Raw genomic sequence first — 72089 nt, 5'->3', positions numbered from 1 at the left:
CTATTAGCTGTAATGAACAGAACCTGAATGCCTTCTGTTCCTTAGTAAACTTGAGGTTTTGGGGTCCTTTCCGCTGAGCAAGCGGATGACAGGTCTGTGTCCACTCCACTGCTGCAGAGCAGACACAGAGCAGCTCGCTCTTCTCAATGGGCATCAGATGAAAACGGACCGCCTTTCTTTTTCCATCCGAATCGATCCGACAGAAGGAAGGGAAATTGGATCCTTATCCATCTCTTTTTTTGGTGGATCGGATTGGATGTGGGCGGATGTAAACGGACCGTTTACACCCGACGCTCCATAGAGGAAAATGGTGGTTCCGATCCGGTCCACCTAAAAAAAGGGCAGGTGGACCCAATCAGAACGTCACTGTGAAAGGGGCCTAAATCAGTGTTTTTCAAGTTTTTTTCAGTCAAGGCACCCTTTAAAATTATGGGTACTCTCAAGGCACCCCATTCTAAAATGTAAAAAAACTATTCTACACACATCCAGTACACCCAACATTAGAGGTGACTTATTCTTCCAGAACAAATACACCTTTGCACACTGGTACTGACTAGTATTCCAGTATGTCTCTCTGTTTCTCTCCCTCACTCTGCTAATGTGACTCCGGTGCTGATGGAGAGGGGCAAACAAGGATGATGTGCATGCACCCCATGTCCTCCTTAGCAACTGATGATGTCATTGGTTGTTAGGATGCAGGCAGCTAGAAACAAAGTGCACAATGAAAATCTGTGGCTTTGTGTACTAAAAGGCAGGATTGATCCACCTGCTGGCTTGTATACAAATTTTGGGCATTTTGCCAAGGCATCCCTGAAGAAGTTTGAAGGCAAACCAGGGTGCCTGGGCACCCTGGTTGAGAAAGGCTGGTTTAATAACAAACATGATATACTTACCTGCTCTGTGTAATGGTTTTGCACAGAGCAACCCCGATCCGCCTTTTCTTGGATCCCCCTGCCGGTGCTCCTGGCCCCTCCCTCCTAGTGCACCCAAAGCAAGCAGCTTACTATGGGGCGTGCACGCTCCCAAGCTGCTTCTATGCACTTCCATTCACACACAGAGCTGTGACTTGGCCCCTACTCCTCTCTCTCTTCATTGGCTCACTGGCCTTGCTTGACAGCACCAATGGCTCCCGTTGCTGTCTCAGCCAATGAGGAGGGAGAGCCCCCGGAGAGCCGAGGCTCTTGTGCACATCACTGGATCGAGATCGGGCTCAAAAAAGTATTAGAGGGGACTGGGGTGGGGATGCTACACACAGAAGGTTTTTTACCGTCATGCATAGAATGCATGAAAATAAAATAAACTTCAGCCATTACAACCACTTTAAATGTAAGCTGCAATGCTCATGGCCCTCAAACTTCATGTAGCCTATCAGATGTAAGCTGTAATGAGCAGGACCCTCATACCTCCTCTTCCCTGTTAGATGTAAGCTGTAACGAGCAGGACCCTCATACCTCCTCTTCCCTATCAGATGTAAGCTGTAATGAGCAGGACCCTCATACCTCCTCTTCCCTATCAGATGTAAGCTGTAATGAGCAGGACCCTCATACCTCCTCTTCCCTATCAGATGTAAGCTGTAATGAGCAGGACCCTCATACCTCCTCTTCCCTGTTAGATGTAAGCTGTAATGAGCAGGACCCTCATACCTCCTCTTCCCTGTTAGATGTAAGCTGTAATGAGCAGGACCCTCATACCTCCTCTTCCCTATCAGATGTAAGCTGTAATGAGCAGGACCCTCATACCTCCTGTTCACTAGTAGGTATTCATTGTAATCAGCAGAACCCTCATATTCTTTATTAGATGTAAGCTGTAATGAGCAGGATCCTCATACCTTCTGTTGCATAATGACTCTAAACTGTAATGATCAAGACCCTCATACCTCCTGTTCCCTATTAGATGTGTGCTATAGTTGTTAGGACCCTCATACCTCCTGTTCCCTATTAGATGTGTGCTATAGTTGTTAGGACCCTCATACCTCCTGTTCCCTATTAGATGTGTGCTACAGTTATTAGGACCCTCATACCTCCTGTTCCCTATTGGATGTATTCTATAGTTATTAGGACCCTCATACCTCCTGTTCCCTATTAGATATGTGCTATAGTTATTAGGACCCTCATACCTCCTGTTCCCTATTGGATGTATTCTATAGTTATTAGGACCCTCATACCTCCTGTTCCCTATTAGATGTATTCTATAGCTATTAGGATCCTCATACCTCCTGTTCCCTATTAGATGTATGCTGTAGTTATTAGGACCCTCATACCTCCTTATCTCTGTATTGATCAGGATCCTCTTTTTCTCCTGTTGCCTATTAGACTGTAAACTGTAATTGACAGGACTCTCATTCCTCCTTTTCTCTTTTAGATGTAGGCTGCTATGGTCAGGACCCTCAGTCATCCTGATGACTATTAGACTGTAAGCTGTAATGAGCACAACCCTCATTGGCCAATGGCCCCTGCTGCTGTCAATCACAGAGAGTGAGCCAATGAGAAGAGGGGGTGGGTCCGAGCTGTGGCTCTGTGAGTGAATGCACACGCAGAGCAAGCGGAGTAAGCCTGTTTGTGTGCCCCCATAGCAAGTTGCTTGTTCTGGGGACACTTGGAAGGAGGGAGGGGCCAGAAGCACTGGCGGGGGACCTGAGATGAGGAGGATCTGGGCTGCTCTGTGCAAAACCACTACACACTGCAGGTAAGTATAGCATGTTTGTTATTTTACCCCCCCAAAAAAAAAGAACCTTTAGAATCGCTGTAAAGGATAAGTTCACCTTTGGGAATATGTTACATGTTCCACCCGTTTTTAGGGTGGAACATGTAACATGTTCCCATAGCCGCAGCAGCGCCTCCCTCCCTCTGGCAGATAATACGGGGAAACTTCTCCCCGTATTATCTGTCAGACTTGAAGACAGCGCGGCTCTGCGGGGCTCCGCCCACACGGTCGTGTCATTCATTCACGGACTTCCATGAATGAATGAACTGCAAGTCCCAACAGCCTTAGCAGATGTGGGTTTGTAGTTTTCAATGAAACTTCCTGTCAGAATATCTGCTTCACCGTACATCTCGTATATCTTGTACATCCCATATGGTAAGCAGATATTCTGACAGGTCTGCAGGAGACCTGTATAGCATCAGCGATCTACTGATCGCTGGTGCATTGCTTTCCAGGCTCCTTTGGACAAAAATTTTAAATGCACATTTTTTCTACCTGCAAAAAAATGTGTATTTATTATTTTTGTCCAAAAGGTGAACTTATCCTTTAAGGTCAAAAATGTTTAGCCTTTAAAACCACTTTAATATTGTCCGAGTGACCCAAAATAAATAATCTTCAAGTGTAATCAGAGGGAAGCCAGAACTCCCGATCTACACAGCTGTTCCTGGTCAGTGTCTAACACTATGGAAGCCAGAGGATCACCATGACAGCCTCCACAGGTAATTCTTTATAGGATAACTACTGTTAATGAAGTTGTCCTTTAATTAATTCCCCCCACCCTGCTAAGTGTAACCCACCCAGGGTAATACTTACCTCCCCCCCACCCGCTCCAACTATCTGCAGTGTGTGGCCACAGCTCTGCCAGCACCGCCAGCCTGGAGACCTGACTTTCCTCTGCTGCAGGTAAGTAATCAAGCTAAGTCACCTTTAGGCTTTGACTGGTCAGTGAAGGAGCAGCAACAGACCCATGAAGTCATCTGGCTGCTCTCTCCCTTTATTAGTCTGTTCCTTTTCAGCATATGTTAGTACTGCATACCTGATTAACACTTTTGAGTGATGGGGAATGGCACAGCAATGCATGTAATGTGCGCTGCAGATACGCACATGTTCCTGCTACTCATAGATGTAAATGGGCCCTTCATTTTTATTTTATAATAAAAGCATAACTGCATTTATGGATTTTTTTAATATCTGCCTGGAGTTTAGCTCTAAAAGCTGCAAAACAGTGTGCAGCTGTGTGACGTCACGAGAGGCAAAAGCTTCATTCGTGTGGTGAGACCGAACTATGGAGCGTATGTGTGACGTCACGAGAGGCAAAAGCTTCATACGTGTGGTGAGACCGAACTTTGGAGCGTATGTGTGACGTCACGAGAGGCAAAAGCTTCATACGTGTGGTGAGACCGAACTATGGAGCGTATGTGTGACGTCACGAGAGGCAAAAGCTTCATACGTGTGGTGAGACCGAACTATGGAGCGTATGTGTGACGTCACGAGAGGCAAAAGCTTCATACGTGTGGTGAGACCGAACTTTGGAGCGTATGTGTGACGTCACGAGAGGCAAAAGCTTCATTCATATGGTGAGACCGAACTATGGAGCGTATGTGTGACGTCACGAGAGGCAAAAGCTTCATTCGTGTGGTGAGACCGAACTATGGAGCGTATGTGTGACGTCACGAGAGGCAAAAGCTTCATACGTGTGGTGAGACCGAACTATGGAGCGTATGTGTGACGTCACGAGAGGCAAAAGCTTCATTCATGTGGTGAGAACGAACTATGGAGCGTATATGTGACGTCACGAGAGGCAAAAGGTTCATTCATATGATGAGACCGAACTATGGAGCGTATATGTGACGTCACGAGAGGCAAAAGCTTCATTCATATGATGAGACCGAACTATGGAGCGTATATGTGACGTCACGAGAGGCAAAAGGTTCATTCATATGATGAGACCGAACTATGGAGCGTATATGTGACGTCACGAGAGGCAAAAGCTTCATTCATGTGGTGAGACCGAACTATGGAGCGTATGTGTGACGTCACGAGAGGCAAAAGCTTCATTCGTATGTTGAGACCGAACTATGGAGGGTATGTGTGACGTCACCAGAGGCAAAAGCTTAATTCGTATGGTGAGACCGAACTAAGGAGCGTATGTGTGACGTCACGAGAGGCAAAAGCTTCATTCGTATGGTGAGACCGAACTAAGGAGCGTATGTGTGACGTCACCAGAGGCAAAAGCTTCATTCATATGGTGAGACCGAACTAAGGAGCGTATGTGTGACGTCACCAGAGGCAAAAGCTTCATTCATATGGTGAGACCGAACTATGGAGTGTTTTGAATTAAAGCCACATAGTCCTACCAAACACTGTGCTCACACTGACACCTTGTGGCCACAAGAAGAAACTACAACAGTTATGGCGTGCCTCTGATCATAGGATATTTCCTTCTGGCACACATAACAAATGCCGGGTTGAATACATCATCATTAGCAGATGAGATAATGAATTACTCTTTTGGAAAATGGGATTTTACTACTCACTTTAAAATCTTTTTATGGGATCTAAACCCAAGGACAAGAATTGGATTTGTTGACTGCATTAGTTTTCTTTTTCACAACTCTTTAGTTAAACCTGGTAAGCCTGACATTAACACATTCCTATCCTAGGGTGACAACCATATTGAGCAGTGTTGTCACCCTTGGACAGGGAGTGTGTTAGGACAACATGACACCTTCCTCTCTTCTCCATAACGGGAAGGTGTATTGCAGTCCATGGAGATCGCAGGGAACAATGCTACTCGGCAAACAAATATTATTATTATTATACAGTATTTATAAAGCGCCAATAGTTCGCTCAGCGCTGTACATTACAAAGGGGGACAGAACATGTGACAGAACAATACCAATACAATGCAAAACATGAGGGGATCGAGGGGCCTGCTCTTTCGAGCTTACAATCTAGCAGGGAGGGGATGGTGGCACAGGAGGAGATAGCTGTGGGGGATGGAGTGGTAGGAAGAGTGGAGGAGGTCGGCAGGTTAGCAGGGGGTGGGGTAGGCTTCCCTGAAGAGATGGGTTTTCAGGGTGCGCCTAAAGGAGAGGAGAGTAGGTGATAATCTGATGGGTTGGGACAGGGAGTTCCAGAGGATGGGTGACACCCTGGAGAAGTCCTGGAGGCGGGCATGGGAGGAGGAGACATAGGAACTAGAGAGAAGGAGGTCTTGTGAGGAGCGGAGTGTGCGTGCTGGGCGGTACTTGGATATTAGGTCAGCGATGTAGTTCGGGGCAGTGTGGTGGACAGCTTTGTACGTCAGTGTTAGGATTTTGAATTTGATCCGTTGCGCAATCGGAAGCCAGTGGAGGGATTGGCAGAGGGGGGTGGCGGAGACAGAGCGGTTGGAAAGGTGAATGAGTCTGGCTGTCGTATTCAGGATGGACTGAAGCGGGGATACCCAGCGGCGAGGCAGGCCAGTAAGGAGGGAGTTGCAGTAGTCGAGTCGTGATATGATGAGGGAGTGGATGAGCTGTTTAGTGGTTTCTGGGGTTAGGAACGTGCGTATTTTGGCGATGTTGCGGAGGTGGAGTCTGCACGAGCTTGTTAAAGATTGGACTTGGGGCTGGAAGGATAGGTTGGAGTCCAGAATGACACCAAGTACTCTGGCCTGCGGGGCGGGTTTGATGGTGGCGTTGTTGGATGTGATGGAGAAGTCAATGGGGGGTGGTGTCTGGGCTGGGGGGAAGACAAGAAACTCTGTCTTGGAGAGGTTCAGTTTAAGGAAGTGGAGCGACATCCAGTCAGATATATCGCTCAGTAGGTGCGTGATTTGGACAGAGACTGAGGGGGTGAGGTGGGGGGTTGATAGATAGATTTGTGTGTCGTCGGCATATAGGTGGTAGTTGAAGCCGTGAGAGTGTATGAGTTGGCCAAGGGAGGAGGTGTAGATGGAGAAGAGAAGGGACCCGAGGACGGAGCCTTGAGGGACCCCAACAGAGGGGGGGAGTGAGGGGGAGGTGGTAGCATTATAGGTAATGCTGAAATAGCGTTGTGACAGGTAGGATGAGAGCCAGGAGAGAGCAGAATCTCTGAGGCCGAGGGAGTGTAGTTTTTTTTGAGGAGGAGGTGGTCAACTGTGTCGAAGGCCGCAGAGAGGTCAAGGAGTAGGAGCACTGAATAGTGGACATTAGCTTTGGCGGTTAGCAGGTCATTGGAGAGTTTGAGTAAAGCAGTTTTGGTGGAGTGTAGAGGACGGAAGCCGGACTGTAGGGGGTCGAGGAGGTTGTTGTCGTTGAGGTGAGAGCATAGGTGGGTGTAGACTAGGCGCTCGAGGAGTTTGGATGTAAATGGGAGCAGGGAGATGGGTCTGAGGTTGTTCGGGTCATTGGGGTCCAGGGAGGGCTTTTTAAGTATGGGGGTGATGTGTGAATATTTCAGAGGGGAGGGGAAAGTGCCGGAAGAGAGGGAGAGATTAAAGATGTGGGTGAGGGAGCGTAGGATGGAGGGGGAGGGAGGTCGTAGGAGTTGTGAGGGGATAGGGTCGAGGGGGCAGGTGGTGAGGCGGGCATCAGAGAGGATCTTGGAGACTTCCTCGATGGTAGTAAGGTCAAAGGTGTGAAGTGTTGGGGGGGCTTCAGTATGAGGAATGAAGGGTGGGGTGGAAGTGGAGGTCAGAGCAGTGGTGGGGCTGTGGGAGAGGAGTGATGAGGGGGTAGCTGAGTGAGAGGGGACGGGGTTGGAGGGATTTTGAGCAGCGACGAAGTCCCTGCCGGTTATGTTGAGGGAGAGGGGTGATGAGGGGGTAGCAGAGTGAGGGGGAACGGGGTTGGAGGGAGGAGTTTGAGCAGCGACGAAGTCCCTGCGGGTTATGTCGAGGGGGAGGGGGAATGAGGGGGTAGCTGTGTGAGAGGGGACGGGTTGAGAGGGCGTGTGAGTTGTGGCAATGTCCTTGCGAATTGTGTCAATCTTGTTTTTGAAGTGATTGGCAATCTCAAGGGCAGTGAGTGAGGTGCTGGGTGGAGGTGGGGGTGGCGAGAGTAGAGAGTTGAAGGTGGAGAAGAGTCAGCGAGGATTGGAGGAGAGGGTCTTGATGAGGGTCAGGAAGTAGGCTTGTTTGGCTGCGTGGACGGAGGAGGTGTAGGTGTGGAAGGCAGATTTGTAGCGGGTGAAGGCTTGTTGGGATTTTGTTTTGCGCCATAGTCGCTCCAGGGCACGACTGTGTCGTTTGAGGGTTTTGGTGTGATCAGTCTGCCAGGGCTGGAGCGGTCGGGGTCTGATGTTGCGTGTGGTTAAAGGCGCTAGTGAGTCAAGGGCTGTTGACAGTGTGTTGTTGTAGGCAGTCATAGCCAAGTCGGGGCAGGACAGGGGGAGGATGCTGTCGTGGAGTTGATCAGCTGCAGAGTGGAGGGGGGCAGGGTTAAGGTTGCGGAGGTTACGGCTGGTAGTAGTGTGACATTTGGAGGGGTAGGCGTTGGAGGATGAGGAGATAGAGAAGGTAATCAGGTTGTGGTCAGAGAGAGGGAAGGGGGTGTTAGTGAGGTTGTGGGGAGCGCAGCGGTTGGAGAAGACGAGATCAAGGGTATTACCGTCGGAGTGGGTGGTGGATTGTATACACTGTGCAAGTGCAAAGGAGGAGGATAAGTGGAGGAGATGGGATGTGGCTGGGTTGTCGAGGTTGACAGGGATGTTGAAATCCCCTAGGATGATGGTGGGTATCTCAGAGGAGAGGAAGAAGGGTAGCCAGGAGAAAAAGTCATCCAGGAAGCGGGGTATGGATCCAGGAGGCCGGTATATCACAGCAATCTTCAGGGGGGTTGGGGAGAATAGTCGGACGCAGTGGGCCTCAAAGGAGGAGAAGGATAGGGAGGGGGGTTTGGGAGGACTCGGAAGGTGCTCTGCGGTGACAGGAGCAGATCAACCCCACCACCTTTACGACCGTTAGACCTGTTGAGTGGGTCCAGGTGAGACCTCCGTAGGAGAGTGCAGCAGGGGAGGTAGAGTCAGTGGGCTGGATCCAGGTTTCTGTGATCGCTAGGAGGTTGAGGGAGCGGGAAACAAAAAGGTCGTGGATGGCGGTAAGCTTGTTGCACACGGATCGGGCGTTCAGAAGTGCACATGAAAACGGGGGGGAGATTTTAGGGAGCAGGGGGACAGATACTAAGTTGCGGGGGTTGCGGCAGGACGTGGAGGGTGATGTGTGGGTGAGGGAGGTGGTGGAGGGCCAGGATTCGGGGAGATGTCCCCCGCGGTTAGGAGGAGGAGGAGAAGGGTGAGAAAGGTGGCATGGGAGCGGGATGTGCAGGAGCGTGAGAAACTACTAGTGGAGGTGTTCGGGTCAGTGGGAGAGTGGAGTAATAACAAAACTCTTTCAATAGTATATTTAACAGACCATAAGGGAGTATATAAGAGAAAATGATTGTTCTGCCTCCTTCACAGAGGGCGTACTAAAGTGTACACCATGGAGGGCTGTGGTTACCCACACAGGGATGTAACAAGTACCGTATTTTTCGCTCCATAAGACGCACTTTTTCCCCCCAAAAAAAGGGGGGAAAATGTCAGTGCGTCTTATGGAGCGAATATAAAGTGGCCGGTCCGGTATTTCTGCCGCCACCATGTCAGAATACCGGGCCGCCGCTCAGCTGTTCTTTCCTGCAGGACCTTACCTGTTCCTTGCTCCAGCGCTGCACAGTCTTCCCGCGCTGGCTTCTGTGACAGCCGGGTGCCCACTGCGCATGCGCGAGATCGCTGCGCTTTGTGAATGATCCGGTGTCTTCTGCGACACATGACAGGTCCCAGAAGGCGCCAGGCCATTCACAAAGTGCAGCGATCTCGCGCATGCGCAGTGGGCACCCGGCTGTCACAGAAGCCGGCCCGGGAAGAAGAGGGAAGGACAACTCCGCGGAAGTGGGAGCGGGTACCTGTCAAATTCAGGTACCCGCTCCCCCTCCCTCCCCAAAGGTCAGCAGTCTCTGGTCATCCCCTGCACTGTCTGCAGTCTCTGGTCATTCCCTGCACTGTGTCCGCAGTCTCTGGTCATCTCCTGCACTGTCTGCATATTCCCTGCACTGTGTCCGCAGTCTCTGGTCATCTCCTGCACTGTCTGCAGTCTCTGGTCATTCCCTGCACTGTGTCCGCAGTCTCTGGTCATCTCCTGTACTGTGTCCGCAGTCTCTGGTCATCTCCTGTACTGTGTCCGCAGTCTCTGGTCATCTCCTGTACTGTGTCCGCAGTCTCTGGTCATCTCCTGTACTGTGTCCGCAGTCTCTGGTCATCTCCTGTATTGTGTCCGCAGTCTCTGGTCATCCCCTGTACTGTGTCTGCAGTCCATTGGTTCAGAATATTTTTTTTTCTTGTTTTTTACCTCTAAAACCTAGGTGCGTCTTATGGTCAGGTGCGTCTTATGGAGCGAAAAATACGGTAGTTGTAAACCTCAGACAAGTGTGTACTTGTCTTTATCCAGATCACTGTCATTTCTGTTTGCTGCTTCATTCCTCTGCTAAAAGCATGAGTCACTTCTGACATGTTTTCCTGACTCCAAGAGAAAAATGGTGACAGGGGAGGGCAGCCTCAGCTCTGTTCCTGTGCGCTGTATGGAGGGGCGGGGGAGTGGGTGTCTCTTCCCTCCAATCAGCTCTCAGAGCTCTTCTCACTGCGCTCTGCAATGTGTAATTTCAAATCTCCACCCCCTTTTTTCTGAACTCTCAGCTAAGCTGTATAACTTCTACACTTTGAATGGAGGTAGAGAAGACTACAGATAGGCAGGTACAACTTATGTAGGAGGATTTGTTTTATCTCTGTGTATCACCTGAAGCCAGTCACTTCATTTGGTATACATAAGGGTTTACAGCCACTTTAAATGAAAGAAAAAAATTTAAAAGCACCCCAACTTCCCCCTCATAAATGCAAATGTGCAGGTAGGCAGGGGAGTATTTACCACAAGGCATTTGCCTAGGGTGGCATTTTTCAGGGGAGCAGAGCTGTGAAGGTGGTGGGGGAAGATTTCCACTGTATGGGGAGCGGTGGTAGCGTAAGGCTCTCTCGGGTGAGGGGGGCTGGGGTGTTGTTGGTCAATGTCAGGCTCTCTTCGTAGGGGAGGGGGGTTGGTCGGTGTCAGGCTCTCTTCGTAGGGGAGGGGGGTTGGTCGGTGTCAGGCTCTCTAAGTAGGGGAGGGGGGTTGGTCGGTGTCAGGCTCTCTATGTAGGGGAGGGGGGTTGGTCGGTGTCAGGCTCTCTTCGTACGGGAGGGGGGTTGGTCGGTGTCAGGCTCTCTATGTAGGGGAGGGGGGTTGGTCGGTGTCAGGCTCTCTTCGTAGGGGAGGGGGGTTGCTCGGTGTCAGGCTCTCTTCGTAGGGGAGAGGGGTTGGTCGGTGTCAGGCTCTCTACGTAGGGGGGGGGGTTGGTCGGTGTCAGGCTCTCTTTGTAGGGGAGGGGGGTTGGTCGGTGTCAGGGTCTCTTCGTAGGGGAGGGGGGTTGGTCGGTGTCAGGCTCTCTTCGTAGGGGAGGGGGTTTGGTCGGTGTCAGGCTCTCTTTGTAGTGGAGGGGGGTTGGTCGGTGTCAGGCTCTCTTCGTAGGGGAGTGGGGTTGGTCGGTGTCAGTGTCTCTATGTGGGGGAGAAGCCGATTTTTGTGTTGCCTAGGGCAGCATGAAACCTCAATACACCACTGCATGTAGGTCCGGCACACTTATGTAGAGTCCACCACACATGAGGCATTGCTGCAAACGCTGAAGAACAATAATTCCAGGACCGTTATTACCTCTAAACTGGCAAGCCGTAAAGGCCTTTGAAGCCTCAACTATGAAGAGTTTTAGGTACTGTAGTTTGTTGCCATTTCACAAGCGAGCACAATTTTAAATCTTGACACGTCATAATATGACTTTTATATTTTACCAAAAAAAATTAATAGATTGTGTTTGTGTGCATAAAAATTTATTGAAGCATATTTTTGCCTGAAAATTAGCATTTGATAAACAGCCTGCAAATATCGCGTGTCATTGCAACAGCCATCATTTTATTCCCCGGGGCCTCTGCTTTCAGAAAATATATAATGTTTAGGAGTTCTAAGTCATTTTCCGGCAACAAATGCTGATTTTAACATGTGCGTAAAAATGTCAAAATTGACCCAGACAGCTGGTGATTAAACCAGTGTTTCTCAATCTTTTTCAGTCAAAGCACCCTTTAAAATTATGGACAGTCCTGAGTCACCCTTTAAAATTACGGACAGTCCTGAGCAGGGGCGGACTGACAACTCATGGGGCCTCCTGGCAATAGGGGATCATGGGGCCCCTTTGTCCTTGCCCAAACTTACCCCTGGTACCTTTTTCATAGGCTCTTTTGAGTTTGGGCAAGGACACAGGGGCCCCATGATCCCCTATTGCCCGGGGGCCCCATGAGTTGTCAGTCCGCCCCTGCATCCTCCTTATCGACTGATGATGTCATTGGTTGTCAGGATGCCGGCAGCTAGAAGGTCGTAATGGCACACAATGAAGACCTGTGGCTTTGTGTAACTAAAAGGCTGGCTTGTTCCACCCGCTGGCTTGTATACAAGTTTTTGGCAATTTTTAGACATTTTGCCGAGGCACCCCTGAAAAAACCTCAAGGCACCTTAGGGTGCTTGGGCACTCTGGTTGAGAAAGGCTGACCTAATGTAATCATCCAATGTGGCACAGTGACAAGTGCTCAAAAAAAGTAACACGTGTTACGTAAACATCAACAATCAATATTTCATCTACTGCTCAAAAACACAAAGTGACAAGTGCTCTATAAACATCAACGATCAACATATCCTCAGAAAGTTCAGATCATGTGTTCTTATCAGTCCAAAATTTTGCAAAATACTAATAAAATATACAAAAAAGAAAAAAATATATCTAATTCATATGTGTTCTTGCAAAAAATTCTAACTGCGTATAAAACAATAAATAAGTGTTCTTCTGAAAAACAACCGTGGAAAAAATCATTGAAGAATTGTATCATTTGTTGCGTATGCACTTGGTCCAATCCACCACCTCAAATAATCACCACCATTTGCCCCAAACTGACTCACCAGATATATTGGAAAAACCAGCATACTCGCAGAAACCTACAATGTTTCTATAGCTGCTCAAGTATTGTATGTGGACCACAGACGAACGTTGTCGCTCAGAAGTATCCGATGCAGCAATATATGTCAAGAGAAGGAAGAACAGAAGAGATCCTCATCGCATAAAAATGGATATTTACTGTAAAAAGATTTGGCTTTGTGTAACTAAAAGGCCGGCTTGTTCCACCCATTAGCTTGTATACAGGTTTTGGGCAATTTTTAGACATTTTGCCGAGGCACCCCTGGAGAAACCTCAAGGCATCCCAGGGTGCCTGTGCACCCTTGTTGAGAAAGGCTGGATTAAACCAACAACCACAGTGCTTCAAGGCAGAAGTGCTAATCTCTAAGCTACTGTGCCACCCCACTACATGGCAGTGTGTTTGGGTCACCTGAGCAACATTCAGAGTTCCTCACTGGAGAGATGAGGAGAAGACATGGATGGATTTGGTGTATTCCAACACAGAAAGGGCAGTGATCCACAAAGACAGAGGGGCTGTCCTGTCATCTTCAAATCTGCTATATCAGTGTTGACTACAATATTTGTACTGTATTTTCAGGATTTGCATCAGGTGTACTTACCGTATTTTTCGCTCCATAAAACGCACCTGACCATAAGACGCACCTAAGTTTTAGAGGAGAAAAACAAGAAAAAAAATATTCTGAACTAATGGACTGCAGACACAGTACAGGGGATGACCAGAGACTGCGGACACAGTACAGGGGATGACCAGAGACTGCGGACACAGTACAGGGGATGACCAGAGACTGCGGACACAGTACAGGGGATGACCAGAGACTGCGGACACAGAACAGGAGATGATCAGAGACTGCGGACACAGTACAGGGGATGACCAGAGACTGCGGACAGTACAGGAGATGACCAGAGACTCCAGACACAGTGCAGGAGATGACCAGAGACTGCAGACACAGTGCAGGAGATGACCAGAGACTGCAGACAGTACAGGAGATGACCAGAGACTGCAGACATAGTACAGGAGATGACCAGACTGCAGACACAGTGCAGGAGATGACCAGAGACTGCAGACACAGTACAGGAAATGATCAGAGACTGCGGACACAGTGCAGGGGATGACCAGAGACTGCGGACACAGTGCAGGGGATGACCAGAGACTGCGGACAGTAAAGGAGATTACCAGAGACTGCGGACCTTTGGGGAGGGAGGGGGAGCGGGTACCTGAATTTGACAGGTACCCACTCCCACTTCCGCGGAGTTGTCCTTCCTTCCTTCTTCCCGCGGCGGCTTCTGTGACAGCTGGGTGCCCACTGCGCATGCACGAGAAGCGCTGCGCTTTGTGAATGGCCTACCGAAAACCTATAAACTGATGCAACAAAACTCATAGTGAGCATTTTGTAAAAATATGGAATGAAGCTACTGATTAGAAGTACACCATCAAATGGTAAGTAGCAGCTGCTCTATGAACTAAATGGACAGGAGAATCCTGCCCACCCCCACCCCCCCTTCCTATTCCTGAGACTGGTACATATATACACAACACTATATATTGTATATACCTGTATTTCATTATAATACATTCTTTCCAACCAAGACAGCCTACACCTCCGCATCAGCCCTGGGGCAACACAATTTGAATGTCTCATGACTAGATAGATCAACAACTATGGCATTCCAATTTCTTACTCATTAAAGTGGAACTTCACTCTCTCGGTGAATATTGACTATTTTTCATCCTTATGCTGCTAGCATTGGTAAATAGATAGGAATATTATATTTACTTGTTTTCCTAAAATAATTTTTTTTTTTTTACATTTCTTCAGTTGCTTCCTGGTTTCTTGCCTAGGCAAATGATGTCATACATCCCAGGAGTCTTCATGCGGAGGAGTTGAGGAGGGGTTTCCTCAACTAAGCACACCCTCCTGCCTTTATGCCTGAGCTATGGGCAGATTGATTCCAGGAAGTCAAAACTACATGAATCATCTGCCATATTCAAAAAGGCCAGAGCCAGAAATGCTAGGGGGTGTTTTTGGAAGTGATTTCTTAGAAAAAATAAAGCTTGGAGACATGGATGGATGGGTGGGTGCTTTGTTTTGAATATTAAAAATGAATTAAATAGCATTTTTGCTTCGTGGTGCTCAGATGCAGTGTAGTTCCACTTTAAGATATGGAGCAGATTCTGATGCACAAGGTGAGCCTAGCACGTATACAATGCATGACAATGATTGTGGTAAAAATCTGTTTGGATGGTTTGTAAATATTGATCTTTAGATTTCCCATACTTTATAGATGGTATTGTTTAATCACAATATGCACATGTCATACATACAACGAGTCTCCTGATGGAAATGAGGTTTTTCAGGGAGCGCTCTATGAGGGAGCTGGAGAAAAGATGCAGCACAGGCGGGGTCCAGGGGATGAAAATGGAGGACGACTAGAGAGGAGCATTTATTAGAGAGCAAACATGAACTAAGGATGAGGAATAAGAAGGTTGCTTATTACTTCACGGCTGCTGCTTCAGTTTCCGGTGTCGCTCAGGCTAGGAGAGGAGCTTCTTTTTGGGGTCTGAGGCTCAGAGAGACACGGAGAGCCCAGACTTCCCTGTGAACTGTAAAAGCAGTCGGCCTCCAAGGTTTCTGAAACTTCGTTCTGCGTGTGTGGAGAATTGGCTTCATCTCTGTTCTCTATTTCCTGGTACCAAGAACTCAGCGGAGAGCCAGAGAAGTGAGCAGAGCTGCGATTGCTCCCCGCGGTCTCTCTGGACGCTGGTGGAGGAGTTAGTGCTCTCACTGCACTGTGAAAAGACTTCAGAGCTCTCCGACTCCGTTGCTTCTCTAGACGTTCTTTTCTTGCTCTACGCCGCTGCTGCTTTCGCTGGTCCTTCACCATCTTCTTTCGAGAGTCCACCAGATTCCTAGCAATCAAAGGTCATAAAACAAGACGTTCTGAGAAAATAAAAGCTGGTGTGTGGCAAGGAGAACAGAAGAGGACTTCTGAAATAAGGAGAGTAGACCATACAAAGGACTCTCATAGTGTAACGTCCACCTACAATAGTATTTTTGTACCACTTTGTACTTCCAGAATTATGAGAAAACCTCCATACTAATCTGCTATATAAAGGGCCATCACTAACGAAGGATATATCTGGTAGAACTGCTCTAGCCTCCAAATCTACAACCCTCCTCCACCCAGCAGTTATTGCTTGGCCTCAATCTCTTCAGAAAGATTACTCCATCATATTCAAATGCAAAGCTTTCCTTTCCTAGGCCAAAGTGGAACACTGGTGTCTACACTGGACACAGAAGATATGCGCTGGATCTTGGTATCGTGTTGGCTATACTAGAGTGCAGGGACAAGGCGGAGAAAATACAGACAGGAAAGAGAAGGTTGTTGGAGGACCTGTCCAATCCTCTCACCTGTAGTCAATGGTTCCAGTCTGGTGTTTGTCCAACCTCTGCACCAGAGAGTCTATCTCAGCAGAATCCAGGGGGAGACCAGACAGCTGAGGAAAGGACATGGTCAGAGCTCACAGAGAATTATATATAAAGGGGAACATGGGCAAGGGGGTGTTATACACAAAGTACAGGTGAACACGTTATGATTAAAAGGGGTTCTAAAGTCTTGTCTTTTTTTTCTTTAAAATAATAAACACATCATACTTACCTTCTTGTGCAAAGGTTGGTGGTACTGGCTCCTCCCTTCTACCAAGTGCCCTCAGAGCAAGCTACTTGCGCTGAGGGCACTCTTGCGTGCTCAGTCCCGAGCCACCTCTGTGTGTTTATGGGAAACACAGAGCACAGCTCAATCACGCTCCCTCCTCACTGGCTGTGATTGACAGCAGTGGGAGCTAATGAGGAGAGTCCTGGGAGAGCCTTGGCTGTCGTGCACATTGCTGGATCAGGATCGGGCTCCAGGTAAGTATTAGCTACACCCTGAAGGTTTTTACCTTCATGCACATATTGCATGAAAGTAAAAGGCCTTTAGAACCACTTTAAGATAAGAAAACACTTTACAAAAACAGTTTTACAGAAAACTCCATCCAACACTCCAATGCAGGGATCTTGCACATTCTAGGGATCAATAATTATGCTCTGACTATATATGAATACCTTCTAAAAGGAAAGAACAGTGAGCGCTGGTCCTAAACAGCAGCTGAGCACTCTAAGCAACCGATAAGTACTTATACAGAATAACATAAAAAACAGTGCAGCGCTGAAGATATTAATAATAAAACAGAAATAAGTCCACTGCAAGTCCAGTTCATAGAGACATGTCAGATGACAAGTGGAAATTCAATGTTGGTGATCCGCGAGGAAGTGGCTGAAATACGCACTCACCAGAAAGAAGATATATATAAGCAGTATATATCAAAAGCCCATGGATCCTCAATCCAGAAGGAACAAAGCTGGTCTGGTCACAGAAAGTGGGTCCCTCCGTTAAAGATGCAACAAAAGATCTTCCTCCTCCCAGTTTGGTATTGGATTCCAAAGTCAGGGGTCTGCAAACAAAGTGCTCAATAAAGGGGTGCATACAGCAATACAGTGGACAGGATAAGGAGCTGGACACAGCTACTGCCAGTTGGGATGAAGGAGGGAACCATACTTCTGTCACTCTTAGCTGCCAGTCATGGAGGTCATATAGTGCTGTCTCCTCTGCCAGTCCTGCCAGCGGGCTTTTGATATATACTGCTTATATATATCTTCTTTCTGGTGCGTATTTCAGCCACTTCCTCACGGATCACCAACATTGAATTTCCACTTGTCATCTGACATGTCTCTATGAACTGGACTTGTTTCTATTTTATTATTAATATCTTCAGCGCTGCACTGTTTTTTATGATATATGAATACCTAATGGCCCTTAAACACCCAGACAATGGGCAAATGAAGACTACGTTGTGTGTTGTTGGCCCATGGACAGCTGTATGCAGTCTGTGGGAACTCACCACAATGTACCGACAAAAGTCGCTGACCGGGACACTCATGCTGCCGTCTTTGTCCATGTTCTTGAAGAAGTCCAGCAGTCGCAATTTGCGTTCATCTAGGAAGTCCTGCAGAGGTAAATAACCAATGTTAGACAACCAGATCAGAACACTAGGGCAATTTATCAAAATTGGCGCAGCCAGTATCTGGAGCAGTTGTGCATGGCAACCAATTAGCTTCTATCTTTCCTTTTCAAAGCTTTAACTGAACAAGCTGAAGACAGAAGCTTGGTTGTCATGCACTGCTGCCCCAGATGTTCTGATTTTGATAAATTCCCTTCAGAGTGTTGCCACAGTTATTGGAGGCAGGAAATACATTTAGTGCTTGATGAGATCACGAACAGACAACAACCACCAAGACACATACAGAGTGGAGACATGGATTACCTCCATATGCTGAGTGTTCTGCACATAAATGACATAAAAGGCAGCATCACCTGGATGACCTTCATAGGATCGGGGCGAGTTGGGCGCTTCTGTGCGATAAATCCTTGTTTTCCAGCAAACAGGACTCGTAGTCCAGGGCGAGAGATGGACGCCACTTCAAGGAGGGAGAGAAACTGCGGATTCACCAGAACATTCTGTAAAGAGGGGAGAGGTTCCTTAAAGTAATATTATTCCACATAGTTGACTTCATGTAACCATGTGGGCCCTACAACAGCGTAGGCGTGAAGTCCGAGGTCCATCACTGTTCTGTTTTGTTAATAATAAAGAGATCATTTGTTTATGCATTCATCATTTATAATATATACACACACACACACACACGTGAAACTCGAAAAATTAGAATTTCGTGCAAAAGTTCATTTATTTCAGTAATGCAACTTAAAAGGTGAAACTAATATATGAGATAGACTCATTACATGCAAAGCAAGATAGTTCAAGCCGTGATTTATCATCATTGTGATGATTATGGCTTACAGCTCATGAAAACCCCAAATCCACAATCTCAGAAAATTAGAATATTGTGAAAAGGTGCAATATTCTCGGCTCAAAGTGTCCCACTCTAATCAGCTGATTAAGCCATAACACCTGCAAAGGGTTCCTGATCCTCAGTCTGGTTCAGTAGGAATCACAATCATGGGAAAGACTGCTAACCTGACAGTTGTGCAGAAAACCATCATTGACACCCTCCATAAGGAGGGAAAGCCTCAAAGGGGAATTGCAAAAGAAGTTGGATGTTCCCAAAGTGCTGTATCAAATCACATTAATAGAAAGTTATGTGGAAGGGAAAAGTGTGGAAGAAAAAGGTGCAGAAGCAGCAGGGATGACCGCAGCCTGGAGAGGATTGTCAGGAAAAGGCCATTCAAAAGTGTTGGGGACGTTCACAAGGAGTGGACTGAGGCTTGAGTCAGTGCATCAAGACCACCACACACAGACGGATCCTAGACATGGGCTTCAAATGTCGCATTCCTCGTCAAGCCTCTCCTGAACAACAAACAACGTCAGAAGCATCTTACCTTGGCTAAAGAAAAACAGACCTGGTCTGTTGCTCAGTGGTCCAAAGTCCTCTTTTCTGATGAGAGCAACTTTTGCATCTCATTTGGAAACCAAGGACCCCGAGTATGGAGGAAGAAGGGAGAGGCACACACTGCAAGATGCTTGAAGTCCAGTGTGAAGTTTCCACAGTCTGTGTTGATTTGTGGAGCCATGTCATCTGCTGGTTTTGGCCCACTGTGCTTCATTAAGTCCAGGGTCAACACAGCCATCTACCAGGAGATTTTGGAGCACTTCATGCTTCCTTCCGCAGATGAGCTTTATGGAGATGCTGACTTCATTTTCCAGCAGGACTTGGCACCTGCCCACACTGCCAAAAGCACCAAAACCTGGTTCAATGACCGTGGGATTACTGTGCTTGATTGGCTAGCAAACTCGCCTGACCTGAACCCCATAGAGAATCTATGGGGCATTGCCAAGAGAAAGATGAGACATGAGACCGAACAATGCAGAAGAGCTGAAGGCCACTATTGAAGCATCCTGGTCTTCCATAACACCTCAGCAGTGCCACAGGCTGACAGCTTCCATGCCACGCCACATTGAGGCAGTAATTGCTGCAAAAGGGGCCCAAACCAAGTACTGAGTACATATGCATGCTTCTACTTTTCAGAGGTCCGATATTGTTCTATGTACAATCCTTGTTTTATTGATTGCATGTAATATTCTAAAGTTTCTGAGATTGTGGATTTGGGGTTTTCATGAGCTGTAAGCCATAATCATCACAATGATGACAAATCACGGCTTGAACTATCTTGCTTTGCATGTAATGAGTCTATCTCATATATTAGTTTCACCTTTTAAGTTGCATTACTGAAATAAATGAACTTTTGCACGATATTCTCATTTTTCGAGTTTCACCTGTATATATATATATTCCTCACACTGGTCACTCACAGAGATGTCCAGGTCCTCTATTCTGTTTTCTGGCTTCCTGGTAATAGAACTCAGCAAGACGATGGCACCCTCTACTGTCAGTGGGTTCCTGGCGAGCTGCAAAGAATGGACAGTGGGATTTAAATTAAATGGCAGGAGAAGAGCAGGATGGAGGTCACAATGCCTGGAAACTCCGGCACACAATTACAGAATGGTTGTAGGAACAGCAGCTATGGAAAACAAAGGCCTGATAGTTCAGGATCTGCTGTAGCTTTCATCACCTGTCGTCTGTTACCATCTTGGAATGTGGCCATTATACAGAGCACAGTCTGATTTATGGTAAAATGTATGGCCACATGTACTGCGCCTTGAAAAAGTATTCACACCCCTTGAAATTTCCCACGTTTTGTCATGTTACAACCAAAAACGTAAATATATTTTATTGGGATTTTATATGATAGACCAACACAAAGTGGCATATAAATTGTGAAGTGGAAGAAAATGATTTTCAAAGTTTTTTACATATAAATGTCTGAAAAGTGTGGCGGCATTTGTATTCAGCCCCCCGGAGTCAATACTTTGTAGAACCACCTTTCGCTGCAATTATAGCTGGAAGTCTTTTTGGGGATGTCTCTACCAGCTTTGCACATCTAGAGAGTGAAGTTTTTGCGTATTCTACTTTGCAAAATAGCTCAAGTTCTGTCAGATTGGATGGAGAGTGTCTGCCACCACCATGTTTCACGGTGGGGGATGGTGTGTTCAGGGTGATATGCAGTGTTAGTTTTCCGCCACACATAGCGTTTTGCTTTTAGGCCAAAAAGATCAATTTCGGTCTCATCTGACCAGAGCCCCTTCTTCCACGTTTGCTGTCCTCCCCACATTGCTTCTTGCAAACTGCATACGGGACGTCTTATGGCTTTCTTTCAACAAAGGCTTTCTTCTTGCCACTCTTCCATAAAGGCTAGATTTGTGGAGTGCACGACTAATAATTGTCCTGTGGACAGATTCTCCCACCTGAGCTGTGGATCTCTGCAGTTCCTCCGGAGTTACCATGGGCCTCTTGGCTGCTTCTCTGATTAATGCTCTCCTTGCCCGGCTTGTCAGTCTAGGTGGACGGCCATGTCTTGGTAGGTTTGCATTTGTACCATACTCTTTCCATTTTTGGATGATGGATTGAGCAGGGCTCTGTGAGACGGTCAAAAGCTTAGGATATTTTTTTATAACCTCTTAGATTGTAAGCTCCTAGGAGCAGGGCCCTCCTAACCCTCTTGTATTGAACTGTATTGTTGCTGTATTGTCTCCCGTTATATTGTAAAACGCTGAGCAAACTGTTGGCGCTATATAAATCCTCTATAATAATAATAATAATAACCTAACCCTGCTTTAAACTTCTCTACAACTTTATCCCTGACCTGTCTGGTGTGTTCCTTGGCCTTCATGATGCTGTTTGTTCACTAATGTTCTCTAACAAACCTCTGAGGGCTTCACAGAACAGCTGTATTTATACTGAGATTAAATTACACACAGGTGGACTCTATTTACTAATTAGGTGACTTCTGAAGGCAACTGGTTCCACTAGATTTTAGTTAGGGGTATAAAAATGCACACCACACTTTTCAGATATTTGTAAAAAAATATTTTAAAACCATTTATCATTTTCCTTCCACTTCACAATTATGTGCTACTTTGTGTTGGTCTATCACATAAAATCCCAATAAAATACATTCACGTTTTTTGTTGTAACAGAACAAAATGTGGAAAATTTCAAGGGGTATAAAAACTTTTTCAAGGCACTGTATAAGCTGTCACTGGCTCATGGTGAGGCTGAGAAGAGTCTAAAGTAACCAATCATATTACAGCTAGAATTTTTTCCATTCTATGAAGGATGAAAGGAAGACTGACTGTGTTAATTCATTTTTGCTTTATGCCAGCCAGTTCCAAATTCAGACCTCAGCTATTTCTCCATGCTGTCTGTCCTGAGCTCAGCTTTTCCTCTTTTCTTGCGGTCCCGAATGCTATAACTTTGGTGTTATTTGCCCATAATTCAGTTATTCCTCTGTTGCTGCCTTTCCTGAGCTCAGATATTCCTTTGCTGCGGTTTGTCCTGAGCCCAGCTATTTCTCTGTGCTGCCTGCCCTGAGCACTACACATTTGGGACTTACTCCCCATAACTCTGGTCTTCGTCTGATACAGAATGTTCTGAGTTCAGATATTCCGCTTGTATTGCCTGTTCTGAGCGCAGCTATTCTTCTGTGCTGCCTAGCCATTCTACTCCCACCACTTGGCCTGAGCTCAGTTTTCTTTTGTGCTGCCTGTCCGGAGTACTAAACCTATGGCATTGTCTGCCCATAACTCAGCAATTCCTCTGGTGCTGCCTGACATGAGCGCCGCTATTCCTCTAGTACTGCCTGTCCCAAGCGCAGCTATTCCACTATTGCTGCCGGTCCTGATAATATCTGTTCCTCTGCTGTTGCTCTGTGCTGCCTGTCCTGAGCACAGCTGTTCCTCTGGGCTGTCTGTTCTGAGTACTATACCTTTGACATTGTCTGCCTATACCTCAGCTGTTCATCTGTGCTGCCTGTACTGAACTCAGACATTCCTCTGCTGCTTCCTGTCTTGAGTTCAACAGTTTCTTTGGTGCTACATGACCTGTGTACTATACCTTTTACATTGTCTGCACAATACTCAGCTATTCATCTGGTGCTGTCTGTTCTGAGTTCAGCTATTTCTCTGTTGCTGCCTGTCCTGAGCTCAGCGATTTCTCTGTTGCTGTGTGTCCTGAGCTCCTGTGTTCTTATGTGTTGCCTGTCCTGAGCTCAGCTATTTCTCTGTTGCTGCCTGTTCTGAGCTCAGCTATTTTTCTGCTGCTGCCTGTCCTGAGCTCAGCTATTTCTCTGCTGCTGCCTGTCCTGAGCTCCTGTGTTCTTCTGTCCTGAGCGCAGCTATTCCACTATTGCTGCCAGTCCTGAACATATCTATTCCTCTGCTGTTGCCTGTCCTAAGCTCAGCTATTGCTCTGTATTGCCTGTGCTGGGCTCAGCTTTTCCTCTGTGCTGCCTACCCTGAACTCAGTTATTCCTCTGCTGCCTTCCTGAGCTCATCTATTTCTCTGTACTGCCTGTCCTGAGTACTATACCGTTGACATTGTCTGCCCATACCACAGGTACACATCTGGTGCTGCCTGTCCTGAGTTCAGCTATTCATCTGTTCTGCCTGCCCTAAATTCAGCTTTTCCTCTGGTGCTGCCTGTCCTGAGCTCAGCACTTGCTCTGTGCCTGTCCTGAACCTTATACATTTGCCACTGTATGCTCATAACTCAGCTATTCCTCTGGTGCTTCCTTTTTCTGAGCTTATTTAACTATGCTGTTTACCCTGAGCTCAGTTATTCCCCTGTACTGCCTGTTCTGAGCTCAGTTATTCCCCTGTACTGCCTGTTCTGAGCTCAGCTATTCCCCTGTACTGCCTGTCCTGAGCTCAGCTATTCCCCTGTACTGCCTGTCCTGAGCTCAGTTATTCCCCTGTACTGCCTGTCCTGAGCTCAGTTATTCCCCTGTACTGCCTGTCCTGAGCTCAGTTATTCCCCTGTACTGCCTGTCCTGAGCTCAGTTATTCCCCTGTGCCATCTGTACATCTGTACTATGCCTTTAAAGCTCACTTATTTCCCTATGCTGCCTGTCCAGTGCTCAGATCTACCTCTGATGATGCCCGTCCTGAGCTCCGTTGTATTTCTGATGCTGTCCATCTCTGGTTCCCTGGTTTGATCTAAGCCTGATGGTAGGCATCATGTGAAGTACAATTCTTTCTGTGTCCCCCCAGGCCCCTGCACTGTGGGGTTGTAGGTTTACCTTTTGTATTATTACTGACCTTACCTGAAGCACACGCAGGTTCTCATTGCACTCCAAGCCTTTGCAGAAGAGCCGGACTCCCTCATTACTGATACGGTTGCAGCTGATATCGAGGTGAAGAAGGGAACTGTTGACTCTCAGAGCTTCTCCCAGCGCCAGAGCACCTTCATTGCCCAATCCATTATATGATAAATTCATCACCTTCAGCATCCCATTCACCTGTCCGGAGGGAGAGGAATATCCTGTGCTGGGGTCATCTCATGCAGCAAAAGACAATATAAACTGTACAGAAACCTATGGCAACCAATAAGAAATTATCTCTGACAGTTCCACTCTCTCTAAACTGATTAAAGGTAAAGTCTGGTGGCTAAGGGTAACTTCAGTCGGTGTGTACAAATATAGGGGGTACCCGCAGGCCGGCACTCAAGGCGATGGCTCCCTTCATGCGGATGTGATTCCAGCTCAGATTCAGTTCCTGGAGACCCTCATTGGCAGCTGTGAAGGGACAGAAAATAGAGATAGGAACAGTGAGGGGCCTCAGCATAGGACGGCATCTCTCCTTGTACTGAACAATTAGTAAAAAGGAGAAGTTGGAGTACCCTCGGGTGCTAGGTCATTCCCAAAAAAGTTATACACTAGTGCCTCGTCCTGATTTAGCCAAAAAAGAAAAGAGGAAGTACAAATTATTATTATTATTATACAGTATTTATAAAGCGCCAATAGTTCGCTCAGCACTGTACATTACAAAGGGGGACAGAACATGTGACAGAACAATACCAATACAATGCAAAACATGAGGGGATCGAGGGCCCTGCTCTTTCGAGCTTACAATCTAGGAGATTTAAGGGCACAGAAACTACATACGCATATTGATAAAAAAGCAAAATAAAGTATAAGTGATCTTATCAATATGTGTATGTAGTTTTTGTGCCCTTAAAGTCCATTTGTACGTCCTCTTTTCTTTTTTGTACTGAACAATGTCCATCACTCACCTAGCATCTGACCCAAAAGCTCTCCTCCTTTCTCACAGAACTCATTGTGGCTGAGATCCAGGACTGTCATCCGGAAATTGGCCTGTTGGAAGGCAGACATAACTTATCACACTCAGGCAGAAAAACGCACAGACGCACATGGAAATGTGTCTGAGGATCCACCCAGAGGAGGTAAGAGGGGTAAAATTCCAATAGTGTGCACAATACAACAGGTTGCAAATGTCACTTCAATATCCTGTATATGAGCATTTTACTGCACCTCCCAGCATGACAAAAGAGCAGAGACGCAAGATACAAATGGAGAAACAGAAAAAGGGCGCACCGACCTAGTGCATTATCGTTTAAAATAATTTATTAAAGAAACAAAAATAGGTATCATACTCACAATGGACATAATAACACAAGCATGTCAAACTGAACAAGGTGTATGATCCAAACAACATCTGAGCCAACTTGGCTCAGAGGAAGAGGTTGTGTCCTCGAAACGCGTTAGGGAGTTGGTCATCCAGGGTTCCATTGTATGGACTCAGATGTTGTTTGGATCATACACCTTGTTCAGTTTGACATGCCTGTGTTATTATGTCCATTGTGAGTATGATACCTATTTTTGTTTCTTTAATAAATTATTTTAAACGATAATGCACTAGGTCGGTGCGCCCTTTTTCTGTTTCTCCATTTGTATCCAGTGTATTCGGACCACCCCGGTCTGTTGAGGGCAGCAAGCAGTGCATATTCCAGAAAATTCCAGAACATTCCTATTGGGTCTACTGAGTCCTTTCCTAGCGCAGGAGTAAAGTGTTTGTTGTGTTAGCAGAGACGCAAGCCCTGCCTCTTAGCAAAAGTCAAACAGTTCAGGGAAGGAGAACTGAGGCACCATGGATCCTTATTTACCAAGCTACCCTAAATAAGAACTGCCCATTGCCTTCTAGCAGCCTGTCATTTCTGCAAAGGAGGTGTCTGAAGAGTTTACTGCATCTTGGTGTGCTGCTGTGACCCATCACCAGAGCCACCTCTGTCCCCATAACCTCCTGCATCAGTTTCCTTTACTGCTCACAACAGAACGCGACCTCTCTACACTGCTCAGAATCAGGACACTCCTTATGATGGTCACTTACCGAGAGAGCTTCTGCAAAATGTTTAGCAGACTGATCATTGAATCCGTTGTCTGGAAAAGAAGATAAACAATGGCAACAAGTATTATCTATGTACCGATCAATGGAGAGAACAAGCACGTGCAGCTACAACACATAAACAGCACTCTCCTTTTTTTTTTTTTTTTTTGCTGAACTGCAACAAACTTTATTGGTACCAGCTAGGTCTGACAGACATTCTCTCCCTCGTCAGTTGTGACTTCGTCCCCTGATGGGTGTAATCATAAGGCACATGTGTCAAACACAAGGCTCAATAGTCAAATCCGGTGTGCCAGGCCATTCCATGTGGCCCTTGCACCTCTTTTGCAGCTGCAGCACCCTCTCGTCTCTGCCCCCACCTTGTCTCAGTAGTCAACAGCAGAGAAAAGGACAAAACTACCCTGCCAGATCCAGTGCTTTTCTGTGCAGCCACGGAGAGGTTTGTCTCTGCACCCCACCATCTCAGCAGCAGAGAGGAGGATGGAATTATTCCTACAGATCCTGCACCGATCTGTGCAGCCACAATATGCCCTCGTCTCAGCCTCCCCTGGTCTCAGCCTCCCCTGGTCTCAGCCTCCCCTGGTCTCAGCCTCCCCTGGTCTCAGCCTCCCCTGGTCTCTGCCTCCCCTGGTCTCTGCCTCCCCTGGTCTCTGCCTCCCCTGGTCTCTGCCTCCCCTGGTCTCTGCCTCCCCTGGTCTCAGCCTCCCCTGGTCTCAGCCTCCCCTGGTCTCTGCCTCCCCTGGTCTCTGCCTCCCCTGGTCTCTGCATTCAGCAGACTCCATCCCTCCTCTGGTCCATCTCTACCCTCATCTTATTCCCGGTAGCAGCACATGGTAAGGTGGGTGCACTGTGGTGTAAGGGAGGGTAGGGGGACTGTTGATTTCTGATGGTGGGAGGGTCTTGTTATCTGATGTAAGGGGGGGGGGGGGGGGAGAACATACTCTGGACATCTAGTCTTACATCTGGCCCTTCAAGGGCAACCATAATGCTGATGCGGCCCCGTGATGGAATGGAGTTTGACAGCCCTGTCGTAAGGTTAAAGTGCACCCTAACTCATTTAAATAACTTTGTCTCTCCTGGTTCCTCCCCTTTCCCTTCTTCAGAATTGGAAATTTTTTTTCCCTGGAAATATTCTGCATCATTTTTGTGCTGAACCACAGCACTTCCTACTTTCTCGCCTAGTCAAGAATTACATGGTGACCCCCACTTCCTTCTGGGATGTCCACAGCACGTCTCGGAATGCTTTGCTGAGAATCTGCACATGTACCGACATGACTGGTTTTCTGACGGGTATTTGGGACCTGGCAATTACCCACAGCCATGCTTGTGTATGTGCGGAGTATTCCCCAACATGTGCACATGATACAGGGCTCCACAAAATCCAGGATACCAGCAGCGGGTGTGCGCAGGCGCAGGAATACCCTGCACATGCGCAGAGAGGCGAAGGTCTTTGCCATGCCAGGTCTGGGGAACATCTGAACATGATAGCAGCACAGAAGAGGAGCAGCAGGAGGAGACTTTCCCTCATGTCACTTTGGGTGAAATGACACTTCTGATGAGGGAGAGCATGATGTCTGACCAATCAGTTTGTTGCCGTACAGCAAAGTGCAGCTTATGTGTTTGTGTGCCTGGAGAGGAGAAGGGCCACCCTGAGAACCTGTGCACCTGTGGCCACCCAATGCATATATGTTTACCTGGACCATGTGTCTACACACATTTGCATTTAGGCATGTGTAGCATGTAAGAGCTTCATTCTACACAGACTGATATAGGCACTCAGCAGGGAAATGAGGGGGGAGGAGCTCTGTTGGGGGGCCCCCAGCTGCTGCCACCTGCAGTTCCACGTCAGGATTAGGCCTCACTGGAAGACATGGCAGGTAGGATTTATTCAGCATTCTAACTGTATAAAATGATGGGTTTTGTTCTCAGCATACAATGTCTCTAGCCTCTTGTCTGCCCTGAATGGGTTACATGTGACTTTTCCTTACTCCAGACTTGGAGTGTCCCTTTCCAATTCATTCCAGTACATATCTTTCATCCCAGTTCCTTTTCGTGCTGGCTGAAGAACGGTTTCCAGAAAACTCCCAAAGGCCAGCTCCACCCTGAACAGTTGTCAGGTCAGACACGTTGTCATGATTACCCCATCAGCCTGCTAAATTTCACATATATTGGAGAGATATTTCTGAAGCCAAACAGCCAACAAGTGCTGAATTCCCTTCCCCCCCCCAGAGGAATGTACAATGTCAAGTATTGTCCTAGAAGGTTGTCCGTGCTGGTATAAAGTGGCATCCTGCTGTCATAAATCTGACCTGACCGTATGCCGCGGTTACACTTCTACCCATCTGTCTTGACACACAAATTGGGGACCAAGCTGCCCATGGAAATAATCTTTTTATCACATGCGATATTCTCACCTACTTTATCCAGTTGGGATTATGAAACCAAAAAAGTGAAAAGTGATTCTCGTTATTGTTATACCTCATTGTCTATAACCAACCCCGACTGCCATCTAAAGCCTCTCCCGACCACGGCCTATAACCTCCTTTGACTGGCGTCTCATTGGTCTCCTCCAATAACGGTCTATAACAACCTTTCTCAACCATTTTACCTCATAGGAGCCCTTGAAACAATTTTCAAGTTTCATGGAACCCTTGCGAAAACTAGTCCATTGGGAAAATGCCCCCCTTACATTGGTGATCAGTGGGAAGAATGTTCCCCTATACAATGGTGGTCAGATCACCCCGTTTGCAGTCATGCTGATAGCTTTACCAAGTGGTGTTGGACTTAGAACTATGTAGACACCATCAGATGGGAGGTCAATTAGAAACAGCTTGAGGAACCCCTAGATACCTCTTGAGGAACACTCGTTGTTAATGGCTGGTCTAGAACCTCCCCTGACCACCGTCTATAACCTACCCTGACTATGGTCTATAATCCCCCCCCCCCATTTCTGGGACACTTTAGTGTTTAGTGGGATCTGTCATGTATAGAACCCGCACAACAACATCACTGTTATTCCCTACATAAGGGATTCAAGATGTATACCAGGAAATTGCTCCTAGAGGTTTATATAGTCAACCACCCACAATAACAGAGAGACTCCTATAAACATTTTATGTAACCTATGCAATATGGGTAAAATCAAGGAGCTCTACCAGTAATGACAAAATATTGTACATTACCAACATAAATCCAACATAATACTGTACTGTTGATAATGTGCAATATTGTGTCATTACTGATAGAGCACTTAGCTTTCTGTCCAGGGGCGGACTGACAACTTATGGGGCCCCCGGGCAATAAGGGATCATGGGGCCCCTGTGTTCTCGCACACACTCAAAACCGCACCCAAAAAAGCCTATGAAAGGTACCAGGGGCATCTCATGGGGCCCCCTACTGACCCTGGGCCCTCGGGCAGAGCCCGAGAGCCCAAAGGGTCAGTCCGCCCGTTTTTGTCCCATACATGTGACCAGGGCCGTGGATAAGGGGGTACCACCAGTCCTCTTGTACAGGGTCCAGGCCATCAGGGGTCCCAGGCAGCTGGGTGAATTGGATGTGGGCAGGGAGGGTGATTGGCATAGTGGAAGGGCAATTACTGTAACCAATCCCCTGTATGGCTCTCTCTGCAGCAGCTGAAAGCTGGCTTCACCTCTCCTTTCTGCTGGCTTCCAGCTGCTGCAGAGAGAGTCATACAGGGGATCGGTTCCAGTCATTCCCCCCTCAGCCATACCTATCACCCTGCCTGTGCATCATAAGGCCCCCCTTTGTGCCCCCACCCCCACAGTGCTACCAGCTTCTCTCATCTCCTTCCCACTGGCAGCTGCAGGGACACAATACCATCCTTCAGGATGGAGTGGAGGAAGGATCCCGTAAATATGTCACATTTACCAGCCCTTTCCTGAATGAAAACAATGAGTTATCGGTATCAATCACTCACTGTTTTCATTCATAACTGAAGCATAGCAAACTGTGTTTTTTGGGGGGGGGGGGGGTGGCTGTCAGGTTGGCTGCATGGGGCCCTGTGGTTTCTAACAGCAGCTCTTCATGTGATGATACACGTGATATAATGTACGTTAATACAGCGAGTCAGAGGTGCAACTTACGTGCCAGTCGGATACGGAGCAGAGACAAGTTTTCCAGTATCATCTTGCAGATGATCTCGGAGCCAACTTCACTCAGGCTGTTGTTGGAGAGATTCTGCAACATGGGGCACAGTGTGAGACTCAACATTTACCAACACTGAATAGAAGTACAAACTTACCAGCTCCTGGATGTAGCAGTTCCCTCTCAGCCCCTTCACCAACTTCGCCAACCCCTCAGCCCCGATGGCATTGTCCTCCAGACTCAGGTGGGTGATGGTGCTATTCCACTGCAAGACAGGAGAGGAGCTGTAAGAGGGGCCCTGCATGTTATGTCCTACAGGAGACCCAATCATCACACTCTGCACAGGCAGGAACAAAGTTGTAAAAGGGGCCCTTTAAGTGATGCCCTACAGGGGCCACAGTCATCGCTGCACAGACAGGAAGAAGCAGCCATGGAATACTCCGCTTTGGGATTGGCTGCTAAAAGCGTTAGCATCTCCTAAGCTCCTGAAGATGTCCCTCATCATGTTTTTCTGCATTCGGTGAGGTCACACTTACCGTCAGTGACTTGGCCAATGCACCGGCTCCCCGGGGCCCCAGCCCACGGTGGTTGAGCTCCAGACATTTGTCATTCATATGGTGAAGGTAATATGAGACAGGTACGACACCTGCCTTCTGGCATGCCTGTAGGTAAACATTTATCTGGGGGTCTTCCGGAGAGCTCTGCTCCGATTCTGAGGAAGAAAGTGAAAGGCAGAAATGTAGTAACATGGCCGAATACAAACGTTCAGCCAATCAGATGCCATGTGTGTACACCACTACTATAGTGAGTAGATATATACAGTATGTGTCCATATACCTTACTGAACACACTCATGGCAGAAGGAGGTATCTCTGGTACTCACCACCCTCTCCACCATTCACCACCACCCTCTCCACCACTCTGGTGTGGCTCAGGGCCCACTACCCACTCCAGTACTCCCCTCCTCTCTGCTACTCAGCCCCCTCCCTGGTACTCTCTGCTACTCATTCCCCTTTGCAGTACTCATCAACCTTTCCAGTACCCCCCTCCAGTATTCACATCCCTTTTAAGGACTTACTCCTAATACTCCCCCTTCCCCAAGTACTCACCTATACCTCTAGTACTCACCCCCCTCTCCAGTACTCACAAACCTTTCTGGTACTCAACCACTTCTCCAGTCCCCTCCCCCCTCCAGTATTCACCTCCCTCTTTGGGACTCACTCCACTCTAGTACTCCCCCCCCCAAATACTCACTCCTCTAGTACTCATCCACCACCATACTACTCACCCCTCTCTTCAGCACTCACAAACCTCTCTCTGGTACTCACCCACTTCTCCAGTACCCCACCTATAGTATTTACAGTCAGGTCCATAAATATTGGGACATCGACACAATTCTAACATTTTTGGCTCTATACACCACCACAATGGATTTGAAATGAAACAAACAAGATGTGCTTTAACTGCAGACTGTCAGCTTTAATTTGACGGTATTTACATCCAAATCAGGTGAACGGTGTAGGAATTACAACAGTTTGCATATGTGCCTCCCACTTGTTAAGGGACCAAAAGTAATGGGACAGAATAATATTCATATATCAAACTTTTATTTTTAATACTTGGTTACAAATCCTTTGCAGTCAATTACAGTCTGAAGTCTGGAATGCATAGACAACCCCAGACGCTGGGTTTCATCCCTGGTGATGCTCTTCGAGGCCTCTACTGCAACTCTTCAGTTCCTGCTTGTTCTTGGGGCTTTTTCCCTTCAGTTTTGTCTTCAGCAAGTGAAATGCATGCTCAATCGGATTCACATCAGTTGATTGACTTGGCCATTGCATAACATTCCACTTCTTTCCCTTAAAAAACTCTTTGGTTGCTTTTGCAGTTTCCTTTGGGTCATTGTCCATCTGCACTGCGAAGCGTCCAATGAGTTGTGAAGCATTTGGCTGAATATGAGCAGATAATATTCCTGAAACACTTCAGAATTCATCCTGCTGCTTTTGTCAGCAGTCACATCATCAATAAATACAAGAGAAGCAGTTCCATTGGCAGCCATACATGCCCACGCCATGACACTACCACCACCATGCTTCACTGATGAGGTGGTATGCTTAGGATCATGAGCAGTTCCTTTCCTTCTCCATACTCTTCTCTTCCCATCACTCTGGTACAAGTTGATCTTGGTCTCATCTGTCCATAGGATGTTGTTCCAGAACTGTGAAGGCTTTTTTAGATGCCATTTGGCAAACTCTAATCTGGCCTTCCTGTTTTTGAGGCTCACCAATGGTTTCCATCTTGTGGTGAACCCTCTGTATTCACTCTGGTGAAGTCTTCTCTTGATTGGTGACTTTGACACACATACACCTACCTCCTGGAGAGTGTTCTTGATCTGGCCAACTGTTGTGAAGGGTGTTTTCTTCAACAGGGAAAGAATTCTTTGGTCATCCACCACAGTTGTTTTCCGTGGTCTTCCGGGTCTTTTGGTGTTGCTGAGCTCACCAGTGCGTTCCTTCTTTTTAAGAATGTTCCAAACAGTTGTTTTGGCCACGCCTAATGTTTTTGCTATCTCTCTGATGGGTTTGTTTTGTTTTTTCAGCCTAATGATGGCGTCACTGATAGTGACAGCTCTTTGGATCTCATTTTGAGAGTTGACAGCAACAGATTCCAAATGCAAATAGCACACTTGAAATGAACTCTGGACCTTTTATCTGCTGATTGTAATTGGAATAATGAGGGAATAACACACACCTGGCCATGGAACAGCTGAGAAGCCAATTGTCCCATTACTTTTGGTCCCTTAACAAGTGGGAGGCACATATGCAAACTGTTGTAATTCCTACACCGTTCACCTGATTTGGATGTAAATACCCTCAAATTAAAGCTGACAGTCTGTAGTTAAAGCACATCTTGTTCGTTTCATTTCAAATCCATTGTGTTGGTGTATAGAGCCAAAAATGTTAGAATTGTGTCAATGTCCCAATATTTATGGACCTGACTGTACCTCCCTCTTCAGGACTTACTCCTCTCTAGTACTCCAGTACTCAGTCGTTCAGTAGTCATCTCCCACTCTGCTGCTCACACCCCTCTCTAGTACTCACTTCACTCTCCGCTACTGGCCAACCTTTGCATTACTTTCCAACCTCACTGTTACTCACCCCTCTCTCCAGTACTCAACTCCCTCTCAGCTACTCACCACCCTTTCCATTACTCACCCCCTCTCCACTACTCTCCAACCTCTCTGGTACTCACCACCCTCCCCAGTAGTTTCATCCCTCTCTGGTACTTGCCACCCTCCCCAGTAGTTCCACCCCTCTCTGGTACTCGCCACCCTCCCCAGTAGTTCCACCCCTCTCTGGTACTCGCCACCCTCCCCAGTAGTTCCATCCCTCTCTGGTACTCGCCACCCTCCCCAGTAGTTCCACCCCTCTCTGGTACTCGCCACCCTCCCCAGTAGTTCCACCCCTCTCTGGTACTCGCCACCCTCCCCAGTAGTTCCACCCCTCTCTGGTACTCGCCACCCTCCCAGTAGTTCCACCCCTCTCTGGTACTCGCCACCCTCCCCAGTAGTTCCACCCCTCTCTGGTACTCGCCACCCTCCCCAGTAGTTCCATCCCTCTCTGGTACTCGCCACCCTCCCCAGTAGTTCCACCCCTCTCTGGTACTCGCCACCCTCCCCAGTAGTTCCACCCCTCTCTGGTACTCGCCACCCTCCCCAGTAGTTCCACCCCTCTCTGGTACTCGCCACCCTCCCCAGTAGTTCCACCCCTCTCTGGTACTCGCCACCCTCCCCAGTAGTTCCACCCCTCTCTGGTACTCGCCACCCTCCCCAGTAGTTCCACCCCTCTCTGGTACTCGCCACCCTCCCCAGTAGTTCCACCCCTCTCTGGTACTCGCCACCCTCCCCAGTAGTTCCACCCCTCTCTGGTACTCGCCACCCTCCCCAGTAGTTCCATCCCTCTCTGGTACTCGCCACCCTCCCCAGCAGTAGTTCCATCCCTCTCTGGTACTCGCCACCCTCCCCAGTAGTTCCACCCCTCTCTGGTACTCGCCACCCTCCCCAGTAGTTCCACCCCTCTCTGGTACTCGCCACCCTCCCCAGTAGTTCCATCCCTCTCTGGTACTCGCCACCCTCCCCAGTAGTTCCACCCCTCTCTGGTACTCACCACCCTCCCCAGTAGTTCCATCCCTCTATGATACTCGCCACCCTCCCCAGTACTTCCATCCCCTCTCTGGTACTCACCACCCTCCCCAGTAGTTCCATCCCTCTCTGGTACTCACCACCCTCCCCAGTAGTTCCATCCCTCTCTGGTACTCACCACCCTCCCCAGTACTTCCATCCCTCTCTGGTACTCACCACTCACTCTCCTGTATCTACCTCTCTCTCCAACTGCTCGTCTCTCTTCTCCATGCCCCCTCCATTGCTCACCACCGTGTCCAGTACTCATACCCTCCCTCTGTTGTACTGACCCTCTGGCTCCAGGTCGGTATCATACGGATCTGTCCAACTCTGCACACTGCCGGGGCACAATGACAGGCTCTGCAGCTCCTCACACAGTTTGGCCATCTTCTTCCCAGTGCGTGACAGATGCCATCGGCTCACTAAGCACCAGTACCTGATATGTCACCTGACCCCATCATTCAAACCCACCATCACTGCCTGCCTCGGTTCAAAGCCAACAGTTGATATGTCACCTGATCCCTTCACCTGAACCCACATTGTGTGCTTGGGATCAGAGCCAATACTTTATATATGGCCTGCACCACCTGCCTGGGCTCACTCAGCAATCAAGGAAGGAGAAAGCAGGAACTTTCTAGGACTCTACCCCTCCCCCCACATCATAGTGCACCAATTGCCCCTCCCATCCCCCCAACGGTCCACATGGTGCCACTTCTGCCCCGCTACCATCACCTGACCTCCTCCACTGGACCTCATGTTACACTAACTACCCTTCAGACCAACCATAACCTGACCCAGAACATCACTGCGTGTGGGAAGGGCGTCCCTTAAAATCATGTAGTGGGGAAAAGGGGGTCGCTGGGGATCAATGTGTGGGTGTCTCTGGAGATTAGTTGGGGGGGGGGGTCCCTGGTGTTCACTGGGGGGGAGGGGGATGTCCCTGGAAATCAGTTTAGAGGAAGGTTGTGAGATCAGGGTGGGGCAAGTCGGGTGTTTCTGGAAATCAGTTTTTTTGGGGGGGGTGGTGACCTTAGGGATCAGTGTGCATGTGGGGGGTGTCCCTGAGGATCAGTGTTGGAGGGGGGGTGGATCTCCTTATGTATTTAAGGATCACTGGGGGGGGGGGCTGTCCCTGAAAATCAATTTGGAGGAAGGGATGGGTGTCCCTGAAGTTCAGTGTGGGGGGGAGGGGGTATCCCTAGAGATCAGCTGGGGAGCGGGGTCACCCTGGAGATAACTGTGGGGAGGAAGGGGGTGACACTAGGGATCACAGATGGAGGGCCCCCCCTGGAGATCGGTGCTGGGTGGTGTCGCCCGATAATGAGTGTGTCAGGGAGGAGGATGTCCCTGAGGATCAATTTGAGGGGAGGGGGATGGGTGCCCCTGGAGTTCAGTGGGGGAGGGAGAACGCATTCACAGTGGGCGGGACAACCGACGTTCCGCTCACCCGGAAATGACGTGTTTGTATTTTTGTTGTGACCGGAAGCACGTGGTGTGACTGAGCGCTTAGCGGAAGTTTATCGGAGCTGAAGAAAATCGGGTGTGTAGGTGGCGGGTGAGATACCCCAAAGTGGGCGGGGCGAGCAGTACCCCAAACACAGACACTTCTTGCGGGGCTTATGGTGTCAGTTTTCTGAGGGCTTATGGTGTCAGGGGGCCTTTGACGTCCTTAGCGATGGTCGGAGTCACACATGTCCCGGGTGAGGGGAGTTCTTCATTTGTAGAATATAATGACAGCGATTCCACTCCCACACAGGACAGATGATGGCGCTCTGCTGACATGGAGAGTGCATAGAGAACCACAGAGACCCCGACAATGAGGGAGGAGAAGACACCCCAAAATCGGCGGGTTGAGCAATGCCCTAAACACAGATACTGACAATTCATGTCGGGGCCCCTGCTGTCACTGTGTCAGTATACCAGGGGCCCTTGATGTCACTGTGTCAGTATACCAGGGGCCCCTCATGTCACTGTGTCAGTATACCAGGGGCCTCTGATGTCACTGTGTCAGTATACCAGGGGCCTCTGATGTCACTGTGTCAGTATACTAGTGGCCCCTGATGTCACTGTGTCAGTATACCAGGGGCCCCTCATGTCACTGTGTCAGTATACCAGGGGCCTCTGTCACTGTGTCAGTATACCAGGGGCCCCTCATGTCACTGTGTCAGTATACCAGGGGCCTCTGATGTCACTGTGTCAGTATACCAGGGGCCTCTGATGTCACTGTGTCAGTATACTAGTGGCCCCTGATGTCACTGTGTCAGTATACCAGGGGCCCCTCATGTCACTGTGTCAGTATACCAGGGGCCTCTGATGTCACTGTGTCAGTATACCAGGGGCCTCTGATGTCACTGTGTCAGTATACTAGTGGCCCCTGATGTCACTGTGTCAGTATACCAGGGGCCCCTCATGTCACTGTGTCAGTATACCAGGGGCCTCTGATGTCACTGTGTCAATATACCAGGGGCCCTTGATGTCACTGTGTCAGTATACCAGGGGCCCCTCATGTCACTGTATCAGTATACTAGGGGCCTCTGATGTCAGTGTACCGGGGCCCCTGATGTCACTGTGTCAGTATACCAGGGGCCCGTGATGTCACTGTGTCAGTATACCAGGGGCCCGTGATGTCACTGTGTCAGTATACCAGGGGCCCTTGATGTCACTGTGTCAGTATACCAGGGGCCCTTGATGTCACTGTGTCAGTATACCAGGGGCCCCTGATGTCACTGTGTCAGTATACCAGGGGCCTGTGATGTCACTGTGTCAGTATACCAGGGGCCCTTGATGTCACTGTGTCAGTATATCAGAGGTCCCTGATGTATTTTACTCATATACCATGGGCCCCTGATGTCTGTGTGTCAGTATAGGGGGGGGCCCGATGCTTTTGTATCAGTGATGTTTGGGGTCACACATGTCCTGGGGGGGTAGGGTTTGTAGAATATAATGAAGGCAATACTGTTTCCACACAGGACAGATGATGGCGCACTGCTGATATGGAGAGTGCAGAGAGAACCACAGAGACCCCAACACTGAGGGAGGAGAAGAAGGCACCCCAGGTGGGGGGGTCCTGGGAAGAAGACCCGGCTGTGCTGGACTGGAAACTGCCCCAAGACAAGAAGGGTGGAGATGGGCAGCAGGAACGGAAATGGCAGATGGGGGACATAGAGGAGACCCTTCCACAGCCCATCATCTACCACGGTGAGTACAAACTGCCATATACACTGACATGTACACTGTACTACACACTGCCAAATATTCATACACACTGCCTAACACAGACACATTGGGGTGAATTTACTAAAGGCAAATAGACTGTGCACTTTGCAGTCGCACTCATTTTTATGAATGTGGTGAAGCTCTGCTGATTAACATCAACCAATCACGTGCAAACAAAAATTCTGTTGTGTTTTTTGTGTTTTTTTTATTTTTTTTTATTTTCCCTGCACCTGATTGGGTATTCTTTACAAAATGAAGCTTCACCACTTTCACTAAACTTTTGGGAAAATGAATGCAACTGCACTTGCAAAGTATTTAAGTAACCCCATTGCTCTACACACTGCCTCACTCACTGACACACTTCCCTGTATTACTCAGTCAGTGCTGTGCTCTCTTCTGTCCCGGCAGAGATCCTGTGGAGGGATTGGCAGGATTTGTACAATCCGGATTTGGTTGCACTTGGTGAGAAGCAGTTTGATTTCACCGTCCTGTCCTACAATATTCTGTCTCAGGACCTGATCGAGCAGAACTCCCACCTGTACCAGCACTGTCCCCCCTCTATCCTGCACTGGGACTACCGCTGGCCCAACTTGCTCCAGGAGCTGCAGCACTGGGAGGCCGATGTGAGTCACCTCCTGTGCTGTACCTGTACCCCCTGTGCCATACCAGTCCTGCCTGCCTGTGCTATACCTGTACCCCCTTGCTCCTTCTGTGCCCCCGGTGTCATACCTGTACCCCCCCATGCTCATTCTGTATCCCAAGTGTCAAACCTGTACCCCCTTGCTCCTTCTATACCCTTAGTGTCATACCTGTACACCCTGTGCTCTCTCTGTACCACCTGTGTCATACTTGTACCCCCTGTTTTATACCTGTACCGCCTGTGTCATACATTTACCCCCAGTGTTATACCTGTACCCTCTGCGCTCTGTCTGTACCACGTGTAGTACCTGTGTCCACTGTGTCATCCCCTGTTATCTCTCTGCTCCTTATGTCATACCTGTATTGCCTGTGCCCCCTGTGTCATCCCCTGTTATCCCTCTGCCCCCGTGTCATACCTCTACCCCCCGTGTCACATACAATTAATACTGATGGTGTCTTGCAAATAAAGTATATGAACAAACACAGGGGTGCTTAAACTGATTTCAGAGGGCCACCCCCTCCAAACCCAAATAACCACAATACTACATACATAACAATAATAAACATTACACAAAGTATCAGATGCATATACTGTAACAGTGAAAAATGAGATAAAGAGCAGAAAATAATGTTTCAGATGCAAAAAGATTGGAGCCCAATCATCCAACATTTTGGGGTCTTCCTTGATAAAGGAGACTTGGTTCCACCAAAATGTTGGATCCTCCATTTTGTCACCGTGCCTGACTAAATAACTAGGCATTTTTGGGCCATCATCTTTGGTATGATTGCTATACTTTGTATCTGATATGTGTTTTTCGGCAGTTTTGTATCTCATGTTTCCATGTTACTGTGTACAAATATGATACTTTGGGTATTTCCCTGACTACTTTTGTATAGTACTTAAAGTGGTTTTATATTAAATACATTTTTACCTTAATGCATTCCCTGCATTAAGGTAAAAAATGTCGCAGTCTTTGTATCACCCACCTACTCCCCTAAATATTTACCTGAGTCCTTGCTCAATCCAGCATTGTGCTCATCTGTAGCGGCCTCTCTCCTTATAGGCTTTGCCGAGACAGTGGGCCATTGGCTCCTGCTGCCGACAGTCAAATCCTTTTCAGCGAGGGGCAGGGCTGTGTCTATGGACACACACAACCTGGCTCGGTAGCAAGCTCACACATGCGCCCCCATAACAAGCGACTTGCTATAGTGGAGAACGAAGAAGAGGAGGAGCCTAGAGTGGCAGCGGGGGACCCCAGAAGAGAGAGGAGACTTAGGACATTCTATGCAATTTCATTGTACAGAGCAGGTAAGTATAACATGTTTGTTATTTAAATATTATTTAAGCCTTTACAATCTTTTTTTAACTAAAGTGAAACTTTAGTCAGAAAATTAAGTCCCGCTAGATCACTTCATGCTGGCCCCCATTTGCAGGTAAAACATTAAAAAATAAATGCCTATACTGTTTCAAATACAGTAATAACACTGGCTCTCCCTGCTCTGCACATGCTCAGTTGCTCTCTATTTTTCGGCACTGTGCCAAATTTGTAGAGGCCAATCTGCTGACAGCCTAAAGATTTAATGCTTCTCAGGGGCTCTGGGCTTCAGCAAAAATAGCAGCTTCTAGTAGGAAGAAACAGGAACAATGCTGGTACCAATTTACAGCACACACTAATTCTGGTAGCCTAATTATTAATGTGGAATGTGTGTTCCATGCTAAAGAACTTTTTTTTTTTATCAAGTTGTTATGGGTAAAGTTCCACTGTAACTTATTTGGTGCATCTAAACTGTAGTGGATGTGCTTACTTAATATTGTATCCCCTGTGTCATACCTGTACCTCCAGCATCACACTCATAACCACTGTCCCATACCTGTACTGCCTGTGTCATACCCACACCCCCATTATCATACTCATAACCGCTGTCCCATACGTGTATTGCCTGTGTCATACCTGTACCTCCACCATCACACTCATATTCGCTGTCCCATACCTGTACTGCCTGTGTCACACCCACACCCCCAGTATCATCCTCATAACCGCTGTCCCATACGTGTATTGCCTGTGTCACACCCACACCCCCATTATCACACTCATAACCGCTGTCCCATACGTGTATTGCCTGTGTCACACCCACACCCCCATTATCACACTCATAAACGCTGTCCCATACCTCTACTGCCTGTGTCACACCCACACCCCCAGTATCACACTCATATCCGCTGTCCCATACCTGTGCTGCCTGTGTCATACCCACACCTCCAGCATCACACTCATATCCGCTGTCCCATACCTGTACTGCCTGTGTCACCCCCACACCCCCAGTATCATCCTCATAACCGCTGTCCCATACCTGTACAAACTGTGTCACACCCACACCCCCAGCATCACACTCATAACCGCTGTCTCATACCTGTACTGCCTGTGTCACACCCACACCCCCAGTATCACACTCATAACCGCTGTCCCATACCTGTACTGCCTGTGTCATACCTGTACCTCCAGCATCACACTCATATCCACTGTCCCATACCTGTACTGCCTGTGTCACACCCACACCCCCAGTATCACACTCATATCCGCTGTCCCATACCTGTACTGCCTGTGTCATACCTGTACTGCCTGTGTCATACCTGTACCTCCAGCATCACACTCATATCCGCTGTCCCATACCTGTACTGCCTGTGTCACACCCACACCCCCAGCATCACACTCATATCCGCTGTCCCATACCTGTACTGCCTGTGTCACCCCCACACCCCCAGTATCATCCTCATAACCGCTGTCCCATACGTGTATTGCCTGTGTCACACCCACACCCCCATTATCACACTCATAACCGCTGTCCCATACGTGTATTGCCTGTGTCACACCCACACCCCCATTATCACACTCATAAACGCTGTCCCATACCTCTACTGCCTGTGTCACACCCACACCCCCAGTATCACACTCATATCCGCTGTCCCATACCTGTGCTGCCTGTGTCATACCCACACCTCCAGCATCACACTCATATCCGCTGTCCCATACCTGTACTGCCTGTGTCACCCCCACACCCCCAGTATCATCCTCATAACCGCTGTCCCATACCTGTACAAACTGTGTCACACCCACACCCCCAGCATCACACTCATAACCGCTGTCTCATACCTGTACTGCCTGTGTCACACCCACACCCCCAGTATCACACTCATAACCGCTGTCCCATACCTGTACTGCCTGTGTCATACCTGTACCTCCAGCATCACACTCATATCCACTGTCCCATACCTGTACTGCCTGTGTCACACCCACACCCCCAGTATCACACTCATATCCGCTGTCCCATACCTGTACTGCCTGTGTCATACCTGTACTGCCTGTGTCATACCTGTACCTCCAGCATCACACTCATATCCGCTGTCCCATACCTGTACTGCCTGTGTCACCCCCACACCCCCAGTATCACACTCATATCCGCTGTCCCATACCTGTACTGCCTGTGTCACCCCCACACCCCCAGTATCATCCTCATAACCGCTGTCCCATACCTGTACGAACTGTGTCACCCCCACACCCCCAGTATCACACTCATATCCGCTGCCCCATACCTGTACTGCCTGTGTCATACCCACACCCCCAGTATCACACTCATATCCACTGTCCCATACCTGTACTGCCTGTGTCATACCTGTACCTCCAGCATCACACATATCCGCTGTCCCATACCTGTACTGCCTGTGTCATACCCACACCCCCAGTATCACACTCATATCCACTGTCCCATACCTGTACTGCCTGTGTCATACCTGTACCTCCAGCATCACACATATCCGCTGTCCCATACCTGTACTGCCTGTGTCACACCCACACCCCCAGTATCACACTCATATCCGCTGTCCCATACCTGTACTGCCTGTGTCATACCTGTACCTCCAGCATCACACTCATATCCGCTGTCCCATACCTGTGCTGCCTGTGTCACACCCACACCCCCAGTATCACACTCATAACCGCTGTCCCATACCTGTACTGCCTGTGTCACACCCACACCCCCAGTATCACACTCATAACCGCTGTCCCATACCTGTACACAGGCAGGGACTGATGATTGTGTTGGAAAGATTGAGTTTGAGGAAATGGAGTGATTGATATGTCACTCATAACCGCTGTCCCATACCTGTACTGCCTGTGTCACACCCACACCCCCAGTATCACACTCATAACCGCTGTCCCATACCTGTACTGCCTGTGTCATACCCACACCCCCAGTGTTCTATCCATATTACCTGTACCTTATCTGTGCTATATCTCTACCCCCTATTTTATACCTGTACTGCCTATGTCATACCCACACCCCCCAGTGTTATTTCCATATCACCTATGCCATATCCATACTGCTTGTGCTATACCTGTACCCCCCACCCTTCCCCCACCCGTACTGCTTGTAAAGTATCTGTACCTCCTGTGCCATACCCATTACCTCCATGTCATATCTGTACTTCCCTTGCCATAAACTGCTTCTGTGTGTATATTAATGTATATTAATATTTGTGTGTGCGATTCGGGGGGGTCAGTAAAGTGTATGTTCCTCTGGTGCAGGGACTGATGTGACTGGCTCAGTATTCTCTGTACAGCACTACGGTATATGTCAGAATATATAATATATGATGTTTGATCTCTCCCAGATTCTGTGTCTCCAGGAGGTTCAGGAAAATCACTACAAAGATCAGATCCAGCCCAGCCTTAGTGCTCTGGGTAATGCTCCTCTTTGCCTCTCTTTGCAGCCACCAGAAGGGGGTGCTGTGTGCTGACGCCTCTTTTTCTCCGCAGGGTATAGCTGTCACTACAAGCGGCGGACAGGTCGGAAAACCGATGGTTGCGCCATTTGCTTCAAGACTCAGCGCTTCACTCTGCTCCTGGAAAGCCATGTGGAGTTTTTCCGGCCAGCTGTTGATGTCCTGAATCGTGACAATGTGGGACTGGTGCTGCTACTGCGGCCAGTGCTCTCTGAGGAGGCATCGGAGGGGCTCAGCCCCCCCAGCCTGTGCGTAGCCAACACTCACCTCCTTTACAACCCCCGCCGAGGGGACATAAAGCTGGCACAGTTGGCGCTCCTCCTGGCAGAGGTGGATAAGTTATCCAGTACCACTGAAGGTCAGCGATGCCCGATAATCCTGTGCGGAGATCTAAATGCAACGCCCAATTCTCCCCTCTACCAGCTGCTGCACAACGGTGTCCTAAACTGTCGTGGTCTACCAGCGTGGAAGGTGGGGGTTGGGTTTACCATAAAGGGATTGGCCATTTTCTTTATTCCATCTGACCATTGCTTTTTCTCCTAGGTGTCCGGTCAGGATCAGTACTGCGGAGTTCCACATTCCCGGATTTTGCCTTTCCCGCTGTGGCCGGATATTTTGGGTGTCAATGACCGCTGTCAATACACTGCCATGAGGCCACCAAAGGTCAAAGGTGAGATCACTTGTCCCCACCCTGTCCCACCGATGACCCAACAAGGGAGACTTATATCTCTGATTTGTTTTTGTGCTATTAGATAGGAAGATATACACCCGCCAGCGCATCTTGGAGTTTCGGTATTGTGAGTGTGCCCTTCAGCGTCCTCAAAACCTTGTGCTGATCAAGGGGGTGACAGACAATAAGCCAGGTGGGTGAATGTTGGGAGAATACGATCAGGAGATAGAAACGTTTTCTCCACTATGACCCCTGTAACCTCTTCCCCACCTATGTCTGACAGATCCACAGGCATCTGCGGCCCAGGCAGGGATCTTCCCAGACCCACCGGATTCACTGCTCAGGTACTCACAGGAAGGCCCTGGGATGGGGGGGGACACACACCTGTCGTCATGTATGTTCTATGTTGTTGGGGATGTGCCAGGCTGCAAGTCAGGTGCTGATCATCGCTCACCATAATGTTAGTGACAGCAACACTAAATGCTGAGTAATAATGACAGCTACAGCATTATGGTAGATAAACATGTAAATTCTGCTGAAAGATCCGGCCAGCTGTTCGCATCATAGAATTGGATGGAGCTTACTGAGGACTGCCCCCTGCACTAAATGTTGACTGCGTTTACATCTGTGCTGCACCCCGTGTGCTCCCTAACCTGAGATTCACCCATGCTACATTTAACTGTTTCGCACCTCCTGCATCGACAGGCATGTGCGTTCACCTCTGGGCTCAGCCGTCTATGCTGACTGGGAGTTGCGTTTACTTCTGTGCTTTTTCTGAGAAGAGCCCTTTGTGCCGACAGGTAACCACATTTACTGTGCCCTCCTGCGCAGAAAGGTAACTGTGTTCACCTCGGGGCTCCATCCCCGCCTTAGAACCGCTCCCTGTGCAGATAGGCAACTGCATTCACCTTAGGGCTTCATCCCCCTGCCAGAGAACCACCCTCTACACTGACAGGTAACTGCATTCACCTTAGGGCTTCATCCCCCTGCCAGAGAACCACCCTCTACACTGACAGGTAACTGCATTCACCTTAGGGCTTCATCCCCCTGCCAGAGAACCACCCTCTACACTGACAGGTAACTGCATTCACCTTAGGGCTTCATCCCCCTGCCAGAGAACCACCCTCTACACTGACAGGTAACTGCATTCACCTTCAGGGCTCCATCCCCGTTCCCAGAGAACCACCCCTATGATAAAGGGCAACTGCATCCATCTTGGGGCTCCATCGCCCTGCCTGAGAACCGCTCCCTGCGCAGACAGGTAACTGCGTTCACCTTTTGGCTCAGCCCCCTGCCTGAGAACAGCTCCCTGTGCAAATAGGTAACTGCATTCACCTTGGAGCTCCATCTTGTTGCTTGAGAACTGACTCCCTGCACTGAAAGGTAACTGTGTTCATCTCAGGGCTCCATCTCCTGCCTGAGAATCGCTCCTTGTGCAGATAGGTAACTGTGTTCACCTTGGGGCTCCATCCTGTTGCCCAAGAACCTCCCCCTGCAGTGATGAGTAATTGTGTTCATCTTTGGGCACCATCCCCCGCCTGAGAACTGCTTCCTGCACTGACAGGTAACTGCATTCACCTTCAGGGCTCCATCCCCCTTGACAGTGAACTGCCCCCCATGGGGACAGGTAACTGCATCCATCTCAGGGCTCCATCGACCTGCCTGAGAACCACTCCCTGTACAAATAGGTAACTGCATTCACCTCTTGGCTCAGCGTCCTGCCTGAGAACCGCTCCCTGTGCAGATGGGTAACTGTGTTCACCTGCATAGTGTTCACCTCAGGGGTCTATCCCCCGCCTGAGAACCGCTCCCTGTACAGATAGGTAACTCCACCCCCCTGCCTGAGAACTGCCCTCCTGCACTGACAGGTAACTGTCCTTTGCGCCCTCCTGCACTGACAGAACTGTCCTTTGCGCCCTCCTGCACTGACAGAACTGTCCTTTGCGCCCCCCTGCCTGCAGTGGTGTTTCAAAGTAGCACCGTTCTGATGCTTCAGAATTCATGTGTGTGTGCAATATAGGGGCTTGTACCGTTCAGTATGTATTGTGGGACAGTTTGGTACAGTGTGTAGTGTGGTATAGAATACAGTGTACGGATACTAATTTGCTCGCCCTCCTCTGCCCCTCCCCCCAGGACCCCCCATTTATTGCAGCATCACCTTCAGCTAACCTCCGCTTACACCCACTTCCTGCCCGCTAAAGACCGTCATGAGGTCACGACGTTCCCGCTGGGAATCGGCAGCACGGTGGACTACATCTTTTATTCTGCGGAGCCAGTTCCAATATGTAACACCAACCAGGGTGAGCAACACGCCAAGAACATGCCATGACCGCAGTGCGTTCTGTGTCCCCATCTTACATGTCTTTGTCCCCACCAGGTCTGCGCTTCTTCCAGGACAGCAAGCTGAAGCTGTTGGGGCGTCTGTGTCTGCTGACAGAGGACGATCTGTGGGCGGCGCAGGGACTTCCTAACCCCTTCTGCTGCTCCGACCATCTCTGCCTTCTTGCCCGCTTCAGCTTGGACCTCTCCACCCCATAACCAGAGTAAGGAGCTCCGCCCAGAGTCGGGACATTTCCCCGGTCTGTTTTTAATTTTCAACCCCCCCAATCCCCAGTAAGGTCCAGGGCCTTCACGTGGCACCATTTTCTGTTCCACACGTGCTGCTCCCTTACAGTGTATGTAAAATCTGTACATATAAAGAGGTTTTAGATGAGAGCAGAAGTTTGCAACGTGTGAATAGTTGTAATAAATTGTACAATACATTACCGGATCTTTTTTTCCATCATACAATGAACACACACACGGCAGATCTTCCGCTTTATTAGGATTCAGTGTAAAAGTGTTGGAATAAATAAATACCTGGAAAAGGGGTGAGCTCTCCGCCAGGCGTGGGTCACCTGGTGGCAGCGAGGCTGCTGTCCGCCAGGCGTGGGTCATCTGGTGGCAGCGAGGCTGCTGTCCGCCAGGCGTGGGTCACCTGGTGGCAGCGAGGCTGCTGTCCGCCAGGCGTGGGTCACCTGGTGGCAGCGAGGCTGCTGTCCGCCAGGCGTGGGTCACCTGGTGGCAGCGAGGCTGCTGTCCGCCAGGCGTGGGGCACCTGGTGGCAGCGAGGCTGCTGTCCGCCAGGCGTGGGGCACCTGGTGGCAGCGAGGCTGCTGTCCGCCAGGCGTGGGGCACCTGGTGGCAGCGAGGCTGCTGTCCGCCAGGCGTGGGACACCTGGTGGCAGCGAGGCTGCTGTCCGCCAGGCGTGGGACACCTGGTGGCAGCGAGGCTGCTGTCCGCCAGGCGTGGGACACCTGGTGGCAGCGAGGATGCTCTCCGCCAGGCGTGGGTCACCTGATGGAAGAGAGGATGCTCTCCGCCAGGCGTGGGACACCTGATGGAAGAGAGGATGCTCTCCGCCAGGCGTGGGTCACCTGATGGAAGAGAGGATGCTCTCCGCCAGGCGTGGGTCACCTGATGGAAGAGAGGATGCTCTCCGCCAGGCGTGGGTCACCTGGTGGCAGCGAGGATGCTCTCCGCCAGGAGTGGGGCACCTGGTGGCAGCGAGGATGCTCTCCGCCAGGCGTGGGTCACCTGATGGAAGCGAGGATGCTCTCCGCCAGGCGTGGGGCACCTGGTGGCAGCGAGGATGCTCTCCGCCAGGCGTGGGGCACCTGGCGGCAATGAGGGCGATAGGCTGGCACATGTGGCATGGTACTAAGGCAAAACTGCAAAGGATTATTTCTGACCTGAAGCCCCTCCCACAGTGGTCACTGATTGGTCACAGCCAGTCTTTCGGGGGGGGGGGGGGGAAGGGTGTGACAATGTCCTCAGCTATACACATCACTTGGTTTGTAGTTCCGCCTCCGGCGGTCGTCACTTAGATCGTGAGCGTCCAGTGCGCCTTCCGTCCTGGGCCTGACACAAACAGGGCGGGGTCATCTACATCTAAAAGGGCGGAGTTCACATCCAGTACAGGGCGCTCACACCCGGATCTGGTACCCACTGAGGTCAGGTAAAGATTTGGGGTCAGAAGGTTTTTCCCCAGACGATCTGGTGAGAGAAAACAGAAGACCTGTTATACGATCGTGAAAAGTTTAAAATCTTCCAGACAACATCAATCATACTTTCTGTAACATTTTAATCCATATTTGCTGCTGGGTGTTATCACGGAACCTCTGTACTTCGCTATGGAATGTAGGCAGATGATGGCAGCAAGGTGCTGTACATAGCTTCCTGAAAATATCACAGCACCTTGCCTCAGTACTCGAGATGTCCTTACTCATTTCAGGTACTTATATAGCGCCGTCAATTTACACAGCACTTTACATATATATTGTACATTCACATCAGTCCCTAACCCTCAAGGGGTGTACAATCTAAGGTCCCTAACCCTCAAGGGGCGTACAATCTAAGGTCCCTAACTCACATTCATACATACTAGGGACAATTTAGACAGGAGCCAATTAACCTACCAGCATGTCTTGTCTTTGGAGTGTGGGCGGAAACCGGTGTACCCGGAGGAAACCCGCACAGGGAGAACATGCAAACTCCAGGCAGGTGGTGCCATGGTTGGGATTCGAACCAATGATCCTAGTACTGCCAGGCGGAAGCCTGTGCTCCCCATATGCAGACAGTGGGCTGGCTCTTGAAAGGAGTTATGGAAATATAAAATGCCTTGATGGGCGGGTGTCAGTGGGGAGGAGCGGGAGTTCCTAGACAGGTGGTATCTGCATACAGCCCACTCTAGGTGACACCCACATGTGATGCTGAGGCTGAGGCTCTTCAATGGTGCTGCACAGCCAAGGATAGGATCAGTCATTCCCAGGACTGCAGTCCTGGGGTATCATGAACCCGGCCCGAATAGATTTCCTTTCACTTCTATCCTGGGGACACAACAAGAAGTGGGAAGAAACCTCTAGACATTAGGGGAATCCCTGCTTAGCTGGTACCTGAACAGGTGTCCCCATTGGAAGATGTCCACTCTATTCCTGTTTGGTGACAACTGTAACATTTTGGATCTTTCATCACTTCCTAACATCAGGGCAAATAGGGTGATTACCCCCCCCAGTGGGGACACAGACAGCAATACAAACCTGACAGAGGGTCTCACTCTTCCACACTCCATTCCAAGTACACATACACTAAGGGGTGTATTTATAAAGTACAGTTATGTTCAAAATAATAGCCGTCAGACATCACTAACCGGATCAATCACTGTTTTTGGTAGAAATGATATTTCTACATGGCAAATAATTTCCTAGCAGGTGTAGTAGAGTAATAGAAATCCAACAGACCCAACAGTCATGACATGCATGCTGCTGATTCTGTGTCATTGAATCACTAATTGAAAGGGAATGTTCAAAATAATAGCAGTGTGGAGTTCTATTAGTGAGGTCATTCATTCTTTGAAAAACAGGTGGCAATTATTGCCCTTATTTAAGGAAGGAAGGCAGCAAATGTTGGACATGCCAGTTACAGTGCATTTCTCTCTGAAATTCTGAGGAAAATGGGTCGTTCCAGACATTGTTCAGAAGAACAGCGTACCTTGATTAAAAAGTTGATTGGAGAGGGGAAAACATATAAAGAAGTGCAGAAAATGATCGGCTGCTCAGCTAAAATGATCGCAAATGCTTTAAAATGGCAACCAAAACCTGAAAGACGTGGAAGAAAGCGAAAAACTACCATTCGAATGGATAGAATAGCCAAAATGGCGCGGACTCAGCCAACAATCAGCTCCAGGAAGATGAAAGAAGGTGTGACGTTCCCTGTGAGGACTGTTACAATTAGAAGACGCCTATGTGAAGCCAAGCTATCTGCAAGAAGCCCCCGCAAAGTCCCACTGTTGGAAAAAAGACGTGCTGAAGAGGTTACAATTTGCCAAAGAGCACATTGACTGGCCTAAAGAGAAATGGCGCAACATTTTGTGGACTGATGAAAGTAAGATTGTTTTTTTTGGGTCTAGTGGCCTGAGACAGTTTGTCAGACGACCCCCAAACACTGAATTCAAGCCACAGTACACTGTGAAGACTGTGAAGCATGGTGGTGCAAGCATCATGATATGGGGATGTTTCTCATACTACGGTGTTGGGCCTATTTATCGCATACCAGGGATCATGGATCAGTTTGAATACATCAGAATACTTGAAGAGGTCATGCTGCCTTATGCTGAAGAGGAAATGCCCTTGAAATGGGTGTTCCAACAAGACAACAACCCCAAACACACCAGTAAACGTGCAACATCTTGGTTCCAGACCAACAAGATTGACGTTATGGAGTGGCCAGCCCAATCCCTGGATCTTAATCCAATAGAAAACTTGTGGGGTGACATCAAAAATGCAGTTTCTGAGCCAAAACCAAGAAATAGAGAAGAACTGTGGAATGTCGTCCAATCATCCTGGGCTGGAATACCTGATCACAGGGGCCAGAAGTTGGGTGACTCCATGCAACACAGATGTACAGCAGTTCTCAGAAACAGTGCGACTACAACCAAATATTCATGAAGTCATTCAAAGGAAAGCAAAATCTTCAAACATTTTTCAGTTTATATAGTGAATGTTTGAGTTTGTAAAGAATACAAACACTGTGATTTTTTTGAACCGTCTAATATTCACTTTTCTTCAATTTTTTTTTAGAGGAACAACACAAATTTGATCTATTTTTCTTCATGTTTTGATTTGGAATAGAATGTGTCGTGTTCCCAATGCATTTGTGTGGATGGAAATAAAAGCGATTAGAAGGATTTTCAGCTTTATTCACTTTTTTCAACACACTGCTATTATTTTGAACACAACTGTATATATATGGCTATCCATCCAGTGAACTCGTGTGAGCGAATTAACCAGACTGTTGTGAGAACTGGGTAAGATCAAACGTTCTTCAGAACAGGAATAGAGGGCAAATCTTCCAATAGGGACACTACCCACATGGAAGAAAAATATATTTTAAAAATATTCTTCCCAAATATATTGACATATATTTGAAATGCTACAATTTTGCCCATATTCAATATATTTGAATAAATATATATATTGTATGTCGAAATGCTTTATTACAAAATATGAAAAATATTTTTAAAAATACATTTTCAAATATATTGTATGTCTTTAAAAATACAAATCTACATTTTTGGAATGCATTTACAAATATATGTAAAAATGTGTTAAAATTACTTTTTTTTATATATATGTGTGTATATATATATATATATATATATATATATATATATATATATATATATATATATATATTAAAAAAACATTTGAAGAATATATTTAAAAAAAATATATATTTTTTAAAAGATTTCTGTTTATATATTCTTCAGATTTTTTTTACCATATAAAAAAGTAATTTTAACATATATTTTTACATATATGTTAAAAAATATATATTTTTTTAATATATTTTTCAGTTTTTTTTTTTTTAACATAAAGTAATTTTAACATATATTTTTACATATATGTTAAAAAAAAAAAAAATCTGAAGAATATCTCAAAAAAATCTTTTTTAAATATATTTTTCAGATGTTTTTTAACATGTTAAAATTACTTTTTTAGATTACATTTTTGGAATGCATTTACAAATATATGTAAAAATATATAAAAAAAGTAATTTTAACATATGTTAAAAAACATCTGAAGAATATATTTAAAAAATATTTTTTTGATATATTCTTCAGATTTTTTTTTTTTTAACATATATGTAAAAATATGTTAAAATGACTTATGTTAAAAAAAAATAAAATTCTGAAGAATATATTAAAAAAATTTTTTTTTTTAACATATATGTAAAAATATGTTAAAATTACTTTTTTATATGTTAAAAAAAATCTGAAGAATATATAAAAAGAAATCTTTTTAAAAATATATATATTTTTAAATATATTCTTCAAATGTTTTTTTAACATAAAAAAAAAAGTAATTTTAACACATTTTTACATATATTTGTAAATGCATTCCAAAAATGTAGATTTGTATTTTTAAAGACATACAGTATATTTGAAATGTATTTTAAGAATATTTTTTATATATTTTGTTCTCTCTCTCTCCCATATGGGTAGCTCTGGTGACCATCAGGGATTTCATCACTTTGGAGGGATTTCTTCTATTTTAGCTATGGGACAAGAAGTGAAGGGAAATCTCACATTCTTCAAAATGTTACAACTTTAATTGTACTGTTTTTACCATTTAATGTACTGTAATGTGTTGCAGTTTTGCTGGCCTCGTTAGATCACAACATGGTCTCATGAAGCCAGATAGTGTAGACTATGGGTGTATTTCCCTGCCTGAGAGATACTCCAGCCGTGTACGGGGCCCATAGTAATGAATATCTGTATGCGGGTACTGGGCTGTACCTGTGTAGACTCACACACAGGACAGGCGGGAATCCCTGAATGTGACTCGTGTGCATGTTCAAGCAAGTTTGGCATGTACCCGTGTACACCCTTCATACTCATTAACAGGAGGGGGTGTACACTGCAAACACGTCTCTCGGGCCGCAGTTTAGGTTGTAGAGCACGAGGAAAGAAAGTTGCTAATCTGCTTTCAAGGTTGTAGCAGACTTTTTCCATTCAGCACAGCTGCACAATCTCACAATAATGGTGCCAGTCTTAAAGTACATGCAAACCCTCACCTTGTAAAACACACATTCCATTTAAAATAGAAAAAAGGTCAAACATTTGTGTGTATAGATATATAAAAAAAAAAAAAATTATAAATACCTCCACCCCCCCCCCTTTTTTTTTTATATAAGTGATAACACACCCTCTTCTCTCAGCAGAGAACCGAGGGAGGAAAAACAGCAGCACACCTGTCTTCCCTGTGAATGGCTGTGGTGGGGAAGGGGGGGGGGGGGTGAGGTCAGGACATATCCGACCATTGGAAGACAGCAGGCTGAGTTTCCAGCCCAGCTAGAAAACTGACCACGCTGTGCTCTCATGCTTACTGTAGTCAGTTTTTAGGTGGAAAGCAGAGAGCCTGGCAGGAGCACCAGGGATTTCACACAAAGGAAGCAATAAAAAGAAAACGGGAGACTTTTTCCATACATGGTACAGGAGGCACAGATCATCAAGAGAATGAAATGCTGGATTTACATATTCTTTATCAACACACAGAGCTACTCCTATGTAAAGCTGCCCATCCCTCCCATTAAGATCTGTGTTCATCATTTACAAAAACCGGAGCTGAATGGTACTTTAACCACTTCCCGTCCAGCCCATGTATATAAACAGACGAGAGCAGTGCAGGGGCGGGTGGTCATTCATAAATGTCCTCCCCGCTCCCTGCTTGTGCATGCTCCCTGGGAGTCTACAGCACCGCGATCCAGTGCCTGCTGTGTCCTCCAGACACAGTGGAACACTGATTGTTTTACGGGACCTCTGTGGGAGGTCACAATCATGTGATCACTCATTGGCCAATCAGTGATCACATGCACAGTAGTAAGATGTCACTTCTGACATAATTGCTTACTACATGTGAAATCTGTGAATGATCACAGAGATCACATGGTACAGGGCTATTCACAAGAGCCTTATACCATGTGACAAGCTGTGACCAATCACAGCTCACATAGTATTTCTCAATGGCTGCAAGAATGCAGCCAGAGAGAAGGAGAAATGATTGCTTTTACAGCCTTTATGGGTGTAAAAGCAATCAGTGTAAAAAAAAAAAATCTTCATCACAAGTAGTACAGTGTCACTATGGTGACACTGTACTGCTAGATGACAGTATGTAAAAAAAAAAATATAAAACAAATAAAACGTAAAGAAAAAAATTTCAAAAATTATAAATTTTGGTTAAACTAATTTTGTTTTGTTTTTTTACTAAAAAGATAACTGAATAAATTTTGGCCAAGATTTATGAAGAAAGATTATTTATTTGCAAAATTTTATAAGAAAATCACTTTTTTTCCTAAAATTTTGGACTTTCATTTATATAGCAAAAAAAATAAAAACCCAGCGGTGAATAAATACCACCAAAATAAAGCTTTATATGTCTCAAAAAAATGTAAAAAAATTAATATGGGTACAGTGTTGCATGACCGCGCAATTGTCATTCAAAGTGTGACAGCTCTGAAAGCTGAAAATTGGCCTGGACAGGAAGGGGGTGAAAGTGTCCGGACTGGAAGTGGTGAAGGCGGTAGTAAACCCACTTTGTTCATTCTTACCTACAGGTTAGTTTATAATAAAGCTTACCTGTAGCTAAAATGAATATCTCCTAGACCTGCACCGTTTGGGAAATATTCACGTTGTTTTTTTTTTTAGTTGGCGCATGCACTGAAGGAACGACATACCCGTGCCGTTCCTTCAGAGCACTGTTCCGTGACCCCTGTGCGCATGCGCGGGAGTGACGTCATCGCAGCTCAGCCAGTCAGATGGCTGGAACTTGTGAACTCTGAAGGAAGACCGGGTGAAGATGGAAGCCTTTCCAGCGGTGACAGCGTGCCACTGGAGGACTTTGTTGTGTCACATAATGAGGCAGTATGCGGTGCAGATTAGCATGTTATGCCGTTGCCTTGCAGGAAGGGATTGTTTTTTCATGTGGTATACTACCGATTGAAAAGCTTCAACAAAGCTCGCTGTTCACACTGCTCTGTATGAATCAGGCCTTAAAGCGGAGCTCCACCCAAAAGGTGAAGCTCTGCTTTAACCACCTCCCATCCAGCTGTTGTATATAAACGGCCGGACGGTGGCAGTGTAGGGTCGGGTGTCGTTTATAAACAGCCTCCCCGCACCCTGCTTGTGCGCGCTCCCAGGGAGCGCGCAGCACCACGGTCCGGTGCCCACTGTGTCCGGAGGACACAGTGGAACACAGATCGTCGGACGGGACCTCTGTGCGAGGTCCCGATCATGTGATCACTCGTTGGCCAATCAGTGATCACATGCAGAGTAGTAAGCAAGATGTCACTTGTGACATCAGTGCTTACTACGTGTGAAATCTGTGAATGATCACAGAGGTCACATGGTACAAGGATATTCACAACAGCCTTGTACCATGTAACAAGCTGTGACCAATCACAGCTCACTCAGTAGTTCTCAATGGCTGCAAGAATGCAGCTAGCGAAAAGGAGAAAATATTGCTTTTACATCCTTTATGGGTGTAAAAGCAATCTGTACAAAAAAAAAAAAAAATATTCATCACCCCCCCACAAGTAGTACAGTGTCACCATGGTGACACTGTACTGCTAGGGCAGGGGTCTGCAACTTTTAAGACATAAAGAGCCACTTGGACCCGTTTCCGAAGGGAAAAAAAAGACTGGGAGCCGCAAAACCATTGCAACATTTAAAACAAATCCGACACTGCATATATTGTTTCTTACCTTAATCCTATATACAGGATCGTGCAGTTAGCTTCATCCCCCATATAGTAATTCATCCCCCCTATAGTATTTCATCCCCCATAGTAATTCATCCCCCATATAGTAATTCATTCCCCATATAGTAATTCATCCCCCATAGTAATTCATCCCCCATATAGTAATTCATCCCCCATAGTAATTAATCCTCCATATAATAATTCATCCCCCCTATAGTAATTAATTCCCCATATTGTCTCAATTCACTTACCTTTGCTCCGCGCGTTCCTCTCGCTGTGTTCCCGCGCTGTGTTCCGGTCTTCAGGGCGGACTGTGAGAGGAGTTCGTCACGCTGCCCCGCCTACATCCTGGCTGCCCCGCCTACATCCTGACAGCTAATGTTCCACGCTCCGCGGGCCGGATTAAAAGAGTCCTGACTTTTGAGGCGGCCGCCCGAGAGGAGGGAGGGGAGCGGGCGCCCGGCACACAGAAGAGCCGCATGTGGCTTGCGATCCGCGGCTTGCCGACCACTGAAACCCTATTGCCTGTCACCTGGTGGGCAGTGTGCTCCGGAGCCGCAGCAAAGATGAAAAAGAGCCGCATGCGGCTCTGGAGCCGCGGGTTGCCGACACCCGTGCTAGGGTGACAGTATGTAAAAAATTAAAAAAAAAATGTTTAAAAATTATAATTTTTGGTTATAAACTAATTTGGGTTATTTTTTTTTTACTAAAAAGATAACAGAATAAATTTTGGCCAAGATTTATGATGAAATACTTTGAGCAGGTACCCAAATTTGACAGGTTCCCGCTCCCACTTCCGGTCCGATTGCCTAGGTCAGGGGTAGGCAACCTGCAGCTCTCTAGCTGTTGTGAAACTACATTTCCCAGGAGGGAAACATTACAAGAATGACAGTTACAGCTATGACTTGCAGAGGCATGATGGAACCTGTAGTCCTGAAACAGCTGGAGAGCCGCAGGTTGCCTACCCCTGGCCTAGTTGATCGGAAGGTGTCCTCCCTCCCTGTAGTCTTGTAGGACATGTGACAGGTCCCAGAAGACTACAGGACCATTCATGAAGCGCAGCACTACTCGCGCATGCGCAGTGGGTACCCGGCTGTGAAGCCGCAAGCTATCACAGCCGGGTGCCCACACTGAAGATGCCGGCCTGTTGGAAGACAGGACGGCCGGTGAAATGGGGGACACACCACGGGACCGAGGGACAGGTAAGTGGCTGTTTTTTGAAAGTCAGCAGCTACAGTTTTTGTAGCTGCGGACTTTTATTTTTGGACAGGTGAGTGGAACTCCGCTTTAAGCCCTACTAATTGGACTAATAGACTTTTATCTGTATTATTTAGTAAACCATCAAACTTGTAAATACTTCATTAGCCATGTCTCCATCTCAGATCATTTAATGTGCAAAATATTTGTAAAAAAAAAAATATATATATATAATAATCGGAGCCTATTGAAGCTGAATTCCAGGTATGAATATTTTGACGTAGTTACATTGTTCCACCTTGCACCAATGTAACTATGCAATTGTCCTACCTGTGGGATCTTCGCTGGAACTCAGAGTACACACCACTAGTACAGTGATCTCCACTAGCTTTGGGCTCCCGTTCCAAGAGGCTGCCCTGTTGCTCAGTGAACACAGGTTTACCTCTGGGCCTTGGTGCCAGAGAATGTTTTGTATTCTCTGATTGGAAGAGGTGGAATGTGTGATGTCACTCCCACAAGTCTGCACCTCATTCATATACACAGAATGCTTTGCATTCACTGATAAAAGGCAAAGCTATTCACCCTGAGGTCATCACAGAGGACAAGGGGGTGCTCTCTTTATGTCTGGAGGAAAAGAGATTTAATCTCCAAACATGGAAAGGTTTCTTCACAGTAAGAGCTGTGAAAATGTGGAATAGACTCCCTCAAGAGTTGGTTCTGGCCAGCTCAGTGGATTGCTGTAGGAAAGTCCTGAATTCTTTCTTGGATACACAGAATATAACATTTATAAGTAAAGTTGATCCAGGGAATATCCGATTGCCTCTCGGGATCAGGAAGGAATTTTTTCCCCTGCAGGAGCAAATTGGATCATTCTTTGCTGGGTTTTTTTTTGCCTTCCTCTGGATCAACTGTGGGTATAGGATTGTAACTTTTTTTTTTTAATGGTTGAACTGGATTGGACTTTTCAGCAAGACTATGTAACAGGGGCGGACTGACCATTTGGAAGCTCAGGCACTGCCCGAGGGCCCGGGGTCAGTGGGGGGCCCCATGAGATGCCCCTGGTACCATTTTCATAGGCATTTTTGAGTTTGGGCAAGGAAACAGGGGCCCCATGATCCCCTATTGCCTGGGGGCCCCATGAGTTGTCAGTCCGCCCCTGACTTTGTAACTCTGATGAGGTGGTGGAGATGGTGATGATGGGGAAGATGATCAATCCTAAAAGTATTTCTCTCCAGTAGACTGATGGAAGTGTTGGAGGAGGATGATGATGATGGACGTTTGGGATGGTGATGAGACCAGTTCTGATTATCTATTTTTTAATGGTTGAACTGGATGAACGTTTGTCTTTTTTCAGCCAGACTAAGTAAGTAACCTCAAAATGGCACCCCTGCCAAGCAGGTGACCTCCTGTGATCACAATGCAGCAGGGCATCCACGCAGCACGGGACCTGGAGGCAAGTGGAGATCACTATAGTAGAGTTCCCTACTACAGCGATACTTCCAAGGGGAATCCCACAGGTAGGGTATATGCATAGTTATGCTGGTCCAAGCTGGACCAATGTAACCTGTATAGAAATATCCAAACCTGGAATTCTTTAAAATCCCATCCACTACTTCTCCCAAAGAGAACGTCCACTGAGGAAGCCGGGGATTACTGGTTAGATATCATCCAATACACCCATCACTGGCTCCCCACAAAGACTTTCAACACAATGGAAGACTGTGTGTCACATTGCATTGTTTGACCTGTGCGGTGTTACTTTTGCACATGCTGGGCAGTGAGTACCATCTCTGGGATGGTGGAGCTGTGTGATGTGGGGTGTTGGTGGCCTGTATGACAGGTTGGCGGTGCTATGTGATTTGGGTTAAGGTCCTTGAGTGGCCTAGCCAGTCTCCAGACCTTAATCTGTTGAGGGAGCTGAAAGTTCGAGTTGCCAAACGTCAGCCACCAAACCTTAATGACTTGGAGAGGATCTGCCAAGAGGAGTGGGCCAAAATCTCTCCTGAGATGTGTGAAAACCTGGGGGCCAACTACAGGAACAGTCTGACCTCTGTTATGGCCAACAAGGGATTTGCCACCAAGTACTAAGTCATGTTTTGTGAAGGGGATCAAATACTTATTTCCCTCATGAATATGCCAATCAGTCATCATTTGTTAGACATGCATTTCTGCTGAATTTTTTGTCTATTCTGTCTCTCAGTGTTACAATACACCGAACATTCGATTTGTAGACTGATCATTTCTTTGTGAGTGGGCAAACATTCAGAATCAGCCGGGGAGCAAATACTTATTTCCTTCATTGTATATATATTTATTACACACACATACACACAAACATACATGCTGTATGTTGAAATGCGGTTTTATAACAAAATATATGAAAAATATTTTTAAAATAAATTTAAAATATACTGTATGTCTTTAAAAATACAAATCTACATTTTTGGAATGCATTAATGCATTTACAAATCTATGTAAAAATATATGTTAAAAACAAATCTGAAGAATATATTTAATATATATATTTTTTTTAAAAAATATTATTTTTCATGTATTTTGTAATATATAAAAAAACGCATTTCAGCATGCAGTATATATATATATATATATATATATATATATATATATAATTTTTTTTTTTTTTTAATTATATTGAATACGGCCAAAATTGTAGTATTTCAAATATTTCAATATATTTGGGAAGCATATTTTTAAAATGGATTTCAAAGATATTTTTCTTCCATATGGGTGGGCATAGCCTTGAAGGGGTCTTTAGGGTCTGGGTTCCATAAAGATGAACCACAGCCATGGACCTGTATAGCACCCTATGACTGACTACAGCACATTGTACCAAGTGGCAAGGGGACCACCTGTACAGGCTCCAGTGTCCAAAGCAACGTTACAGGCCATTCCCACAGTGTTGGGTCGGGGTGCGGCTCCCAAGGTTTTACTGAAGTTGCACCAATCCAGGTACGCGGCTTCTATTTGTGGTTTCAGAATACAGTGAAGAGATGATTGAAGAATTCAAAGCTAATATAATAAACCTGTTACCACCTTCAGCCTAAAAGGAAGCCATTATAAACACAACTTTCCCGTGCACATTGGTAGAATTAATATGAAGTAAGAATGTCTGTGTTACCGTCTGTCCTGCCGCTCCCTGCGGTGTGGGCTGGACTGTCCTCGCTGGGGAGATGGGGTGACGTCCCTCTTTCTCTCCTTAGGAGGTGAAGGGGGTCCCTTGGTAATCTGAGAAGGAAAGGATTATTGGGGGGGGGTCATGTCGCACAATGGGGGTATCCAGAATCCCACCCCTCAGAGACCTGCATTCCTCCCTTACCCTGAGTCTCATCTCCCTGCTGTGTCTCTCCAGCTCCCTGCGGAGCCCCTCGGCGCTCAGCTCCTGTACGTCCAGCACCGAATGCTTCCAGTCGATTTGCTCCACGCTGTGGGGGTCATGTGACACAAAGGGGCCAATCTTCACCTTGCGCAGCGTGTGCCAACATCGAGTGTACGCCTCCTGGAAATCTGCCAACAGATCACTGAGTGTCCGATAGTGGAGTGGCTTGAACATCAGGTCCTCCCGGCGGCTGATTCCCACGGCACCGAAATACCCGTTACAGTATAAGCCAAGAACAATGTGGCGGAAACAGCCGCCAGAGAACTGAGTCTTGAAACTGATGGGGAAGCGCTCTAGGGTGGAGATGCTGTTGGTTAGATAGCTGCGGAGGGAGGTCAGGAAGTCAACGAAAGGTAGAAATATAATACATCTGTACACAGCACCCCTATTCCATACCATGGAGAATACAGTCATCTCAGGTCACATGGAGATCTGTCACCCCACAGCATGGAGAACACCCACATCAAACAGAGCACTGCCAACCTGTGTCCTACAGTCCACCAACACCCCACATCACACAGTTCCACCATCCTGGAGAACACCCAAATTACACAGAGCACCGCCAACCTGTCATACAGGCCACCAACACCCCACATCACACAATTCCACCATCTCAGAGAACACCCAAATTACACAGAGCACCGCCAACCTGTCATACAGTCCACCAACACCCCACATCCCGCAGTTCCACCATCCTGGAGAACACCCAAATTACACAGAGCACCGCCAACCTGTCATACAGGGCACCAACACCCCACATCACACAGCTCCACCATCCCAGAGAACACCCAAATCACATAGCACCGCCAACCTGTCATACAGGCCACCAACACCCCACATCACACAGCTCCACCATCCCAGAGAACACCCAAATCACATAGCACCGTCAACCTGTCATACAAGGCACCAACACCCCACATCACACCATTCCACCATCCCAGAGAACACCCAAAATCACATAGCACCGCCAACCTGTCATACAGACCACCAACACCCCACATCACACCATTCCACCATCTCAGAGAACACCCAAATCACATAGCACCACCAACCTGTCATACAGGCCACCAACACCCCACATCACACAGCTCCACCATCCCAGAGAACACCCAATCACACACAGCACCGCCAACCTGTCATACAGGCCACCAACACCCCACATCACACCGTTCCACCATCCCAGAGAACACCCAAAATCACATAGCACCGCCAACCTGTCATACAGACCACCAACACCCCACATCACACCATTCCACCATCTCAGAGAACACCCAAATCACATAGCACCACCAACCTGTCATACAGACCACCAACACCCCACATCACACAGCTCCACCATCCCAGAGAACACCCAAATCACCACCAACCTGTCATACAGGCCACCAACACCCCACATCACACCGTTCCACCATCCTGGAGAACACCCAAATTACACAGAGCACCGCCAACCTGCCATACAGGCCACCAACACCCCACATCACACAGCTCCACCATCCCAGAGAACACCCAAAATCACATAGCACCGCCAACCTGTCATACAGACCACCAACACCCCACATCACACCATTCCACCATCTCAGAGAACACCCAAATCACATAGCACCACCAACCTGTCATACAGGCCACCAACACCCCACATCACACCGTTCCACCATCCTGGAGAACACCCAAATCACATAGCACCACCAACCTGTCATACAGGCCACCAACACCCCACATCACACCGTTCCACCATCCTGGAGAACACCCAAATTACACAGAGCACCGCCAACCTGCCATACAGGCCACCAACACCCCACATCACACAGCTCCACCATCTCAGAGAACATCCAAATCACATAGCACCGCCAACCTGTCATACAGGCCACCAACACCCCACATCACACAGCTCCACCATCCCAGAGAACACCCAAATCACATAGCACCGTCAACCTGTCATACAAGGCACCAACACCCCACATCACACCATTCCACCATCCCAGAGAACACCCAAAATCACATAGCACCGCCAACCTGTCATACAGACCACCAACACCCCACATCACACCATTCCACCATCTCAGAGAACACCCAAATCACATAGCACCACCAACCTGTCATACAGGCCACCAACACCCCACATCACACAGCTCCACCATCCCAGAGAACACCCAATCACACACAGCACCGCCAACCTGTCATACAGGCCACCAACACCCCACATCACACCGTTCCACCATCCCAGAGAACACCCAAAATCACATAGCACCGCCAACCTGTCATACAGACCACCAACACCCCACATCACACCATTCCACCATCTCAGAGAACACCCAAATCACATAGCACCACCAACCTGTCATACAGACCACCAACACCCCACATCACACAGCTCCACCATCCCAGAGAACACCCAAATCACCACCAACCTGTCATACAGGCCACCAACACCCCACGTCACACAGTTCCCGGGGAACATCCACATTACAGAGCACCAACATCTCCCGGCACCAGACTACTACCACCATCCTGCACCACACAACGCACTGCCTTCCCATCACACAGAGCTCCGCCTTCCCATGTCATGGAGAATGCCACCATCCCTCTTCATACAGACCACCGCGCCCTCATGTCACACAGAGCACCGCCATCATACAAAGCACAGTGAATGTAAGTAAATAAGGTAAAGTTGCATCCACCTTGAAACCAAATCACGTGCTAATGAGCTTCTTAATTATTTTTGTCCATTTTTTCACACAACTGAATATTTGAAATGAACAGCTTCACCCTATTTACCAAAATTTTACTTGCAAAATTAAAATTTTTCTGAATTAACCCTGCTATACCCAGCTCTCAGCACTGCGACGGCCTGAGCACAGCCTGTACAGAGCCACACATTATAGCTCATAGTGCCCTTGGTGGGGAATGTAAATCCTGGAGGCAGGACACATGGGTGGAGAGAACACGAAGTTCCCTGACACAAACCTGTGGCGTGAATAAAAGGATACATGGCCAGAATGACGGCCTCCAGACATTTGATTGGCAGAGCTTCTTTGGTCATCTCCTTCGCTAGGTCCATCAATCTGCCAAAGAGAAAGACAATCAGAACTGGTCACCTCCCCATCATCACCATCCCAAATGTCCATCATCATCCTCCTCCAACACTTCCATCAGTCTACTGGAGAGAAAAATATTATCAGGACTGATCACCTTACCCATCACCACCATCTCCACCACCTCATCATCAGAGTTACATAGTTAGTCTGGCTGAAAAAGAACAAAAGTCCATCCAGTTCAACCATAAAAAAAAAAAAAAAAAAGTTATAATCCTATACCAACAGTTGATCCAGAGGAAGGCAAAAAAAAAACCCAGCAAAGCACGATCCAATTTGCTCCTTCAGGGGAAATATTCCTTCCTGGCAATCGGATATTCCCTGGATCAACTTTACCTATAAATGTTATATCCAGTTATATTCTGTGTATCCAAGAAAGAATCCAGGACTTTCCTACAGCAATCCACTGAGCTGGCCAGAACCAACTCTTGAGGGAGTCTATTCCACATTTTCACAGCTCTTACTGTGAAGAAACCTTTCCGTGTTTGGAGATTACATTTCTTTTCCTCCAGATGTAAAGAGTGCCCCCTTGTCCTCTGTGATGACCTCAGGATGAATAACTCTACACCGAGTTCACTATATGAACCACTGATGTATTTATACATGGAGATCATATCCCCCTTATGTATTATACATGGAGATCATATCCCCCCTTATGTATTATACGTGGAGATCATATCCCCCCTTATGTATTATACGTGGAGATCATATCCCCCCTTATGTATTATACATGGAGATCATATCCCCCCCTTATGTATTTATACATGGAGATCATATCCCCCCTTATGTATTTATACATGGAGATCATATCCCCCCCCTTATGTATTATACATGGAGATCATATCCCCCCCTTATGTATTATACATGGTGATCATATCCCCCCTTATGTAATATACATGGTGATCATATCCCCCCTTATGTAATATACATGGTGATCATATCCCCCCTTATGTAATATACATGGTGATCATATCCCCCTTATGTATTATACATGGAGATCATATCCCCCTTATGTATTATACATGGAGGTCATATCCCCCCCTTATGTATTATACATGGAGATCATATCCCCCCTTATGTATTATACATGGAGATCATATCCCCCCTTATGTATTATACATGGAGATCATATCCCCGCCTTATGTATTATACATGGAGATCATACCCCCCCCCCCCTTATGTATTATACATGGAGATCACATCCCCCCTTATGTATTATACATGGAGATCATATCCCCCTTATGTATTATACATGGAGATCATATCCCCCCTTATGTATTATACATGGAGATCATATCCCCCCTTATGTATTATACATGGAGATCATACCCCCCCCTTATGTATTATACATGGAGATCACATCCCCCCTTATGTATTATACATGGAGATCATATCCCCCCTTATGTATTATACGTGGAGATCGTATCCCCCTTATGTATTATACATGGAGATCATATCCCCCCCTTATGTATTATACATGGAGATCATATCCCCCTTATGTATTATACATGGAGATCATATCCCCCCTTATGTATTATACGTGGAGATCGTATCCCCCTTATGTATTATACATGGAGATCATATCCCCCTTATGTATTATACACGGAGATCATATCCCCCCTTATGTATTATACATGGAGATCATATCCCCTCTTATGTATTATACATGGAGATCATATCATCCCCCCTTATGTATTATACATGGAGATCATATCCCCCCCCCTTATGTATTATACATGGAGATCATATCCCCCCTAATCTCTTCTTAAAAGAGAATAAATTCAGTTCCTCTAATCTTTCCTCATAGCTGAGCCCCTCCATGCCTCTTATCAGTTTGGTTGCCCTTCTCTGTACTTCTCCAGTTCCCCAATGTTCTTTTTGTGAATTGGTGCCCAAAACTGAACTGCATATTCCAGATGAGGTCTTACTAATGAAAATGGGGTGCGTTTTTGCATTGAAGGCAATGAGAGACGATTTTGCATTGAAGGCAATAGGGACGCGATTTTGCACTGAAGGCAATGAGAGGCGATTTTGCACTGAAGCCAATGGGAGGCGATTTTGCATTGAAGGCAACGGGAGGCGATTTTGCATTGAAGGCAATGGGAGGCGATTTTGCATTGAAGGCAATGGGAGGCGATTTTGCATTGAAGGCAATGGGAGGCGATTTTGCATTGAAGGCAATGGGGCATGATTTTGAATTGAAGTCAGTGGGAGGAAGTGTGTGAACGCAGGCGCCAGGATGAAATTTCTAGTCGCCATTGCAACCTGGCATCTGGGAATTGTCAAGCCCTGAACTGCTCACCTCTCCATCACTACCTCATCACAGTCATCCCCCTGGAACCTCCACATCATCTCCATCGCCCCCCCCAATACTTTATCACCATCATCCCCCTACAGTGTTCCTATCACCCTCTTATCTTCCCCATACCCAGTCAGTGGTCGGGTCTTCTTGATCTCGAAGAATTGGGTCCCGGTGTGGTTGTATCTGAATGATGAGGTATTGGAAAGACAGACGAGAGACGATTCACCTCCCCTAATAACTGCAGAAACCCCACATCACACCTGGGATACCCCCGTACCCCTATGTCTCAGTACCCCCGCCCCCAGAATGGACCCCACCATACAATCCGTCGGTAACTGGGCACCCCCAAGCACAGCAGAGGGTAGAAAGGATACTGCAGCTCTCTGATGTATCGCTGGACGGCCTCCACCTTCTCTGGGACAGTGGATCCCACACTGAACACCGGGACCACGGGGACTGGCACCTGCCAAGAGGAGATGGGGCAGTGAGGGCAGAGGGCGATGACGTGGGGCAGTAAAGATGGGAGATGGTGCCTGGAGGATGGGAGATGGTGCCTAGGGGGAGTGGAAATGGGGGATGATAATGAGGGGGCAGTGAGAGTAGAATAGATAGTGAGGGGGGGCATTTAGGATGGGGGAAGGTCAATATGGGGACAGTGATGATGGTGATGGGGGGGAAGTTAGTGATGACAGTACAGGGGTCAGCGATTGGTGGCGGAGGGGGGAGGGGGATGGGAATAATAGGGGGTAAGTGATTGGTGGTGGAGGGGGGATGGTGATAATAGGGGGTCAGTGATTGGTGGTGGAGGGGGAATGGTGATAATAGGTGGTCAGTGATTGGTGGTGGAGGGGGGATACTAATAATAGGGGGTCAGTGATTGGTGGTGGAGGGGGGGGATGGTGATAATGGGGGTCAGTGATTGGTGGTGGAGGGGGGGATACTAATAATAGGGGGTCAGTGATTGGTGGTGGAGGGGGGGGGGATGGTGATAATGGGGGTCAGTGATTGGTGGTGGAGGGGGGGATGGTGATAATAGGGGGTCAGTGATTGGTGATGGGGGGGTGATAATAGGGGATCAGTGATTGGTGATGGTGGGGGGGGGGGATGGTGATAACAGGGGGTGAGTGATTGGTGATAATAGGGGGTCAGTGACTGGTGATCAAGGGGGGGGGGTGATAATGGGGGGTCAGTGATTGGTGATGGGGGGGTGATAATAGGGGGTCAGTGATGGAGGGGGGTGATAATAGGGGGTCGGTGATTGGTGATGGGGGGGTGATAATAGGGGGTCAGTGATGGAGGGGGGTAAAAATAGGGGGTCAGTGATGGAGGGGGTGATAATAGGGGGTCAGTGATTGGTGATGGTGGGGGGGGGATGGTGATAACAGGGGGTGAGTGATTGGTGATAATAGGGGGTCAGTGACTGGTGATCGAGGGGGGGGGGGTGATAATAGGGGGTCAGTGATTGGTGATCGGGGGGGGGGTGATAATAGGGGGTCAGTGACTGGTGATGGGGGGGTGATAATAGGGGGTCAGTAATGGAGGGGGGTGATAATAGGGGGTCGGTGATTGGTGATGGGGGGGGGTGATAATAGGGGGTCAGTGATGGAGGGGGGTAAAAATAGGGGGTCAGTGATGGGGGGGTGATAATAGGGGGTCAGTGATTGGTGATGGGGGGGTGATAATAGGGGGTCAGTGATGGAGGGGGGTGGTGCTAGTAATAAGGAGGCCAGTGATGGGTGGAGGAGGGGGGGTGATAATAGGGGGTTGCTGAAGGAGATGGTGATGATACCTGGGGGGGGGGGGGTGGGGAGGGGATGGGGTCAACTCACTGATGGAGGGCAGATTGTGATAAGAGGGGGTCAGTGATGGGTGGAGGAGGGGGATGGAGATAGTATGGTGATGAGGATGATGATTGGGAGGGGGGAGGGATAATGAGGATGGGGAGGATGATGATGATGGGATTGGGATGATGATGATGTGGGGGATGATGATCGGAAGGGGGTGATGAGGAGAAGGGAGGATGGGAAGGATGATAATTGGGAGGGGGGATGGGGTGGATGATGAGGAGGGGGGGGGGGCTGGGGAGGAAAATGATGATGGGGGAGGAAGATGATGATGATGGGGTGGTGGGGAGGGATGATGAGGAGAGGGGGGGGGCTGGGGAGGATGATGATGATGATGGGGTGGTGGAAAGGGATGATGAGGAGGGAGGGATGATGGGGGGATGGGGATGATGATTGGGGGGAAGATGATGATGGGGTGGTGGGGATGGATGATGGGGGGGCTGGAGGATGATGATCGGGAGGAGGGGAGGGAAGAGGAGGGGGGGATGGGGAGGATGATGATAGGGGGATGGGGAGGATAATGATAATGGGGGGGGGATGGGGAGGGTGGTGATGATGATGGGGAGGATAATGATGATAATGGGGGATGGGAAGGAAGATGATTGGGAGGGGGTGATGATGATGATGGGGTGGTGGGGAGGGAGGATGATGATGATTGGGAGATGATGAGGAGGGGAATAGGGAGGATGATGATTATGATGATGGCGGGGATGGGGAGGATGATGACGACTGGGAGGGGGGGGGGTGGGGAGGAAGATGATGATGATGGGGGGGAGGGGGGATTGGGGAGAATGATGAGGTGGAGGATGACGGGGGGATGTGGAGGATGATGATGGGGGGGATGTGGAGGATGATGATGGGGGGGATGATGGGGAGGATGGTGGGTGATCCTTTACCTAGCGGTAGGACTCACCCTCGGCAGGTCGGTGGCCGATCTGATCTGCCTCTCCAGCTCCTCCGCGGCCGGGTGTGTCCGGACGATGTGCCCCCACATCCTCTCCCATGTGTCGGCCTGGATGGGGAGGCCCCCCCGGTTTATATAGAACGGGGCCCCTCCGTCCTCCTGGGGCCCCTCCGACATCCCGGGACCCTCAGGAACCGCCCAACCACCTCATCCTCATCCCTCCGGAGCCCGCTCAGGGGCGGGGCCTCCAAGGCTGTTCATTATAGAGGAGGCGGGGTCTGGGCGGAGCGAATCTGCACTGGGCTTTCATCAATCGGAGACTCCGCCCAATCCGTGCAGCCCCTCCCCGGGCTCCGCCCAGTACCCGGAGTCCCCGATCCCCACCTACGGAGGATGGAGATAACGGTCGGGGGTGGGGGATGGGAAGTGTTGGTCACATAGCACCGATCACCCACGGCGGGGGGGGGTCCTGTGTACATCCGGTGGGGAGGATTGGGAGGGAAATCACAGCTAAACGTTTCAAATGTATGAAAAACCAAAACTTCATCTTCAGCTCTGGGGGGGGGGAGGGGCTCTCCGGTGTTTATTATATTCTCTGACATACAGAGGCGGGGATCTCCCGGGAATGGGGCTTCTTTCTGCAGAATATTGAGGAGAAAACACCTCCCATCTCTCAGACCCCGCCTACTGATACAATGTAACATTTCTAACACAGACCCCGCCCACTGATACAATGTAACATCTCTAACACAGACCCCGCCCACTAATGCAATGTAACATCTCTAACACAGACCCCACCCACTGATACAATGTAACATCTCTAACAGACCCCGCTCACTGATACAATGTAACATCTCTAACAGACCCCGCCCACTGATACAATGTAACATCTCTAACACAGACCCCGCCCACTGATACAATGTAACATCTCTAACACAGACCCCGCCCACCAATGCAATGTAACATCTCTAACAGACCCCGCCCACTGATACAATGTAACATCTCTAACACAGACCCCGCCCACTAATGCAATGTAACATCTCTAACACAGACCCCACCCACTGATACAATGTAACATCTCTAACAGATCCCGCCCACTGATACAATGTAACATCTCTAACACAGACCCCGCCCACAGATACAATGTAACTGTCTCTATAACACAGACCCTGCCCACAGATACAATGTAACTGTCTCTATAACACAGACCCCGCCCACTGATGCAATGTACTTGTCTCTATAACACAGACCCCGCCCACTGATGCAATGTAACCATCTCTATAACAGACCCCGCCCACTGATACAATGTAACTGTCTCTATAACACAGACCCTGCCCACTGATACAATGTAACTGTCTCTATAACACAGACCCTGCCCACTGATACAATGTAACATCTCTAACACAGACCCCGCCCACAGATACAATGTAACTGTCTCTATAACACAGACCCTGCCCACTGATACAATGTAACATCTCTAACACAGACCCCGCCCACAGATACAATGTAACTGTCTCTATAACACAGACCCCGCCCACTGATGCAATGTACTTGTCTCTATAACACAGACCCCGCCCACTGATGCAATGTAACCATCTCTATAACAGACCCCGCCCACTGATACAATGTAACTGTCTCTATAACACAGACCCTGCCCACTGATACAATGTAACTGTCTCTATAACACAGACCCTGCCCACTGATACAATGTAACCATATCTATAACAGACCCCGCCCACAGATACAATGTAACCATCTCTATAACACAGACCCCGCCCACTGATACAATGTAACCATATCATAGCACTGACTCCACCCGGATATTGAATGTAACCGTATCTATAATCCCCCCATAGCAGCGATTCCACTCCGGTGAAGCTGCATTTTGATATTTGTTCTGTTATTGTTTATATTGACACCACTGTGAATCCATCCAGTATTAAAGCACCTCCCCCTCCAGGGTCTCTTTTTCAACCGGGTCAGGATTTATAATGGAGCTGAACCCTACAAAATTAAGATTTATCATCTTATAGGGAAATGTGCCCAAGTCATACCCTAAAAGAACAACCTCCTGAGCACATCCTGTCCTGATATCAGAGCACTTCCTGTGCCTAGGCACTCCTGATATCAAAGCACTTCCTGTACCAAGACAGTCCTGATATCAGAGCACTTCCTGTGCCAAGGCACTCCCGATATCAGAGCACTTCCTGTACCAAGACAGTCCTGATATCAGAGCACTTTGTGTACCAAGACAGTCTGGATATCAGAGCACTTCCTGTGCCTAGGCATTCCTGATATCAAAGCACTTCCTGTACCAAGACAGTCCTGATATCAGAGCACTTCCTGTACCAAGACAGTCCTGATATCAGAGCACTTCCTGTGCGTAGGCACTCCCGATATCAGAGCACTTCCTGTACTGGGACAGTCCTGATATCAGAGCACTTTGTGTACCAAGACAGTCCTGATATCAGAGCACTTCCTGAGCCTAGGCACTCCTTATCTTAGTGCACTTCCTGTGCCAAGGCACTCCTGATATTAAAGCACTTCCTCTACTGGGACAGTCATGTTATCAGAGCACTTCCTGTACTGGGACAGTCCTGATATCAGAGCACTTCCTGTGCCTAGGCACTCCCGATATCAGAGCACTTCCTGTACTGGGACAGTCCTGATATCAGAGCACTTCATGTACCTGGAGAGTCCTCATGCACTTCCTGCGCCTAGGCACTCCTTATATCAATGCACTTCCTGTGCCTAGGCTCTCCTAATAGAGTACTTCATGTACCTGGACAGTCCTGATATCAGAGCACTTTAGCCTCATAGCGGTATTTCTGTAGTGTGGGAACATTTAAGGCACTGCTAGCTCTGGCGGATAGTCTCAGCAGATTTGGTGTGTGATTTGGTGATGTCACCACTGCACCGATCGCTGTTCTTACTGGAGAGGAAGTTGTACCTGATGTCGCACAGTGCAAGTATCTCCCTGCTTCTACTTCATTCATTCTGTGAATGTGTGCTTCCCCCACCTCTATCATTATCTCACCAGTCATCACATAGCCCTCATCTGATCACCACCATTTAGATGACCCATTTTCAGATCCCCAGTCATCACATCATCCATCAACAGGTCATCTGTTATCACCTGATCATCAATTATCAGATCACTGGTTATCACATCACCAGTAATCGGATCATTCATCATCAGATCACCTTGTCATTATACCATCAGTCATCAAATCACTAGTCATTAGATCATCTGCCACCTGGTCACCAGTCATTAGATCATCTGTCACCTGGTCACCAGTCATTAGATCATCTGTCACCTGGTCACCAGTCATTAGATCATCTGCCACGATGCCGCAAGTCATTATCCAACCAATCATCAGACTGCCCTTATCAGATCCCCATCTATCAGATCACCCATCATCTAATCATCAATTCACATCACCAGTAATTGGACCACCAGTCATCAGATCACCTGTTATTGCACCACCAGTCATCGTATCACCAGTCATCAGTTCAGATCATCAGTCAATGGATCACCCATCATCTGACTATCAGTTATCAGATCACCAGTCATCAGATGACCAATCAGATTACCCATCATCAGACCACCAGTCATCAGATGGCTCATCATCAGATTACTACTCTTTAGATCACTCATCATCGGAACATCGGTCACTAGGTCACCCGTCTTTGGATGACCAGACATCAGATCACCTGTCATCTGATTACCCGTCATCAGAACAATAGTCACCAGATCACTCATCATCAAATCAGCAGTCATTGGGTCACCAATCTTTGGATCATCAGACATCAGATCACCTTCCATCAGACCAACGTCATCAGATCACCTGTTTTCAGATCACCAGTCATCGGATCATCTATCCTTAGACCACCAGATATCTGATCACCGGTCATCAGATCACCAGACACAGTGCAGAACAAAGCATGGTTGGTCAATAATGGGGAGAAGATCAGCTGCAGGGAGACCACGGGCAATACGAGGACTAGTCCTTTGTGCTCTGCTTCCCCAGGACAGGTTTTTCCTAATCCTGTTCCTGCTGTAATTTATTTATTTCAGGTACTTATATAGCGCCATCAATTACGCTGCGCTTTACATATATATTGTACATTCACATCAGTCCCTAACCCTCAAGGGGTGTACAATCTAAGGTCCCTAACCCTCAAGGGGTGTACAATCTAAGGTCCCTAACCCTCAAGGGGCGTACAATCTAAGGTCCCTAACTCACATTCATACATACACATACTAGGGACAATTTAGACAGGAGCCAATTCACCTACCAGCATGTCTTTGGAGTGTGGAGGAAACCGGAGTACCAGGAGGAAACCCACGCAGGCACAGGGAGAACATGCAAACTCCAGGCAGGTGGTGCCGTGGTTGGGATTCGAA

General features: G+C 47.8%; 3 protein-coding genes across 4 annotated transcripts; 1 reads left to right on the top strand and 2 right to left on the bottom strand.

The window, feature by feature from the left end:
- Positions 1–15025: 15025 nt before the first annotated feature.
- On the bottom strand, positions 15026–35767 carry LRRC74A (leucine rich repeat containing 74A). Of its 2 annotated transcripts, XM_089660576.1 has the most exons (13): positions 34636–35012; positions 30705–30880; positions 30326–30433; positions 30168–30261; positions 26050–26099; positions 24935–25016; positions 24352–24437; positions 23967–24161; positions 20119–20214; positions 18165–18308; positions 17692–17796; positions 16163–16248; positions 15026–15660 (listed from the first exon to the last, which is right to left on the bottom strand). In XM_089660576.1, the coding sequence occupies exons 1-13, from the start codon at positions 34730–34732 to the stop codon at positions 15264–15266; spliced, it is 1716 nt and encodes a 571-aa protein (XP_089516702.1). In that variant the 5' UTR covers positions 34733–35012; the 3' UTR covers positions 15026–15263. The 2 variants fall into 2 exon arrangements, with proteins under 2 accessions (XP_089516702.1, XP_089516703.1); XM_089660577.1 differs by lacking the exon at positions 16163–16248 and having other exon boundaries at positions 15452–15660; positions 34636–35767.
- A 1-nt stretch (position 35768) lies between these two features.
- Positions 35769–46412, top strand: ANGEL1 (angel homolog 1). The gene is made up of 10 exons (XM_089660578.1): positions 35769–35885; positions 37315–37543; positions 37970–38184; positions 42870–42939; positions 43015–43451; positions 43524–43650; positions 43733–43843; positions 43934–43994; positions 45784–45950; positions 46028–46412. The coding sequence occupies exons 2-10, from the start codon at positions 37339–37341 to the stop codon at positions 46186–46188; spliced, it is 1554 nt and encodes a 517-aa protein (XP_089516704.1). The 5' UTR covers positions 35769–35885; positions 37315–37338; the 3' UTR covers positions 46189–46412.
- Positions 46413–46454: 42 nt separating this feature from the next.
- Positions 46455–67956, bottom strand: VASH1 (vasohibin 1). The gene is made up of 7 exons (XM_089660579.1): positions 67691–67956; positions 65308–65396; positions 65060–65116; positions 62527–62601; positions 59480–59861; positions 59282–59388; positions 46455–47686 (listed from the first exon to the last, which is right to left on the bottom strand). Exons 1-7 carry the CDS (start codon positions 67856–67858, stop codon positions 47617–47619), a joined length of 948 nt encoding a protein of 315 aa, XP_089516705.1. The 5' UTR covers positions 67859–67956; the 3' UTR covers positions 46455–47616.
- Between the last annotated feature and the right edge of the window lie 4133 nt (positions 67957–72089).

The sequence above is a fragment of the Staurois parvus genome, unplaced genomic scaffold (assembly GCF_062004578.1).
Source record: "Staurois parvus isolate SC_StPar_1 unplaced genomic scaffold, SC_StPar_1.0 ptg001253l, whole genome shotgun sequence".
Taxonomy (NCBI): domain Eukaryota; kingdom Metazoa; phylum Chordata; class Amphibia; order Anura; family Ranidae; genus Staurois; species Staurois parvus.
This window is presented reverse-complemented; position numbering and strand designations above follow the sequence as displayed.

Excerpts from the sequence above, each read along its gene's own strand:
- LRRC74A (XM_089660576.1), bottom strand. The coding sequence starts at position 34,732 with ATGGCCAAACTGTGTGAGGAGCTGCAGAGCCTGTCATTGTGCCCCGGC. Across the intron at positions 24,162-24,351 it reads CCTTGAGTGCCGGCCTGCGG|GTGAATGGGATGCTGAAGGT; the intron begins GTACCCCCTATA and ends CCCTCCGGACAG. Across the intron at positions 18,309-20,118 it reads TAGAGGACCTGGACATCTCT|AATGTTCTGGTGAATCCGCA; the intron begins GTGAGTGACCAG and ends CCCTCTTTACAG.
- ANGEL1 (XM_089660578.1), top strand. The coding sequence starts at position 37,339 with ATGGAGAGTGCAGAGAGAACCACAGAGACCCCAACACTGAGGGAGGAG. Across the intron at positions 38,185-42,869 it reads TGCAGCACTGGGAGGCCGAT|ATTCTGTGTCTCCAGGAGGT; the intron begins GTGAGTCACCTC and ends GATCTCTCCCAG. Across the intron at positions 43,651-43,732 it reads GAGGCCACCAAAGGTCAAAG|ATAGGAAGATATACACCCGC; the intron begins GTGAGATCACTT and ends TTGTGCTATTAG.
- VASH1 (XM_089660579.1), bottom strand. The coding sequence starts at position 67,858 with ATGTCGGAGGGGCCCCAGGAGGACGGAGGGGCCCCGTTCTATATAAAC. Across the intron at positions 59,862-62,526 it reads GAGGCCGTCATTCTGGCCAT|CTATCTAACCAACAGCATCT; the intron begins GTATCCTTTTAT and ends CTCCCTCCGCAG. Across the intron at positions 47,687-59,281 it reads AGGGAGCGGCAGGACAGACG|ATCGTCTGGGGAAAAACCTT; the intron begins GTAACACAGACA and ends TTCTCTCACCAG.